Genomic DNA, 71,302 nt, shown 5'->3' on the forward strand with positions numbered 1-71,302 from the left:
AGCTTGATATGAAATAAATGGATCAATAATTTCTGCGTTCCCGTCGTACCACGGCTGATCTACACTGTCCAGCCACGCTTCCAAAATGAACCCTAAAGTACAACATTTGGAAATTAAATTAGCATACAATTCATTTTCTAGGGCATTAGGCTCTGTCATAAGGGAAAACATTGCGTCGTTTATGTGGGACAAGCAAGGTGGAGAGGAATCAATTTCGATATTTTTGCAAAGACACATTGACTGATAAAGACTGTTGCCTCTAGCCTCAATGTTTTTATAGGCTATGTGTCGTTCCACATTCAACTGAAAGTCCGGCACTTTACCTTGGAGAGCTTGGAAGTGCTGCCTCGTCAGTTCTAGTGCTTCCTTCATAAAAGTGGGAGTTTCTTCCTCTTCATCTTCATCTTCCTCTTCCTCCTCCTCCTCATCCTCATTATCCTCCTCATTCTCCTCCTCCTCCTCTTCCTCCTCTTCTTCTTCATCCTTCTCCTCTTCCTTCTCTTCCTCTTCCTTCTCTTCTTCTTCCTCCTCCTCCTCTTCCTCTTCATCCTCCTCTTCCTCCTCCTCTTCATCCTCCTCTTTCTCCTCTTCTTCTTCCTCCTCCTCCTCTTTCTCCTCCTCTTCCTCGTCCTCTTTGGAAGACCAAATGGAGGTCAGGTTAGAGTATTCGTCAATGTTGTCCAAACACTCGAACGGGCTGTTCGTCGTGTCTTCCGAACTGTCCTTGACTGGTTCAGTCATGGCAATTTTTTGGCAAAAAATAAAATTGCTATCTCAAACTTTTCAAACTGATTTTAAGTTGGAAAACTTGAAAACTAAATGTGAAATCCAGCAGGAAGCAGCAGCTGCGTATATAACGAACGGCCGATTGTCCGAATCAAAGGCACAGAACCCCCCTATTCGTCACGAAAGTGGGGGTTTCGTGACGTCACGGAGCCGCTTCAAAATGCGGAAACCACCCTTGCGTCTCCTAGCCAATCAGCGGCGTTCCTCCTCACTGCACGGGCGAATCAGCGGCGTTCCTCCTCACTGCACGGACCAATCAGCGGCGTTCCTCCTCACTGCACGGACCAATCAGCGCGCTGTTTTCCTTTAAACTGGGTTTAAAATGTTTTGTTGAAAACGGGTTTAATCGTAACAATTTATTCATGGGATTGTTATTTATTTTATTTAGTGACTACAGATACACACAGAGACGTTTAAAAGAACGAACCTTTTTGCTTGAAAATCTACCTTAAAATTAGTAATTGGTGATCAAATTAGATGCAGATGCCTTTTTTATGTTAATTCACTAATGAATTAATCACAACATGGTTTTCTCTTCATCAACCTCCTGGATTTCAGGTGTTTGGTGGGTTTAAGTTTGAATAAATAAACGATTCATTAGTATTCTGGTGATTGTTTGATAGTAAAGACTTGTTTTCTTTATTAAGCAGCAGATGTTGACACATGTTACAAACAATATTGTTTGTTTAAGACGTGTTTGGGCCGTCACTCATCAGTGAACAGAAAACAGCTGATGGGATGCTGTTATGAACCAACTCATGCCACCTGTGTGAACCCTGTTGGAGAACATCGCCGCCATGTGGACTGACGGCGCAACTGCAGCTTCAGTTACATTTAGAACCAAAAGGTTTTAAACAGAGTTGGATCCAGACCGGGTCTTGTGTGGTCTAGACTTCACGTATCTTTGGAGTTGTTTTACTTCTTGGTGTGTGTGTGTGTGTGTTTGTGAATCACGTTGTTTTTCTCTCCACGGTGAATCAAAAGACAGAAATGTGTTGATGGATTGAAGTGAAAGAACTAACAAAAGGTAACACTTGGTGAGTCACTGACACACAACTGGTCCTCAGTGGGTGAAGTCTTCCTTTAAACTCAAAACATAATCATTTGAATGAATAGTGGCTTTGTGGACACTAAATAATGAACCAACAACAACAACATTCAGTGCACGTCAATTCATCAGAATGAACAACGCCGTGTTTTGCTGCAGCGGATCACATCTTGGCTTTGGGATTCTGGGTGCAGTACAGATGCTTCTGCAGAAAGGCCAAGATGTTCCTCCCCAAAGCGAGATCACTGAAAACACACAAGGAGGCATTTGAGAGAAGATCACGAAAACTGGAGTACTTTTCTTAAAAATATCTCACATTTTATTAGCAATCAAGCTCTAGTTTACTTTCCCTCTGGAGCCAGTGGAGTAAAGCATCTGGTTCTGTGGCAGCGGGTGAAGGGAACACATCGACGAATGTCTTCCATAGACCCAGAAACCTCCCAAAATAAATACAACTTTAAATGAGCTCACCGGTCTCTTTCATGCCGTCCTTTATAAACTTCGTGGCTCTGGAGTGAGGCGAGTAGGGCGGCTCGATCAGATGTCCAGCATCCGGGTATTCGATTCTGGTCAGCAGGTGCTCCTTCCCTGCTGCACGCATCATGTGGGCCATCTGGGGGGTCAAAGGTCAAATCAAAAACATGTCTGTGGCACTGCAGCAGGTGAAAACCAGTTTATTCTTCAGTTTTCTGACGGACTCGTACTAAAACATTGATCACATGACCAAAGTACTTAAGGAAGTACTTAAGCAAGAGAAAACACATTAATATACACATTTAAATATTCAGCCAGGTACAGAACTACAGGTGGCACCAAAATATCCTTTTTCCATTTGCAATTGAGCCGTCATTTTTATTTTTCACTTTTAGCCTGTCGTTCCACTAAGGAATATTTATCATGTACCTTTTTATGAGTATAAACTGCTCAGGTGTGTGTGTGTGTGTGTGTGTGTGTGTGTGTACTCACATCCTCAGCACACTCCACTGTGGGCCAGTTCTGATCATCAATGCCGTTCACCAACAACATTGGACAGTTTATCTTCCCCACCTCCGAGAAAATAGGTGGGGTACCTGCTTATGGTCTTATGGCTTATAAAACCTGCTTTATGGTCTGTTTGACTCTAAATTACAAGAATTTACTAAATGAAAATCACGCTGTATTTAAGAAAACTTGAAACTAGAGATTGAGACCATAAACGCATGTTTACAATGTTTACTGAGGGGATAAATCAAGAGAAGTAGAGTCATTTATATAGACTTCTATACAACCAGAGGAGTCTCCCCCTGGTGGTCAGGAGAGAGAATGCAGCTTTAACACATGAAGCATAGACTTCTATACAACCAGAGGAGTCGCCCCCTGGTGGTCAGCAGAGAGAATGCAGCTTTAACACATGAAGCATAGACTTCTATACAACCATACATCGTCTCCTCCTTGTGAGCCAACAGTGCAACATGTACTTACGTCCAGTTTCTGCGAGAGATCCTCTGGAATCGGGAGGTTGATACTTCGCCATCTCACGGTTGTGCTCATCCACACGCAGCTTGTGAATGTTCCTGCCGTCACAAGTAATTCACCATGACACAAGTCCCACGGCGCTTACCGGCATCATGTTACCGACAGATATAACAGAATACCTACGAGGAGAACGCCCGATAGAGTCCTTGGAGGTTCGCCCCGCGTGGATAAAGATGGCCGCCACTGACACAAACACAACAACGAGGCTGGAAGCAAACATCGAGGCTGGAAGCAAACAACGATGCGCTCTTTAGACATCGGACCGCCACCCGGTTCTCCACCGCGGGGTCCAAAAAGGTTTTTTACGCTTTAGTTTTCGGTACTTTTCTCGATAACGCTGCTCTCGGCCGCCAGGTAACTGGCCATGAGCGAGCCGAGGGAGAGACCGAAGAGTCCAACTCTGTTGAACGCCGTCTGAGCAGAAGGAGACGACGGGAAGTTGAGAAACGGTTTGATGCAAATGTAAATGTAGGACGCTTGTGTGTCTTATATTAAGTCGTCACACACAGGAATAAAAAAAAGTATTGGTAAATATTAAGAATATTGGTTTCTGGGCCAAGAGGTTAACTGTTTGAATAAAAACGGCCCGTAGTTTTGCAACATCAACTTTATGTCTTATGAATCACTATCTATCTATCCATTAAAATAAATCTTTTTTGAGGTTTAGAGGAGCAACTGCTCAGAGAGGTTATGAGCCACGATGTGTTCTCTGTATCTCCCCTGTAGAGAGCCATACATTTGTCTGACAAAGGCCCCTGGGCTCAGTCTTCTCTGCTTTTTCAGAATTAAGTGTTTCACAATCCCAAACCATCTCTCCACGTGGAAGTTTGTGTCCCTGGTTTTACTGGGACCAAAGGTGTCTTCCTCTGTGTCAGAGGCATACCTTCTCAAGTTCCCCAACAGCAGACCACTCCAAAGGGGAACAATGCCTAAGTAGTTGTCCAAAAGGACATCAACAATGCCTGGGCAGAAGTATGGGTTTTCCCCATCATGTGGGGTCTTGGCATCTTCTTTTTCAAGCTCCCCCTTTACCTCCTCCAAGACGTTCTTGAATTCATAGGTAAAGGGAGATCTGCCAACAATTGTGTGGGCATTTCGTCCTTCCTCTTCATCTTCCTCTTGAGCCAGGGGGCTGTCCTGAAACGTTTCTGTCTCTTCCATGTCGGGAATCTTGGATTTCTTGATCCTGCATGGTCATCAAATTAATCGTGACAGCATTGTTGTTGTCTTTACCCATTAAGACAGCGCACAGTGAGCGGAAGATTTTGAGTGCCGTGGTCATTGATGTAGTGTTTTGCAACCTGGCAAATCCAAATGTCGCAAACTCCTTTAAACCTTTGTCTGCGGTTTTTCTCCCAATGGATTGAGTGACAGCTTTGAGCATGTGTGCAGAGCAGATGTGAAGCACTGAATACATTTGTATTTCCTTCCATGTCTTCTGTTTTAAACAAGTAGCAAAAGCCCTTTCCAAGTAGCTGACAATGTTCTCCTTGTTAAATGACATAAGAACACTTTGAAGTAATGCCCAGCTGTAGTCTGTTTCAATCTGCTGTGCTCTTAGTTTGGTGTACTGGGACAATTTTCGGATGAACTGCATTAGCCAGAATGTAATTGGTGGTACATAATGCTCATTTGTCAGCATTTGACAGACTGGGAGGGGAGGTGCTTTCCGACCACCTCCAGGAAGAGTGAGGGAGTAATAAAGCAGTCTTTTAGTCTGCCCGGGACCTCTGGATGCAACATTACCTGTGAGGTAATCGAGGTATAAAGTCAGTGGGGTCTTCTGCCTCAAGTGCTGCACAACTATGCCTATTCCTGTTTCCGTATACATATGTACACCGAAGGGGTCAACTTGAAAATGCTGTATGTAGCCAGGCATCTTGTGAAATTCGGCATCACATTCCTTCATGATGTTTTGAGTGAGGACATCTCCATAAAAACATCATTGTGTATTCTTTGACCCTTTCTGACCTCTGAACTGATCACTTTAAGAACATTTTTGTTCAGACTTCGGGTTATGTTTCCTGAAATCAACTCAGCAACGGGTGTTTTTTTTAGTCTACTATGGAACACTTGACTCACTCCTTTACGAAGAGCTCTTGCAATTCTCCTTATTCTCGTGTTTGCTGCTGGTCTGAATTTTTTTTCACTATCTATGAGCCATTTTTCATCTTTGTAAAACAGAGATCTTAACCAGGGACTCTCCCACTGGCTCCATTTCCCTTTTAAACAAGTATTTTGCACTACAAGTAGGAAAAGTACAAACTGCAGTGATGTTCAAATATGGACTATTTGTTTTACGACTGTGAGGAGGTTTTATATGATGGCTCTTAAAGGCAAGGGTACAACAGGGATTTTTCTTACGGAAACTGTTGGTCCATGGTTGCCTCAGTTTGGTTGAACTGTGCAGTGGAACAATCTTTTGCCACTTCTTTCTACTCAATGTAATTGTGAACTTTCTTAATATATTTTTTTTCCATTTCTTTCCATGTTCAGATTCTCTCTGCAGTGACACATTTTGGTCATCTTCTGTGTCTTTGTCGTCTGTGTTCTCATATTGTTCCTCTGCTTGAACTTCACTGTGCAGCGACACATTTTGGTCATCTTCTGCCTCTTTGTCTTTTCTGTTCTCAATTAAATCCATCACTCCATTTCGATTTTGTGAAGCTACTACTTCACTAACAGGTTAGCAGAGCCAGTTAAATAGGTACACAAAGGAACACAGAACGAATCAAAGGAAACTCTTTAGTCATTAAAATTGAAGCAATGAGCACATTATGGTGATTTATATGAAATAATGAACAAATAATAGTAATTTTCAGTCTTTTGCTATCCATTAGCTGGAAACATATTCTGATTTGCCTCCTGCAAGTATAGCGTTTAACAATATAGTACAGCACATCTGTGCAGGATAGTATAACAAAATCCCTTACTCAGTAAATGCTAATGGTTTGTGGGGCAATAACACGTGACATCCACTAGGCGTCAGTGTGGGACAGTAAAGAGCTCACACAGGTTTCTTTGAGCCTTGCTTGACTGCATTTTGGTAGAATACTGTGCTCGTTGTATTTAGTCTTCTGATGTTAAATTGTTTTAATAATTTACATTTTCTCAGCAGACTTGACATAATTGGAACAGTATGTGTGTAGCTAATAATATTAACAATGGCTCTGTTCCATTCAAATGTCTCATTAAGCCGTGACAGTGAGCCAACGTGCACAATATCAGGACCCTGCAACTGATGCAGCTCGATGGTATTCAGCCATCAGTAATGTCATCAGGCACAGTGCTCTTCCTGCAGTCACATGCAGTAATGTGCTCTCTGACTAATGCCTCTTTTATATTTGGAACAGAGCAATCAGGAACATTATTATCTCCAAGTTTACCCACCTGGGAAAAAGGTTGGATTATTGATGAGACATTCTTCTCTGCACCCCACGGCCACACAAGCTGTCTTTTATTATTTAGTGAACGGCCAACAAAAGTTTGATCTTGCATTTAAGTTGATTCTTTTGAGTTAGTCTGTGCTGAGACATCTGTTGTTACAGACTGGTCAACAAACTTCAAAACGCGGTTACAAAGTGCTTCACAGAATAAGAGAAAGTCGTATGGACGGTTGAAATAAAAATACACAAAAACATAAATAAAAAACGGTAAACTTGATAAGAACGAGTAAGAGAAACTGGTAAAGTAAAATGATAAGAGTGAGAGACAAAAGTCAACTTTGAGGAGTGATAGAGAGTAGATATGTAGTTTTAAGTTGACATCTATTTGATAAATCAAACTACTCACACTGGAGTACAGCTTGGTCTCTGAGTACAATGAAGCTGCCATGTATAGTCGTTGGTGTGCTTTGAGTAAGTGTCTTTGAGTATTATGAAAAGCCCTATATAAATTAAATGCATTATTATTATTATTATTATTATTATTATTATTATTATTATTATTATTGTGCCAAATGGGGAATGTGGATGTATGGGTAGGTGGCTGTGGATCAGCTGTACATTTTGGCCCCAGGGTTTTAGTAGCAGGCTGTCCTTTTACTTTTTACAGAGCTCTCACCACAGACTCAGAATACATTGTACGACTGATTTCACAGGCTGCGGAGTACTTTCTGTGACCAGTACACTGATTCCCATGAGTAAAATTTAGTTTTATTCAAATATCACTGCACAACTCTACTATACTTCTGCCTGCTCTACATCACCTGTGTTCTTTGCTATTGCTCATGTGACACTTGATTTAAAAAAAAAAAATGAAAATAACCCCATGAGCAATTACAGAAAAATCCAACTCGGGAATAAAAATCAATCCCAATTTCATTTTCACTTCAGATACACTTTGTATAGGAGTGCATTTTACCGATCTTTTAAAAGCATCACGTGATAGAGAAGGCGGCACATTTATTCCAAGTGAAATGAATTACAACTGTAGATTCAGATCATCTGATGCATCGTATCATCAGTGGCCATTTGCACTCAACGAGAAAAGGAGTACTCCCTTGTGCTGAACCGTATGACACTGATTTGGTCTCAGGCAGCCAATAAGTGTCCACACTGTGCACATGACATTCATTCTGATAATTGTAATCATATGAGGAGGGGCCGTGCACAACCCGAGGAGATGCACATGTGAAATTAAGAGTGTGCTCCCGTGCCCTTTGGTGCATGGGACACAAACCCTCTTAATGCCATTGGTCACATGATTTTAAGGTGCAACAATGGTCTACGCTCAGAGCAGGAAATCCCCTCTGGCCAGATCCTCCTCCAATTGAATCAACATCAATAACCCTTGCACCGCTTTCACTTTATATACACTGTATATACTTTGCATTTTTTAAATTATTTAACTTTCTTAAATTGAATATGTTCTGCTCTGCTATTTTATTTTATTATATATAGTGAGTATTTTTACTCTAACTTTGCTTGCTGCTACAAACACATGTATTATTTCTATCTATCTATCTATCTATCTATCTATCTATCTATCTAATTATTTATATATCTATCTACTCATTAATCTATCTATCTATCTATCTCGTCAAGATTACAAAAGGTACTACTCCTAATCTATCTTTGGTGGTGAAAGTCCTTCATGTGTTATGTTCACTGTGTGGGTGAGGGGTTTCCGTTACCATGTGTTAGCGACGAATGCGAGTTGTGAGTGGGGAACCTCTGAGGATGGGCTAAGAGGATTTTCCATCTTAACGTCTCACCAACTGTCACAAACAGTCGGTCACCTGGAGGTGATCCCCTTGAGAGGGGGGGGGGGGCACTTGTGTGTCTGTGTGTAAGTGCACAGGGGAATCCTCTCCACTGGGTAAAATATATACGCCAGTTCAGTTTCGCACAAAACCCAACACAACAACAGATAAGTCAACGCATATATTCTGTAAATTGTGCACTGTGTCATCCTCCCAGGAAAGGCCAGAGTTCTTTCCCTTTTGTGATGTCTAAAAGAAGCAGAGTGACTTGGGAAAAGGTGGCTCTGTAGTAATGAAGAGAACCACGTGGGTGCTTTTGAAACCGGCTAGAGTGTTTGTGTAACACTGACACTTATGCAGCAGCGTCAAGGTACAAGTACATGTCGTGCTAGCTTGTGGTGGAGTGTGTTACACCAGAACTTATTATTGTTCTCATTTTGCAACAGATTGGAAACCCAAAATGTTCCGTGAGGCCTGCGCAAAGCACCAGACGCAATACTAAACATCCCCGTGGGTCCTGGTGTGAGGAGCTAAATTTATCATATGAAGAAGAAAAAATAAACACTCCTCTGTGCCAATTATTTCCAGAAATGCTATGTTTGCTGAATGCATTTGGTTTCAGGGATCAGATCAAAACACAGTATAACGATCTTGCCAATTTGCTCGTCACTCGTCCCGCTCATTCTAATTCCTGCAATCCTCTTTGTGAAAAGGACGTGGTGCCAGCGATGGAAAGTGGGATTAGCCCATCCATAGAGAGGGAGCAAGACATGGAGAGCTTCATGGGGCACTCAGCAGGACAGTAGCACTCACTCCATGCATCTTGGAGAGGCACGCTCAGGGCAATGGCGGCTTTATCCTGCACACAAGTACAGTGTGTCTCTACTTTCCATTACCCTCGGCCCTCGTGGCAGAAAACTCTCATGTGAGATTTCGCTGAGAATATCAGCGCAACGGCCTCTCCACAACAACGTTCTGCTGCTGGCATCATTTCCACGGTGACACCCTCTCAGTGGGAGAATCTCCTAGGTGACGCCCTCTATTGACACGCCTCGAGGTGGCTGGTTGCCTTTCCGTAGGCAGGTGCATCCTGTGCAGGGGGCAGACGGAGGAGCCCGACACAGGTCTTCTTTTTCTTCTTCTTCGTGTCCTCTCTCTCTCTCTCTCTGTGGGAACACCTTCGCAGCTCCGTATCTAGTCTGGAAGGCAGTGTGAAAAAAAGAGCAGACACTGGAATCCACAGATAAGAATATTTAGAAACAAAGAGAGAACCTCCTTGGGTGATGAAGTTCATATGATTTGTAGGGTTTCAAGAGGTGTCCTGTTTTGACACAAATGTAACCTCCAGCTGTTGGATACTTTCACTGACTGATCTGTTTGAAAGCTGTTTGAGAGCTTGCACCGCAAGGCTAAAAGGCCACAGGATTCAGCGGCTGACCTTGGACGGACGATGGAGGGGTATGGTTATGAGCACTTTGGTGCGGATGGAGCGAGGGAGAGCCAGGAGGTGGATTATCGAAGAATTGTAGGAGACACTCAGCCCCAGCGTACCGACGTATCGCCCAGGGAAGGCGAACAGTATGTCCGACAAACCTCCCACGGCCATGGGCATGAAACGGCAGCCCAGCGATACAGCGCCACGCGCATCCAGGCCGGTCTAGGCCCAGAGAGGTGAGTTGCTGGGGGAAATAGAGCCATCTTTAGGTAGAATTCAAACAGTATAGGATAATAAAAAGAATAAAATCTTATTATTTTTGAATTATTTTCACAGAAAGGGTGTTTGTAGCAATTTTTTTTATTTTTTATTGTAAACTCTTCCTGCTGCTAAATGATATTCATACCAGGGAGAGTGAGAGTTCTGCCAAAGCATTTCTAAAAAGTTTTGTAAAAAAAAAAAAAGATGCAAGTGAGACTAAAAGACAAGACCAACAATGAAATAAGAGAATGCCACAACAATTTCCGCCAATATCCAATTTTTAAAATGAAATGGCAATGTGATGTCAGTCCTCGTGCCTTCATGAGAATGTAAATGAACTTCATGCTGCCGGGTCAGTTTACATGTCCACGCACACTCGCATTTAGATCAGTTTGCAAATGCCCTTGAGGTCAAACTCCCTTGCTTCGGATGACAATTCATTTCTGAGTAGTAGGATAAGGACAGATAATAGCAGATGCCATAACAAAGAAGAAAAAAAAAAGGCTTATCTTAAAATTGTTTCGGCGCTATTTTGAACTTGTGCCCTTTGTGTACACGGAGACAATGTTGTAATGCAACATCAAGGCAGGAGAGAGCAGCATGCCGCGGGGAGGATAAACAAGCCTGAATCAACTGCTCAGAATAGCTACGGCGCATAAAGGAACCACTGACCCATATCTGAAATGACCCACATTTAATTTGACACAAACAGTGTAGGAAACAGATCCCCTTGAGTCACCTTGGCAGACCGATCCAGCAGCCCTCACTTAAGATTAATATGTAACAAGAGAGCAATGTTTTCCTCAATGAAACATCTCTGTCAGAAATTATCAATATACCAGAAATGCCAGGCCCGAGAATAGTACTGATGTGACTTCATAGCCTGTAAGAGCAATGTTTCCCTCAATGAAACATCTCTGTCAGAAATTATCAATATACCAGAAATGCCAGGCCCGAGAATAGTACTGATGTGACTTCATAGCCTGTAACTTAAGTACATCATAGATGTGCTTTAAGTGTAACAAACTATGGGACTTCCTTTATGGCAGCAGAAATCACGAAACCGTTATCGGACGTGAACCCCTTCACTCTGATACTCTGATCCTCTGCTCCGTGAAGCTGCAGAAGAGGTGCTAAAAGATAACCGGCAGTCTTATTTTTAGTTGCGAGAAGGCAAAAGTGATTTTCTGTCAGCATTTCTGCAGCCGACAGCTCGATGACACGAGCAAGCGTGCCGACATTCTGTCAAGTGATGTGAACGTGTGCGCGTGACGGAGCAGTTTTTCTTAAAATGTTATTCTTAACAAACTACTGGTCAATGTATATACTTTTTACTCATTAGATTGCACAGTAAGTCACGAAAAGAGCTTTAAAAGATATGTTCTCCTACCCCTCAGTGACCCCATGTACTCATTAAATAGCCTGAAATAGAACTTTCTTTTGTTTCCTAAACAAACAGCAAACCGTTGAAAAGTGGCTTAAATACACCTACTATGAAGCAGTTCACTGTTGTATCCACTTTTGTACTGTATGTATATATATATGTATATATATATATATATATATATATATATATATATATATATATATATATATATACACACACACATTCTAAAAGGTTAGGGGGAAAAAAGAGAGTGAATTTGATCTACATCAATAATTTGTGTTCCTCTAAAAGCTGCTTCTCTGCAATTGTCATCATGTGGTCATTTCAGTGCACTTAATCCAGTTTAGATGGTTCACATGTGACCTGGATTCAGATAACGCTGCTTTCCTATTAGTGTTAAGTAAATCATGCTCAAACACAGTTGCCATTTACTCCCACTATATTTTGCTTTAATTTTCTTTTCTTTTTTTAAAGATTTTTTTTTATCAACAACACAACAAAATAAAACTGTTGACGAAGTAAAACTTAAACTGCAAAAAATAACAATGGTAAAAGATGTAAGCAATACAAAGTATTTAATAACAAGTCAAAGTTCTGCTCTGCAACAGAATGTACTGTGATATATTAAAAATAGTGGGTGCATGGTCTGGACCTTATTTCATACAAACGCCGTCGGAAAGTTGAATATATGACAACAATGCATTGTATTTTTTATATTTGTAGTGGAATAAAAAAAAAAATAATAATAACACCATATTTAAATATCTAAAGGATATGGAAGGATAAGTAATCACAAAATTAAATGTGCATCCTAAAATCTGCCATCTTTACCAAAACCATGAAAAATGAAATGGAAACAAATAATATTTTTTTTAGATCGGACCCTTTGAGATAAACCTGGAATGCACCCCAAGGCAGCTCTGATAAACCGGTCCGCCGGCATTTCAGGAGCGAAACGTCCACGTAAAAAAAAAATAAACCCACTCCGGTCGAGCTCCTAATTAACCCGGTTCCACAGCAGCGAGACACGCAGTGGGTTAAACACGCCTCTGCGAGGAGGAGAGGGGATGTGACGCTGCTGCCAGTACATAGCACCAAACACGCACTGTCTGCAGCGACAGGCGATCACTTCTGATTCACTTTACTGCGAGCCAGCACTTTCACATCTTGGAGCCCCGAGCGACTCCCTTTTTTTTTTCTTCTTCTTCTTCTTCTTCGTATCCTCTCCATTTTTTTTCCGGGGGTAGAAGGAAACGCACCGTGTTTGAAGCGTGCTTTTCTGTAGCTTCACAGCTGGAAAGTTGCTTCCCCCTTGGTCAACGTGGGCATCAGCTCCAAAAGGTTAGCTAGCGAACGTAACTCGGTGTAGGGATATGGGGGGATACTGTGCACGCTGGTTTCAGAAGCTACGTGCTCCCAAACTACTTCATTTCAGGCTCCACTAAAAGGTAGAACAAAAAGCTTGCTTTAAAGGCTTGGGAGCGTTTTTCTTCTTCTATATGTCACGCCAAAAATAACCAGACCGCTGACGTTAATGCTAAATGCTAACTGCTGCTCCCCACATGTCTGCATGTAAAAACCTGGTCTGGGTCTGCCACAAGTTGCGTTTGCGTGCACATACGTGGATTATTAGCACACCTGCACTGCAGTTGGGGTGTTGTTTGTCTTGTTGTAGCGCAAACGGGGGATAACGTGCACCTACTTCTATTTAAAAGAGTAACAATGTAGCCGCACGGTTATCTGACCCGTTACGAAGACACGGTGCGATGACTGTACACAGTTAACGTTATCGGTGTAGCTTATAGTGACATGAATGTTTATTTAGTTAAACTGTACTGCTTAATTTAGGTTCACGTTAAACTGTTGTTATGAAAACGCAATATTACTTGGATTAACCAGCACGCCCACACGTTCTGTCGGCATGGACTCGACCTGCACCTGAACGCAACACCAAACTCTCATCAAAACTCTGCCGAAATAGTTTTGCCTCTTAGTTTTAATTGGCGTTATATATAGGTATAAACACATATTGGATCATAAAGTAAACTAAAAGAGCATCTCTTCAATTCGGCATGCTTTGTGTCCTGTTTTTCAAAATACAATGATCTGTTGAACCGGATATTTGCCTTTCGAGGTGAGGGGATGTGGGGAGGCTAACATGGGGACGAGCATGGATCATAAATGTAACAGTAGATGCAAAGCAAGGATGTTGCGTATCCATTTTTTTTTTACTGTAAACGTATAATGCTGGTTTGTTAACTAAGGGTGTGCAATGCAAACACAGCGAATGGTTGCCAGCTAATGATAAAGCAATACAGGCCAGTAAGTAGACGTCACTGTTCCAGTCGAGACTACACATGTGGAAGATGTCGTGTGTTTTTGAAATTTTTTTGTATGTGTTTTTTTTTTTTTAACGATGTATATGCTTTTAACCATTTCCACTTTATTTTTATTTGTATGGTGTAGTCCGAGCTATCGGTTCAGTTAAATGTAAGTGGGTCACCCGGCCGGGTTTTGCTCCACAGGCGCTCACGTGGGGATTATTGCACTGATGTCATACGCCATATGCGCACGATTTATGTTTTGAAAAATAGTAATGGCTTTCATATTTTTTAATAGTAGAGGACACACATTCGCTCGGCACTAAATCCCAGTAGACATTTTTTTTTTTTTTTTTAACAGTGACGTATATGTTTGTTATACGTGGTGTGATGTAATGTTACATAACGTGCCGTGATGTATCCGCAGCAGTCATGCAAACAATAACTGAATTAAACGTTGTATAACATTTTGACGAGTTTATTACCGGATTGTTGTTATTATTGACCTGTTTTTTGCAAGCGGATGAAGTGGTCGCAGCTTGCGACCGCCGCGCAGGCGCACTGAGCTGCGGGATGTTGATGTTGCTATGGTTATGTCTTTCTGTGAGAAGGTCACTAAAGCTCAGCCTGGAGTGGATGAGTGTTCTTGCAGAGCATAATTTTTTCTGTCTTTTATTTTTTTTAGATGCACATCGATTGTCTGAGTGTCGGTCTGCACAGTTGATTTGATGTTGCTTGTCCTTGATTATTTGGCAGCATGGCGGATTACCTGATCAGCGGTGGCACGGGATACGTCCCTGAAGATGGACTCTCCGCTCAGCAGCTCTTCTCGGTTGGAGATGGCCTTACGTATAAGTAAGTTTCCCTGCGTCACAATCTTTGATTTTAGATTTTCCAAGAAATCTCAGTAAAAATTTAAACTCATTCAAAGTTGGGTCGCCTTATTTTAAAACCTCACCTGCGCGCAATGGTGGGTGACGTGTACGCAGCAGTGCTTTGTAATGGCCAACACATTTTGAACCAGCAGATCTGACCAACAGTGCGTTGTCTCCGATGGTCATACGGCTGAAGAGCTATGCTCTAAAGGAGATGGGTTGACTTACAAGTGAGTAGAACAGTCATCTTCAAACTGTTTTGAAACTGTGCTGTTAAAAAAATCCTTTTGTCTCTCCAAAGAGTGAATTCATAAAGGGGAAGCAAATGACAGTCCTTTTCCAAGGCAACTTTAATTTGCCTGAAACAAAACCAATGCCAAAAATCTCAATCTGGTGTCACGAATGAGGAAGATAAAAGGAGGGCTTTTTGTTGAAAATGCTCAATATAATCTTAGTCATGGGGATCAAATTTGCTTCCAGTGGACATAACTGCATGATTACCTTCAACTAACCATCAAAGAGCATGATCTGTCCTGTGAATGCACCATGCATGTCAGAGCAGCTCATGCCCTTTCTTTAAAAACACACACACTTTTTCTTTGATAAACCACCAATCAAGCACTACTTTCTCTCTCACCTTTTCTTAACCTCACTCGGCTCTGGTACACATTCTGGTGATAAACAAAACCATGCTTTGTATTTGAACTCATTGTGCATTTTGTCTAAATTCTTCTTTATTAATACTTGAACTTTACCCCTTTTCATTTCCGTAAACCTAAATGACAAGAAGTATCGCATTGTGTAACTCGGATATAGCGGCTTGAACCTTCTCCTGAATCCATCGCAGTGCTTCTTTACCTCCCTGAACAGCCACTAACAACCACTACAATCAATGCTTAAGATGCCCGCTCGGCGTTCCCTGAAAAGACCATTAGTCCATTTATAATTCTATATGGTAGATAATTCTCCATATGGTATAATCGTCTGCGCAAGGAACCGTAAAGTACGTACAACTACACCGATCACGCTGCTCCTGCTTTTACAGCCGCTAATTGAATAGAAGACGTCAAACGTGTTTGAGTGTGTCCGCGTGTGATTGCGCAACCTCTCCACACTAATGAAGTGCATCACGGCCAAAGGTTTGTGCACATGATGGCCTGAATTGACATCATGTGGACTGCAGGAGCGATCGGGTCCGTTCGACTTCTAACGCTCGATTTCTTAGAAGCACATTTCAAATTGCTGACCACTTTTTTTTTTTTCTTTTTTTTTTAATATACATGTTAAATTTCCCAAATTACTTGATCAGCTCTTAAGACTCTTATCTCAGGTACCGAATCAAATTCAACAGGATGTTGCTAATTTATCTTTTTTGTTATGTTCAAGTGAAAAGGAAGGAAGCCACCTAGAGAAAGTGAGACACAGAAGACAGAAATAGTATTTTGAGAGAAACGTGTTCTCAGCATTTTGACCTTTGTTTTAAACTCTGTGCATCTTCTTTTTGATCAAAGCTACTTCTGAACTCCACTTGTCCATTTGGAATTGCCTAGAAAGTGACAAAGATACTAGCTGTTTGCTTTCCTTTATGAGGCAAGACTATAAACTATTATATATATATACATACATACATACATACATACATACATACATACATACATACATACATACATGCATGCAGACAATGTAAAACACATTTCCAAAAGTTAAAGTACCTCCTATGCCTCGGGCTGCTGGTTAAATACTGAGTCACTGCCAGTGCCATTCACACAAGACTACTTCAAGTCAAACATATAATTTAAACTATGCACCATATAGTACTCGACTACATGCCGTGAGCCTTGTGGACTGAACAGGATGTTCACCGATCACGCACTGTATCTTTTTAATAAAGCATTAAATCGGTTTCATCTTTGTTGTCGAGTAACTTGTCAAACAAGTCTTCTCAAAACCATAATTTGATACCAACCACAGTTGATGACGTCAGGCTGTCATAAGAGCACATACTGTGTTTCTCATTGTTGTTCTTGCATAGCTGAAGTCTGCTGCTAACTAGTGTAAAAATATGAATAATAATATTTGTACTTTTGTCTCGCATACCAGTCTGTGTGAGTCAGACGTACAGATGTTACCCATTGAGATTCACCCTGTTACAATTAAAAAAATACTCGGGGATACTTTTTTTTGGGGGGGGGGGGGGGGGTTTAGGCAAGAAAGGGGCATCAGCACAAGCGGGGGCAGATCAGTTCAGGCCTCTGGTTGTAATTTGAAATGCTCCCGCTTAGCCTCATGCATTTGTCTAAATTTGACAGTCAAAAACGAGAACCATAATAAGGCATCACCAAGCCAGTGTTGGGCGTTTAGAATTCAAGTCCCGTGAGCCGCGAATATAGCAGCTGAGGTTTGTGGCTGCTGCTAAATGCGAGCAGATGTGTGCTGGACTTCCTGCGTGTCCCCACACTGATGTTTGTCATCTAAAGTAAGGAGGAAACAAGCAAATGCACAAACGGGACTCCGCCCTCCTTACGGACTATTTCAGACCTTCCGTTTCTTCCACCCACCCAGGCCTCCGTTACCCACTACTGTCACCGTCATCCATCATCCCCCATTCTCATTTAGACTCTGTTATGACCACCTGTACTGCTCACCTTCTACCTGTTTCACTTCCTCCTCCCACGCCAACACCCACCCCCTCCCCCCTTCAGGTTTCCTCCAACGTCCACGTGGCATACAAAGCCTTCCTTGTTCCTGCATCTTTCCGTCCCGTCTCGTGCCTGGTATTCACACCCACCTGTAAAAAAAACTCTCTCGATTCTGGTTGAAAAACAAACGCACCATTCCTGCGTGTCGCTCTTGCACTCCCACTCGCCTCATTCTACCTGCTCGGGGTGTTTATACAGTCCAAGAGCCGAGTGAGATCAACTGTAGCTTTTTTTTTTTTTTTTTTTTAATCAAGTCCAGGGTGCAGCGTGACCCAGCCACACTGCGTCTGTACCCGGCCACTACCCTACTTAGTAATGTTCTGGGAACTGTGAGGAGACATGAAAGAGTATCCAACAATAGGTTGCAACCTAGTATACTGAAGGAAACGAGTAGAAAGGGATCAGGCAATGACGAACCAATTAAATGTCTAAGAAATAGTGAATTAAAATGTTCTTTGAAAAAATCTAAATACTTTTTTTTACCACTCAGTTTTCTTTTTTTTTTTTAAACAGTCTTGTTCAACAGCACTCTCATTCAATTGCTTTACAATAAGAAGGAATAAGAAAACATGCTCAATTCTGTTTTTCTTGGGAGATATTTTGCAGAATATACCACAAATATTCACTGTTTTAAACACGAGGGACTCTTTTAGCTCTGGGTATTTTTAAAGGGTGCTTTCACACCAGCCATGCAAAGTCACACTGGGCCCTTACTTTACATCTTGTTTATGTCTTTCAGTGACTTCCTGATATTACCTGGCTTCATCGACTTCACCTCAGACGAAGTGGTGAGTACACCTACGTGCGAAGGACATATTTGAGAATACAAAAGGGCACGTAAGGTCAAGGGTTGTTTCGGAAGATTGGTCCAAGTATCCGTCGCCTCAGGCACTTTAAAAAGACGAGTCAATCTCTTCTTCTGTTTCATCCGCACCCCTCCATGATAACTAGTGTGTCGGCAGACGGACCGCTCTTGGCTGAGCCGCGTCCTAAACCATCAGCCGTATAGCAGTGGACTCTTTAGCATTTAATTTTAAACACACCTCTCTACCCCAGACCTCAGCCTCGTGTCATAATGGCAGCTCTTAAAAATACAAACAGTCTTGTTTTTGTCCATTTTAAAACCGTCTGCATCATTTCTTCTCTGCCGCCCTGCTATTTTTGCCCTATGTGGTCACCCGCTGGCTGCAGCCTCCCCCGTGTGTTTACACTTGTCTGGTCGCTCGCTCGTCTACATCTCTCGGCTGATGACGGGAGAGTTAATCTCCTGGGCTTCACATGAAATCCCTCTCTTCTGCTTTGTCCATCTCACCAAGTCCTTTTTAATTAATGTATTTCTAAGCTCCCTTCCTAAATCGGACAGAAATCCGCAATGTACTCGGTAGCTTTTATGTAAGGGGACATGAAGAGGGGACACGTGTGCATGGAGGTGTCCTGGGAAATTCTTCGTGCTTGCGGTGCTCTTGACCTGCCGCCCCGACTAACGATCGGTTGAATTTAGCAGGTTAGTGCAGCTGTGGAGACGTGGTGTTAGGACCCGACTTGGCCGTGAACCCCTTGAGATAAGCCGCCACAGTTTATGTCTGGCGCCGATAAGGAGGGAAAGCTTGGACACCACAGAGCCCATTCGCTGGTTTCCCATGTGCAAAGAATGTCATTGTTTTCACACACACATGGTTGAAGATAACAATAGCAGGCGGCGGCTGTTGTGGGAATCGCCGAGATGTTGACGTCGGAGATACAGTTGTGTGGAGAGATGGCCAATGCATCTTATTCACTTTGCAGACATCTTGTAAGATGAACACGTAATTACACACTAAAACTGAACTGATGTACATTTAATGTGAAAGGAGCTCTAACGTGCACCAATTGTTGACATTAATGTGACCTCGAGTAACTCCTTTTGGCGTCACTGAGTTGTATTATACTACAGCGTACTGAATCTGCCAAGTTTAGTCTGCCCCCTGGTGGTTCATGTGCAGACCTACAGAAACAAACCTCCTGTGAAGTAATAAAAAAGTGCATTCCCCTCCTTGTGTCTCTTAGGACCTGACGTCAGCGCTGACCAGGAAGATCACGTTGAAGACCCCGCTCATCTCCTCCCCCATGGACACGGTCACAGAGTCGGCTATGGCTATTGCGATGGCGGTATGACGCTGCTTTGCCCAAAACTGCTATTAAGGAAGCAATTTTTCATTTATTGTCTCCATTCAATTCTGAAATCTTTTTTTTTATTTTGTAGCTTATGGGAGGCATTGGCATCATTCACCACAACTGCACACCAGAATTCCAAGCCAATGAGGTCCGCAAGGTTAAGGTAAATAATGATGATGGATTATTATTCTTATGTACAAACCTTTCTTTACGTTCCATGTCACACTCTCAGCATTGTGTAGTTAAGTCCAATGTTTACTTAACACGTTGGATTTTTAGTAGAATAATGGTTGTTTTCGCCATGACACTCGCATACCTGTACACATTTGTATTCACACCAAGAAGACTAAAGTATAAACTTTCACCAACCTAACTTTGCTCTTGCATGACCCACATCTTTACCTCTAGTTTATGGTAATAATATTCCATCTGTCTGTGTGGGATTTGTATCTTAGTAGTTTTTTCTATTTGCTTATTAACTTGTACTTATTGTTCTCTGTGTGGTGGGATTTTTTTACGCTGCTTTGCACAAATAAAGAGGGGCGGGGGGGGGAATATAACACTATTAATAATTCTGTTTGGTTTCCCTTGGTCTCCAGAGGTTTGAGCAGGGTTTTATCACGGACCCCGTTGTGATGAGTCCGCGCCACACGGTCGGGGATGTGTTCGAGGCCAAAGTAAGACATGGCTTCTCTGGTATTCCCGTCACAGAGACGGGCAAGATGGGCAGCAAACTGGTGGGCATCGTCACCTCCCGAGACATCGACTTCCTCTCCGAGAAAGACCACAGCAAACCTCTGGAGGAGGTGTGTATTTTTATGTTCTCTTTTTTTAAGAAACTGATCATCCTAATTGGTTTACACATGTGTGTCCTCATCACGTCATTTGATTGCTTCCTGCTTGTCATCCCCAAGGCCATGACAAAGAGGGAGGAGTTGGTAGTGGCTCCGGCCGGTGTTACCCTAAAAGAAGCCAATGATATTCTGCAGCGCAGTAAAAAAGGTGAATAGAAGTTTGTGTGTGACAGCAGCTTTCTCTAGTGGGATTTTGGGTCACTCTCATGCCATTTTAATAACCCCAACTTCATCTTTTCACCACAACCAGGCAAGCTTCCCATTGTAAATAATAACGACGAGCTGGTGGCCATTATTGCCAGGACGGATCTGAAGAAGAACAGGGACTACCCGCTGGCCTCCAAAGACTCGCGCAAACAGCTGCTGTGCGGCGCCGCCATCGGCACCAGGGAGGACGACAAATACCGACTGGACCTGTTAGTGCAGGCTGGAGTGGATGTCGTTGTGCTGGTGGGTCGTTTGGTAGTGAAGGAGGCTTGGACCAAAGTTAGGTCATTGTTTTGACAACTAATACTTGGGGAGAGCGTACGTTCATACGGGGGAAATTCCATGACTCGGCATACGATAACTCACTGGGAACTTTAAGTAAATACGTACCAATATATTATTTACGATTGTGAAGAACAGAATTTTGTGAAATATGCCTGCATGATACGCACTCTGCATGTATTTCTTAGTTTTCCTCTGGTCCGTGTCAGTGCACTTAACTCGTGAATGTTTTTGCATCCCCAGGACTCTTCACAAGGCAACTCGGTGTATCAAATCAACATGATAAATTATATTAAACAGAAGTATCTAGAATTACAAGTGGTGGGAGGAAATGGTGAGTTTCGCTTGTTGCTGTTGCCTCATGACTTTGATTAGTTGTTATTTTTGCCAGCCTTCTTATAATGCCAACAAAATGTAATCGATTGTAAAAATACATCTTACCCTTTTTTTCTTTCTTTTTTTTCGCCGACAGTGGTCACAGCAGCTCAGGCCAAGAATCTGATCGACGCCGGTGTCGATGCTCTGCGAGTCGGCATGGGCTGCGGCTCCATCTGCATCACGCAGGAAGGTACTCAAACCTTCTTTGCTCAATGCCATCCCATAAACACAGTCGCAACATGTTTTCTCTTTTTACGCTACCAGAGACCTGGAAATTAAATTTATCTCAATTTAATTTGAGCTACAGTGAGGAGAAAAGAAAAGGCCATTCGTTGCTAATGCAAAAAAAAAGAAATACCATGAGACCCTCCTAGTTGTCATGGTGATCTGCCAAGGCCTCATTCTTGGTAACCATGGGGACCGGCCTCTCTTGCTCGGACTGGGTCACGTTCCCCATCAACAACAGAGGAGACGTGTTGCAGCAAAAGGACATGAACCTAAAATAACTCCCATTAGTCACCACTTAACCAGATGCTGCTTTTTATTGTACGAGTGGATTTCTGTTTGTCCCCAGGTCTGATCCGGCTTACCTGCGTGTTCTTTTTTTTTAGCTTGTCTGTTTCCATGGCAATCATGTCAGCAGATATGCTTTCTGTCTTCTAGTCATGGCATGTGGAAGGCCCCAGGGGACCTCGGTGTACAAGGTAGCCGAGTACGCCAGGCGCTTTGGAGTGCCCGTCATCGCTGACGGAGGCATTCAGACCGTGGGCCATGTGGTGAAGGCTCTGTCTCTCGGAGCGTCGACTGGTGAGATCTCAAAGATTATGACACAGAGACGGTTCTAACGTTGTGAAAAGAAGGCCTTATCTCAGTCATATTTCATACATTTTCTTAATCCTGGAGACATCCAGTCTTCACAGCAGCAATGCTTGTTAGATTGGGTAATAAAAGCCCGCAGATAATTCTCTCCTGTCTCCCACTCCAGTAATGATGGGCTCGTTGCTAGCGGCAACCACTGAGGCTCCAGGGGAGTACTTCTTCTCAGACGGTGTTCGGCTGAAAAAGTACCGCGGCATGGGCTCCCTGGACGCTATGGAGAAGAGCACCAGCAGCCAGAAACGCTATTTCAGGTATAAAGGCAGGGGAAAAGCCAAATTCCAAGAGCGGCTGTTAAATGCTTTGATTCCATAGGAGGAATATTGATGAATGTCTTCCCACAGTGAGGGCGACAACGTAAAGGTAGCCCAGGGTGTGTCGGGCTCCATCCAGGACAAGGGCTCCATCCACAAGTTTGTCCCTTACCTGATAGCTGGTATCCAGCACGGCTGCCAGGACATCGGGGCAAAGAGTCTCTCTGTCCTCCGGTGAGTAGTGTGTGTGTGAGCCACTGGTTATCATACGAATGGTGACTTTGATGTGCTTTATGTCGGACCATCTTTCTATCTTTTACAGTTCCATGATGTACTCTGGAGAGCTGAAGTTTGAAAAGAGGACCATGTCGGCACAGGTGGAGGGAGGTGTTCATGGACTCCACTCGTAAGTAAAACAACAAAAAGCTGTTTTTTTTAATAAAGTTTTTACTTTGTCCTCTGTAGGGATCATGCACAAAGAAACCACAACAAACACCCTTCTTTTTAAAAGGAAGTTGGACCGAGTTGTTGTGCTAGAAACAAAATATCTGTTTTTTTTGTTGTTTTTTTTACAGTGAGAGGAGGTTATTCCTTCTGTCATTCCCAGAGGCAGGATGGGGAAAACTGTGGTATCGTTGACAGCCATAGATGATTTCATCCTTATGTTGCTAAGAAACAGTCTTGCTCCAATATTACTGCTCTTCCTGTTCATCGATGGCATTGGCAAACACTTCAATGGAAAATAAACGGGATGACGCTATTAGTCCCCAGACTTTATGTCCGTGCGTTCCATAGAGACACTTTTTTGCAAATGCAATTAAGCTTATTTCTGCTAAATGCATTCAGAAAACATGTCCAGGTCACGCAAGTTACTGAATTTAAATTGAATCTCAGTTAACGTACTTGTTGCAGCAATACGTTGATTCACACTCGACTTACATGCGCCTTTTTCTCTGCCTCCACAGTTACGAGAAGCGGCTTTACTGAACAGGGTGCAGCATGTTCGAGCATGTCTCTCTCCAACGGCAGATGGAGTGCAGATCATCGGTGCACGTCTAACAGTTAGTTCTGCTAAAATACCCACTACACCCTCTCTGCCCTCTCGTTTCCACCGTTACTCTCCTCTCTGATCCCAGCCGGCGGCTCTTGGGAGGACGGAGGCACAGTATCAAAGTGAGAATCCTCAAACCGACACTCGACTCTCTCTCCCTCTCTCTCTTTCTCCCCCCCACCCCCCCCCCCCCCCCCCCCCCACCCCCACACCCCTCTCTGTGTACACCTGGGATTTTGCACCCATGAAGCGGCGCATCAGGGTTTTCGGAATGACACGCCTGTACCTCGAAGTATGCAGCCAATCCCAATTTAGCGTGCGTGTTGACGGTAGTGAGTGGATGAGCTGTGTGTGTGTGTGTGTGTGTGTGGGTGGTGAATCGAGGGTAGCTTGTGTCTGACTGAGTTAACAATGTGTCTAGGGACAACTGAAGTGAAGGTGCACTGTGTTTAGTTGTTATTAGAGAGTGTAAAACGGCCGTGGTGCAGATCACATCAGCATCCTATCTGGCTTTTTTTCTTCTTTTTTTGGGGGATCCACGTTTACAGCCCCCCACCTCCACCCCCCTCGTCTGAAGCCTCTCACATCCCAGCTCTTAAACACACCAGTACATGCAGAAAACAAGTATGTTGTACTTCTATGTGAAGTGTATTATTGGTGTTTCATGGCAATCTTACTTTTCTTTTCTTTTTTTTCTCAATTTTTAAGTCATTTAAGGTATAAGCTACTTTATGAACAGTAGCTGTTTATATGGCAGCGCATATTGTTTACTTCCCCGTATCGTGGATCCAGAGGTACGAGATATTGGCCGTGCCAATTTTCCTGTCGACTTTGTATCCGTCAGTGTCCCCTTCAATCAATAGACTGAACCCAGACCCCCAGTCTTAACCTTTTTTTTTTGTGGGCCTTCATTTTACCCTTCAACGACATCTTGGCATATAATCAGTGTCCCATTTCAGTGCATAGTGTTCATATGTTGAGCGTGGAAGGGACCAAAAGCTGAAGAATCGGGTATGTTGGACGAAGAAGAAAAATAACAACCTAAAATCTATTGCGTCAATCAAGAATAGTTCGAAAGGAGGACTATTTCTCTGCCCGTAATTTGAATACTTTTAGATAAAACAAACTTTATATTGAACCTGTATAGTCCTAAGGGGGGGCTTTGAATTGCGCATGATGTGTTTTGATATGCATGTTAGTTTTTTCACAAAGCCAAACATGGCTGTATTTATATCCCACGTAACTGTAATTGCATATATACTGCCAAGTGTCTTTACGCTTCCTTCTGACACTTTTTTTTCCTTTTGTAATTTCGAAACCAAAATTGGCGCAAGAAGTCGCTCGTTACCTAGTCACTTCATTCCTGCTTTCTCCACAGTGTGGCATAGGTTGTCTGTGATTGTTTCTGTTCGTTCTGATTTAATTAGTTTCTTTATGCCAGAGATATGCCTTGAAACGGGGATGGATAAAAAGGCTGCATGACAGCTCAGTGAAAAAGCAGAATGCCACACACCCTCTCGCCTCCTTTTTTTCTTTCTTTCTTTAAAACTGCATCGCTTGTGTTTATCATTGAGCTTATGTAGGAGTAGGCTTTTCTAACATTCATACTGGATGTCCTTCTGGCCAGATGTAATTGTTGTTTTTTTTATTTTAAATAAAATTTCCCAGATTGTAAGAGTTGAATTGATTCCTCTACCGTGATAATGTATTTTACCCTGAACAGGGTTTCACTTGACAAAAAAAAAAGCCTTGCAATTGGACAAAATTGCAAAATAGATGTACATGGAAAAAATATATGAAGAAATATATACCTATATCCGTTTGGAAATGACTGCTGCTTGTTTTCAGTTTCCCATCTAAAGAGATAATTCAGGTTTTTTGTTTTAAATGTCTTATTTGTAAAGTACTGGGTTCTGTTAGTCCATCTAAAAAGCACAGATATAGTGAGAAGTGGGATATTAGGTTTACATTTGTTTTTATTTTTTCTGCTGCACTTTTTGTATGATTTTTACCTCTAGGATATTGTGAAGCCCCTGCAGTTGCCTGAAGTAGCTTCTGCAACCAAAACAATAAGCGTTGGCTTTTTAGATGGACAGAAAAGACTCAGTATTCATTCAAATCGTTTGGGATTCTTTGAGAAATATCACTTAAGCACATGTTTACAGTAAAACACTCAATGTTTTTGTTTCTTTTGCTTTCAATATGGTCAAACAAGAATAAATAAATCCAACAAGTATTGACTTATGTCTTATTGAATATGAGCTGCTGCAAAGTCATATTGCTTGTCACTTCGAACTTTCAGTACAAGGAGCCACATTTTTTTTATTTTTTTTATAAAAGACACTTTATTAAACAATGTGTTTAGCAAAGTTATGTTTGAACATAAATAAATTAGTAAGTCATAGAAGATGCTGCCAGTGTATGTAGAAGCACAGTCCATTGGTGATAATTGTAGGATAAGGTAACATTGTTATTTTCCAGTAGAGGGCGCTGCTCCACCAGAACTGCAAGTAAGATGTGTGGCATAGAGTGGAGTTTATAGTTTGACAAACTTAAGAGCTATCTCATTTATTAAACGTGAGATTTAATGAAAATGTTACTTTGCTGAAATGGAAAACCTAAGACTTCAGTAGTATTTAATAAGTGCTTAATTTTAGTCACAGTACAGTACTATCATTTGGAATGTCGGAATGCAATAAAAACATTTGTACAAATAGATTTTACCCACTCAATAAAATTTCGCTATTCTTTTGACTGTATCAAACTTCACCAGCCTTAATCAAACATGTAAAAGTTACAAATGACCTTTTGGCTTTTTTACATTCTTGGCACTTAGACCCTCTTAGACATCCACTAATTACCACATAAGAAATCTCATCAAACCTCCAAAAGCTTTATTTTGGCAGCTATAGGTTTTATGGTGCAAGCAAAAGCTACCGTGCACTACCAAATAGGCTGTAAAAAAAAAAACCTTGACAGTCACCCTTCTGACATCCTTCTTAATAATTCCTCTATGTAACCCTTGTTTGACCACACTGTCCTTTTTTATAAATCAATAGTCTCGCTGCAGATGCTCAAAGCATCGATTTGTCTGCAAACGCCGATGAACTCCTCCTGCGCGGAGCGGTCTGCCTCAGACGACATGTCCAGGTCCAGGCTCTCTTGTGAGGCCGCACCAAGTGTATGATAGTGCCTCTGTGGGTCAGTGTGGCCCGAGGACGCCATATGGCTCACGCCCCCTTGCTGGAGATGCTGCTGACCATGTCTCTCTAGGCTTGGACAGAGGACCAGTGATGAGCCTCCGAAAGAATCTCTGAAGAGGGAACAGGAGGACGAGCTGCCCCTCCAACGTTCAGGAGATGAGCAGCTGGAGGATGAGGACAGGGAGGGAGATGTCGGAGCACCTTCAAAGGTGTCTCCGTGAGATTCGGCGCAAGAGGGCTGGGGTTGCGAGGTCATCTCCACGCAGGAAGAGGTTCGATAAAGGCCAGGGTCGGCCGAGAGGGGATCACAGAGGCCGTTGCATTGAAGTGCACAGTGGTTGTTTATTGATAGATCACTGCAGCGAAGAGGCCTGGCAGGGCTAAAGAGGCTCATGGGAAATAGGGCCTCACTGAAGAGTGCCTCGTCTATGCTGCGACGCAAGTTGATGGGCGAAGGTGGCCGCAGGTCTGTGGTGGAGTCACTGGTAAACGAGGATCCACCTGAGGGTTCTCCGCATCCCCCGTTCACGGGTTTTCCTGAACCCTGCAAGTCCAAATCCAAGTCCAGGTCTCGGTATGCCAAGGCCCGGTTGCTGTGGTAGAGGAGGTCCAGGCCGTTAAGACTGCTACCAAGCCTCTCATCCACCAGAGTGTAAAGCGGAAGGCTCTCTATCTCTCCAAGCCCAGCGGTATCAACGATTGCAAGCTTCTCTTGCTGGCTCAGGGTCCATTGGTAGCTCCCAGGCAGGATGGGCGACTTGGACGCCAACAGTTCTGTCCAGCAGCTTCCTGCAGATGGGAGGTGGTCAGAACAGTAGACCGGTTGTGCTACCACCAAGGCTAAGGTGAGACAAACCCCGAGCTCACATAGTCTGCAGCTAAACTGGAAAGCCCACCAGGGCCAAGGGTGAAAGACCTCCTCTCCCCCCGTGACACCCATAGCATTGAGCATTGCATACAACTGCAATCCCGCACACGCTAAACAAAACAATGCTGAAATACAAACGGTTCCAGCCGCCCGGTTCCAGTCGCGGCTCTCGGCGAAGGGGCAGCGGTTGTATCGTTCAGCAGGTGTCGGAGACGTGTTATTCAGGTGGTAGATGTGCTTCGAATCTGCCCGCACGTAGATGTAGAACACGAAATAGGCTGCGGACAGAAATGTGGCCAGTGCAACAAAGGTCCCACGGGAGATGAGTGAGAGAAAGAGGCAGTGGGGAGGCTTTTGCTGGTAGAACTTCAGTAATGTCACCGGTCCGAATGCAGCACCAAAGTGCACGGCAACTAGGCAGGCCAGGAAACAGGGTCTCTGGAAAGCTGAGTAGGAGAGCTGCATCCTTGACCTCATGGAGAGGAGAAGGAAAACCAGACCGAATGCTGCAGTCAAGCAGGGAAACGGTGCCTCGTAGAGGATCAGTGAGGCTTCCGGAGAGGCTAAGCGGTCCTGGTGGCCATAGGCGTCGTACAGGAGGGAGAAAGATCTGGTGCAACCAGCGGCTAGTAGAAACAGACTGACCAGGGCAAAGTAGCCACAGCCGGATGGGCACCGCAGAGGCAAGCAGAGCAGATTAAGAGCCGAGGCCAGCGTTAGCATCGCAAAGACGCAACCGGCGCCGTAGACGTGCGCCTCCCAGGCCAGGCCCCAATCTGCCATGGCACTGTTCCAGTCGGTGTACAGCGGCACCAACATGGGTGGGGCCGGGATCAGGAAGGGGCTGGCCGATTGGTTCGTGGCAGTGGTGTTTTGTGTGGTGGGCTTGACGTCCGTGGAGGTGGTTGAGTCCCAGGTGTCGGAGACGTTGCAGATCCCGGAGCGCTCTTGATTGCAGTCTGGAAGCAAGGTGGCTTCACTGTCCACCTGGTTGTACATCCAGTCTTCAGTGGGCACAGGGATATCGGTGGTTTCTGGGGAGGGAAATAAAAGATCAAATTTGCATTAAATACAAGGTAATAATATTTGAGTGAGTAATTGAAATGAGACAATAAAATAAAAAAAACGTGGAAATTGCAAAAAACTGTAATCATCTACTTTTCATTCTCTTAAAAGCATACTAATCGTCCACTAATGAGAATACACCGAAGCATTTAATCAAGGTTCAAACTCTCTGAGCCATAGAAGACATTGGCTCAGTTCCAGGAGAGTGAAAGCGTGCTTTCTGCCTAATGTGCTAATCCTGTTTAGAAGCTTGTAGGAAGGCAACTTCCTACTGAGCGGGACCCAAATCAAAGGGTGTGTGAGTGTGTGTGTGTGTGTGTGTGTGTGTGTGTGTGTGTGTTAGAGAACAGCCACCCTCAGAACCACAGAGCTGGTTTTGTCTTGCATTACGACGTAAGCCATCTGGAGTTTCCATGCAAGTAAAGTTAATTATGATTGTCTTCGACATGTTTTAGCACCGCAAAGGAAATGGTTTAGCTTTTAAAAACTAAAGGGTAACCATGTGTGTGTTTGCGTGATCAACAGAGACGCCTGCAAAGCTCATCTGGGCCGTACATGTTTATGTAGTTCAATTACTGGAGGATGACTTGAACGGGACGTTGCACAAGTGGCGTCACACAGCCTAATGCCTCACAGATGGGCTAAAAGACTTGTCAGCCCCCTTGTCTCCACATCAACGAGCTTCGCATCAGTGACCTTGATCTTTTTCACAAAACATCACCACGCACACGCTATCTTTCCACCGCAGAAAAAACAACAACCTATTTAGACCTTCTGTCTAATGATGGCAGCAAAATACCATCACCATTTTAAAAGCATTTGCACATACACAATCACTCCTAAGAGCCAGGTGTCAAATGCACCTCAATAAACTGACAGCACAGTAATTCACACACCATGCAGGTGTGCGTTCATAAATATATTTATGTGTAATATGTTGTCTGTGTGAGATTAGAGACTTATTTGTTGTGTAGAAATGTTGGTGTTCACAGCCCAAAAGCAATGTCGTAATGAAAAAAATAAGGGGGGGGAGAGTCTGGAGAATACATTATATCTGGTGGTGATTCTTTGAGCCAGTATAGGAACTTAAATGTGCAGACGGCAGCACCGCAAAACTTTCTTTGCGTATTGAAGATGTCTAATTTGTGTCCTGCATAAAACTAAAAGCAGGATCTATGTGGTTGTGTGCATTTTTGTTTTAAGCCTTTATCATCTGGTTTTTTTTAATGTTTTTTTTTTTTTTTTTATGTGTCGTATTCTTGTCTTTCCCATCCCACCCTGGGCTGGTCCCCCAATTCGCTCCTTTGTTTATGATTTCCCTTCAACACCAGCTTTCAAAAAAGGGGAAACTCCCATAGGTGGGTTTGTTATTTTTAAACCGGGACAGATTTCTGACTGCCCTGATTATTACAAGTCTCTTCCTATGCTTTATGTTTTATGCTTAGACCCAATGCATGGCATCTGCGGTTTCCTTTATGCTTAACATGTGTCTGTAGCTCTATGGTGGAGAACGAAATGGCACTTTGTGTCTATGTGTGCTCCTACTGGAGCTGAACAAAGCCTTGCTCTCTTCCTGCCTCCGATCCCGAAGAGGATTTTGTTGTGCGTTCGCGCTGCCCCTGCTGTCTGCCTGTTCTTGACCAAGTCTTTATCATTTTTCTCCTGACCCCAGAGCTGAATCACTGTCCCAGGTTGTGATGAAAACGTCAAGCCTCGAGCAAATAATATGACCGCACTGTCAGAGGCTGGTGCTTCTTTTACGCACGACACAGCAGATTTATTTCAAACATCCTGAGCTGTCTTTTGAAGCTTCATCACATCCTCAACAGGAGGAATCACGTGGATGGAAAAAAAAAAAAAAGTAAAATTAAACCCTTAAAACGCAAAAGCTGAAATGCTGTTGAGATGGCTCCCTTGTGCATCGTTCTCACAATGATCCTTCAGTGCCCCACTAGGCTATATTGTTATGATCCAATATGGCAGGGAAGAGAATAAGACACCATATATGTGTGAACGTCGGTCAGTACATTCAGATGTGCATTCACACATTCACACGCTGCTGCTCTGCCGGGAACTTGCAAGCAGTGCCGTCATTAAGTCTGTTTAGCAGCTGGACTAAACATACTGTTCCATATTGACATTTAATATGCCAGGAAGGAAGGACTGAATTATAAACGCAGTGACTGGTTTAAAAATCACAAGTGCCCGGAGGTGGTTTGTTGAAAGTTATAACATTAGCAGCTTGAAATGAGGTCATTAACTATGTCAGCGCTCCAATAAACCTGCACTGTTTCACTGTTCGTGCCGACAATGTCGTCCTATCAAAACAGACAGTAAGTAGCGGTGTGGGAAATGTGGCCGGAGTGTAAAATAAACACACAGCTGCAGGCGTTCTGAATGTGAGGGGCCGCTGATAAAGTAGGTGGGGTTCACAAGCACAGTGTCGTGCCAATGACTCGTCTGTCTGTTTGTTTTCTTTTCCAGGGCCGTGGCGTTGATTTTGGGATGCCCGTCAGGCCGTGTGGAAAGCGTGACGGGTATTGAATTAGTGCCATGTTTAAGTCGATACATATTGTGTCACATCTGAGCGGCCTGCACGGGGTTTCTGTATGTGTAGCATACGTTGCGTTGCAATGCATGTTCCCCGGTCATCTGACACATTCCTGTGGGACCGAGTCTGTCCACGCTTGGGGACAGTACACGCATCAACAGTAGACAGACACAGACGTGAAAGCAAAGTGCCGGCGGACACAGACTCAGAGGTCATTTTAACTAATAAAAAAGGCTAAAATATCATCTTTAGAGACTGGAATATGAGTTCCACTGACTGTAGTCTAACTACTCAACGACAGACAGACACAGTTAGGGACCAGCTGGGGGACATAGTGGAGCATTGAGATGTTTCTCTCTGGAGTTGAATAAAAGCTGAGATAAAATAAGAGTGAATATTGGACAGAGGCAGTAGTGGGCTACTTAGGCACAGCAACATGCTAACCCTAGCATGGCAACACACTCACAGTGCTAACAGGCCGCTGTTTACCATGCTCACCATCTATAGGTTTCATTTAAACCACATGGCAATCTTCTTCTTCTGACCTTTCTTTGCAAATAAGTGATGATTACTGTGAATATTTGATCTAAGATTCAGTTTAAATCAAAAGAAGTTAAGATCCTAGAGTTCTCTTAAGATGATTCTCTTAATAATTAATACAGACCGATAAATTAACAAAAACTGTCTGAAAATCATTAAACCCACATGAGACGACTTGCTTCAGAAATCGTTAATTTTGAGGATCGGTTTCAGTTCGGTCTCAGTGGAAACACTATTAGTGCACTGTGTCTTCATTTCTTTAGGTTTTGTTAGTAAATCGTAGAAGGTCTCACCGAAAGCATCTTAATCCGCAGACCATCCAATGTAATAAAGGTGAAGGATTCCTCTGGTTTGAATTGAGCGACAACCCCCACGCACTCATCTTCTAATTGGATGCGTGTTGCGTCTGCATCGTGAAACCGAGTGCTCCATGTAGTTTTTCATCTGATTGCCGTCATTTTCAATTTGGCTCACCTCAGAAAAAGCAATTTATGGGGAGCTCACGGAGAAGTTATATATCGTGCATACTGAGGAGAAGCCAGTTGTGTGCAGGGTTCATCTGCATCCAAAACACCTGCTGTGGGTCCATTAAAGCAAATTGGAGAGTTTGTATGCTAGCAGTACGTCTGTTTATGTGCTGTCAATGTTACCAACATTAGAGCTTTGCTTTAGGCAGCAAAAGGCAAGCAGACAGACTACTAACGTTATCGTTTCACTCACTCACTTGTGACACACCAAGATAGAAAGAGACCCGTAGCTCCCCATCGTCAGCCAGTGGCACATTTGACATATCTATTTTTGAACATCACTTGACGACATCTGCTATTCTGGGCAAGGTAATGTGGGTTACATCTGCTCCTGAGAACTGGGCTGAAAGTGGATCTTTTAATTAACGCGTTCTACCAGAAGTTTAGGATGATAGCCTAATACATAATAGAATATAATGATATATCATGTTTTCATAAACGGGCTCAGTACAAAATTCTGGGCATTTCTATGGCCTCCACACTGAGCTAGCGTCTAGCAGCTAACAGCGCTAACAACAGCAACTGTGCTGAGAGCTAACCGGCTTGGGAGAGGGGGGGGGGGGGGGTCTAAGAAGCAGTTTAGCCTATTACTGATTAAAGATATGAGTCATATACAATTTAGCTAATCCGTGTCCTAAGATAGGTTCAGCTTTGGGCCAAAGTCATCTGGCCCAAAGCTGCGCGTGCTCTCGTCTCGCCTTTTTTTTTTTTGACGACCAGCGCGAGCACGTGCACTTCCAAGAAAATCAACGGGGTCAGATCCAGCATGCACAGTTACCGGAGTAAGGGACATGAAGCACTTGTTGGAAGAATCAAGAAAACATTACTGGTCAGCAGTAAAACGCCTTATTGAGGGCAGTGCAGACTGGCGGCCATGAGCTAGTCAGCGGGCCGCGCTCACATGCACGAACAATGCACTAAAAGGCACAAGGTCCCGGTCACAAAAACATGGCAGCACCTCGGATTACAACACACACGGAGGGGGAGTGACTTAATTTCTGCTCCGCTAGATATTACTCCACTATATCTTCACTTAGAAAAGTGTTGTTTGATGCTATTAATGCTTTAATTATCACATAGAGAACCTTTAAAAGGTTAATTCTGGTGATATTCTTAATTTATCGTCAATAATTCCCAAACCAAAAAATTCACAATACCTTGAGCAATACACCTCCAGTGTTACCCCTGAAAACTATTGAAAAATGGATTAATGTTTGTTAAATACATTTGTGATAATAACAATTTGACACATTGCCTTCATGAATAGATTCCAAAACAGAATTAAGACTATAAAACTCACTGAAACAGATGTGTGTAGCAACTTTTCATTTAAATGTACCGGATCAATGACTATGTTGCTGAGAGACACATTTGTCTATCGGGTGGCATTGTTCCCTGTCTCTTCTGTTCTCGGGAGTTCTCCAAAATAACAGCTTGAATGAGCTGTTCTTCGCCTCCCGTTGGAAGCAATTAGTGGCTTCAGGCAAAGGATGCAGGGTAATTGCTTCTCCCATCCTTCTGACAGATTGACCGGTACTGAAAAAAGCTACACGACGGCGGTGCATTCGGCGGCGCCTCCTAACAAACACAAGCTGAACACGGATGCAATTCTGCAATAAGTGTTTGTTTATATCTCCAGGGATTTGCTTGCTCACCTGCGCTCTGTGGCGTGGACGTGGTCAGCAGCTTGGTGGACGGCGTGGAAATGTCTGCCAACTCGGTGTCACTATCCCCGTCGGCTGAAGGGACCACACCTTCCTCATCCTCCTTATCCTCTCTGCTGCCTGGCGGCTCTGGGAAGACACGTGCAGTTTAACCTCCGAAGCGATCTCAAATTGATCACGACCGCAATTTAAAGAACAACAGTCACACGGTCGCTTCAAATAATCGGGGGACAGATTAGCAAGTTTGGAGCCTGCCAAGAGAAAGTTTAACCCTCTGCGCTCTCTGCTCAAAGCGTGTCTGAGGCTTCACACTGAAAAACATGGAAGGACTATATTTCTTAACCCAGTTATGTCAAATAGATTGACCATCGTCCACTTAGTTGTAGCCAGTCATCCATAGCTCAGTAGTCTGGCTCTCTGTAGTCTAATTACATTGACATCCTGGTGTGTGTGTGCGTGTGCATGTTTGTGAGTGTGTGTACGTTGCAGTCCATCACAAATCCAGACCCGTTTCATGACAAGCTCAGAGGGAGAAAGAAAGAAAGAAAGCGAGAGACATAAATCACTGGCTCTGAGACAGAGCCACATCACCCTCTTTACCCTTTGGTTCACTCACACACTACAGTGTCCACAGTCGGCCCTCTGCACAGCATTTGTGTGCTTCACACTTATAAATGAATGATGACACCAGATGAGACAATATTCAGGGAGTGAATCTGTTGAGGGGGGGGGGGGGACTGATGAGCTGACTGCGTGACGAAGCCAGGGATAGCAGGTGCAGTGCTAGTTTATAACTTCAGAATTATTATTAATAAAAGACGCGGAGGCACCAGGCTAGTGGGGGGAATAATGAGTGCGGGGGGAGAAAAAAGAACCAGCAAGGAGGCCACGCAAGCTACTATCACACGGTATAATCTAGGTCATGCTCACAGCACCCGAGTTAATCGTAAGTTTTTCAAGGTCTCCGAAGCAAAAATCTGAGTTATTGCGCTGTTGACCCCAACACATCACAGATATTTATTCTACTACAAATCAGTGTTGTTATATAGTTTAAGCTACACATGGTCACACATTGTCACAACCTTTTTAGTTTGTACCGTTGAGCCGTTGTTGGTTGATCAAATGAATCGAGACGCTGTACACCAGATTTTCAGAGACTCTGCTGACACAGCAAAATAAAAGCAAAAAGGGGATAAAAGCGATTTTTTACTTATTGAATAGCTCAACACTTACACCTATACGCTGAATTGCCATTTCACTGTTTACGTTATTAGGAGACACATCATTTATTTTAGCCTCCATGACCTTAAAGTAAGACGTTCTCTGCATTGATTCTTAGTTGAAGAAGAATCTTTCCTTCTTCACCTCAGGCTATGAATGGATATTTCTTTATTGAAGTTTCATCCAGAGATACAGCCTGAATTGAATTTAAAGTAGAATCCACAATGGGCAACACTTTTGAGGCATTGATGGGCATTTTGGCCGGGTAGTAATTCACAGTGTATCGTTTTTCAGAGGCTCCTCATTATCTTCAGCTTCCAGAAATATATATATAAATAAAAAGATGATGTTGCACTCCGTTACACCCTGTATAATCTATGCAGGCCCCGAGTGAGTTTGGGAAAGAACATGTGGGTTTGGAAACAAACACAATGAGCCAAGAGTGATAAGACAGAAAAGGAGTGGGTTGGATAGCATCTCAAATGTACTTGCAGAAAATTGCATCACGTTGCTGCTAATTTGGCTCAGTTTCAAGATAGTTACGAAGGGATCATTCTCAAACCTCCATTACACTTAAAAAATCAGTCTGACTAAAGGTGAGAAATAATCCAGATTGTTTTATATTTGCAAATTTGCGTTAGCCAGGTTTACTCAGCTGGAGAGCTGTGGGTGAAAATCCTAAAAACAAACAGCCTTCATCCATCTTGTTTTTTTATTTTAACTCGCAGACTCTCTGTCTGACCAAATGAGTCAGAAGATTAACATAATATTAACCGTTTTTTGATTTGCATGTAAGCCCCTTTTCCATGTCCATTCTACACAGGGGCATTAGATATTCATGGCACATGCTGTGCGCGTTAAATCCATTTCCTTAATCAATTAATCTGTGGACGCTCGTGCTTTAGCTGTTCGGTATAGTGCTTGGACCAGAGGGACAATATATCCTTGCAGGTAATGGAGTGCGTTCAGGGTCCAGTCTAGCCGCCGCCTATTAGTACAACATGCAGTAATGCAAAAAGGTGGGAGGAGGGGAAAGAAGGAGCTTTTTGGAAGTAAATTTACAGCTGTGGCTATCTGGGAGGTTTTTGGAAAACCTCCATTTTCAACGCCCACGACTCTTCCTGCTTTCTCTTTTCATCATCGCCCTTGCTATCAGACGTTGGAGTGTCCCTCAGTAGAGGATTTGACACGGATGGAGAGCGTTGCTGTTTTCAAATATATATATATTTTTTTTACACCTCACAGCCTCCTCAAGGGCAACGCCACATATAGCAAACGCCGTCTCGATCAATGAAAACCCACTCGCTTGTGAAGATGTTACATTACAGCACACACGGAGCGAATGTTCACGTTTGGGATAATGTATGGTAATGCGTGGAGTGCCGTGCTTCCATTTGTCATATTAGTCTCCGGTGGGATTATCTAAACACCGCAAGACTCCAGCGCAATGCCACACCGAGCAGACCACAAGGGTGCATAAAAAAAAAAAAAAAAAGCCGCCACATTTATGTATTCGTTTTTTAATTTTGCAGCTGGATGACTAGAAGCTTCTCTGATCCCTGTCAGGACATGTTCACCCTTCGAAGCAGCCGTAGCTGACATGTCCGTCCATGGAAAAGAAAGTGACAGGGATTTGTTTGTGTTTTGTACAGGCACACATATTGCAAAGTGAGGGAGGAGACTAAATGGCAAGAAGCATGTTCAGCCTCTACGAACAGCGACTGGCGAGCGAATGGTCCCAGTGGAGTGGAGGTGGTTTTGCTGAGTGTGCGTTTGGAATACTGATACATGGTCACACACACTCAGGACAAACCCCTATCTTTTCTGTATGCCGCCACACGATGCACAACCGAAAACAAGTGCAGACACAACACCATGCGCTGTAGACATAACATCGCCAGTTTCAATTCAAGCAGCATGTGGGAATAGCTGCAATTGCTTTGTTTGTTTTTTTACTAAGGACCTCTTTTTGGATATAGTGCAGAATACATTGCTGTTTGTAAATATCCAAGAGCGTATAGTCTCAAAGCCCATCTTTGTCCTTGAAGACAGCAGTCGTCTAAACAATCTAATTTCAAGGTCCATTTAGTAGCTGATCTCAGGCTTTTCACAGGAAAAAGAAGTCCTTGAAACACTCAAAAACACTCAAAAGGTAGTGTCTTATGAAATCTTTACTGGCATTAAAAAAGAAAAGAAGTATTTTAAGAGGTACATTTATGGAACAGGTGTTGTATTTTTCTTTAATTTTACTACGATCGCTTTATTATTATTTTTATCATTATGCTTTGTGTGAGTATCTATGAACTTATTTGAATTTCAAAGATTGTATTTTTACTCTTATTAATGGAACATTTGGTGGGATGGCAGTATTTTGTCACATACGCTAATCAATAGAATATTAATGTCCTAAATATTGCAGACTGTGTGTATACACCCACCAAACAATTATGGTTTTACCAGGACACCGAACCTCCCCGGCAGAGGATAATCGACTCATCATTTTCTGGCCCGACCTGTTGACCCTACATGATGGATGCGTCTGAACCTGCAGGAGGACCTTCCTCTGAAGATTCATTAGGCATACAGAAACCAGACTGCCACCAGTGGGGGATGGGCTTTGAAGAAGGAGGCGTTGCCTCAATGTCGTGTTAGTCTTCTGAAACCTCCTGGCTACCAGTAGCTGTTTTAGCTCATCATCTTTCCCTTTTTCATAGAGAACAAAACCCCCATTGAGCAGGTAATGGCTTATGAAATGTTGGGAGTGGAACTGCGGCTTTTAAACTCATTAAAGATTGTTAAATATAGTTTTTTGGGGGGGGTGGATTGGTAGAGATTACTCACTGGTGGCGATTGTGAAATGCAAAACTCACTTAGTTAACGACTACAACAACAACAACAACAACAATCAATCAAATAAAGATTTTTTTTTAACAATCCATCGATTGCACAAAAGATTTTGATGCTTTAAATTAAGCTTCATTCCATCTTCTGTGTGTGATGGGACCGTTTTATTGAATCGTTCAAAGTCTGCGGGAAGCCAGCGTTGGAAATCTAATAAAGATGCTGTATTGTGCAACAACTCAGACAGGATTAGTACACAGTGTAATAGACTACCTCATTATATCAAACAATCCTAACTATACCTTTATGATGATCTCTCTGAGCAAGGTGCACAGCATTTCCAATACACAATCACGTGTCACTGTTGATTCCAGAATTGTGCCCAATGAGTGTTGACAGGTTTTCAACAAGATCTGGACTTTCTGCTAATATCGGACATTTGACTACTCACCATCTCAGAAATGTCTTCCATCGAGCCAAACGGTCTGCAGCCTTTTGACAGCCGGCTATTGAACACTTAAGACCTGCCTGCCCATGATGGATCACATCTACAGAGTCAATCCAGCCACTATTGATTGGTTTAACTTTGCTTACCTCCTGCTATTGGAAAGTTAACCCTTTGGCTCTGAGTTGTGCTTGTTATGGATTCCGGCACTAGTTTGTGATCGATCCCCATGGCAGTGGTGATTGCCCCCGGCTGTTCCTCCATGGGCCCTGACCTGGCCTCAGAGGAGCCCAGATCAGCCTCGCTCTGAGTGGGGTGACGTTCTGTCATTGTGGCTCCTCCAGCATGGAGCGTAATGCCAAAAGTCGAGTCTTGTGGTTTTCTGACAAACGTGGTTTCTGCGGACGTAGAGGGGGTAACAGGAACCAGAGGGTGTCCGCTGGTTGGAGTGATCTCCACCAGTCCTGGGGCAGTCGTTGTGGTTTGGGCTGGTGCCCATGTCAAGGCAGCGGGAACTGTGGTTTCTGCCTCTGCTGTCAAAAAGATTGTTTCTGTAAAATCTTCAGCCTCCTTATCGGTGCGTTGCTCTGGGAGCGGTTGCGTTGTGGCTGCTGCGGGGCCCCCCGGTGGGTGGGTATGTGTTGCATTTTGTTCTGAAGTGCTTGTGCCGGTGGGACTGTTGGTGACCAGAGTATTTCTGATAGAACTGCTTGTGGGAGAGTAGGAGTCGGAAACAAGAGCTTCGTTGTCGCTCTGCGCTATGCTGCTGTGTGGAGAATCCGATGTCCCCGTGGGAAGTGATTCTGTTCCTGTCTTTGTCACGCTGGTTAGGAGCCCCTGACTCAAGGTCGTGGGTGGTTCAGAGGCCTCAGAAATAATTTCGTCCCCTGAACCAAAGTGGTCTTGCAAGCGATTGATTGGTTCCGTCAGCCCTTTGGTGGTTGTGGTCAACTCGGCAGACTCATCGTTCACGTCCGAACGTAAAAAGGGTATACGGAAGGGAGGGAACGGAATGGAAGGGAACTTTGGCAGAGACGGGGTCCACCAGTAAGAGCTTTCAGGTGGGTTATCTTTTGATGGCGTCGGTCCCCAGAGGGCCTCTTCGTCAGCCACAGCCTGCCTTTGAAGTAGCAAGAAGCACCAGAAGCAGAAAGCCAAGGTCTGGAGGAGGCGAAGCATGCTGTCGACAGTGGCGCATTGGGTCGCTCACATGTTGTTCTCCATTCTCCTGCTCCCTGAGGCGGGGTTTGGCTCGCTCTCCGGCAAAATGGCCTAAAAGACAAGAACACACAGGACACAGTGTGACACACTTTCCATCCACTCTCCACCAGCTAAATTTGAAGTTGCGAAAACTTGATAGAATTAGCATCTGTTCGTATGACATTCTTGAGTGTGACCTGCTTTTCAGATCGCGAAGTACAGTATAGAAACGATGCCACCGCTGAAGTTAGCATGCTAAAAAGAATATGTCACCCACCACAAATCACAACGAGAGCTTAAGTATTATGGAGCACCCCGCAATTAGTGGTGTCCTGTGAGATGTGGTGGTCAATATTTATGTCATGCTGTGTCGCAGTGATCGGGCGGCTACACAGACTGACCATTTAAAGAACTTAAAACTTAAAGAACTTCCATCCATATGTATTCTTTTCAGAGAATAGTGAAGAAATAATGTGTGTGCGTGTGTGCTTGGGGAGGGGGGGGGGGGGGGGGTAGTGAATTAGTGTCCGGGTTGCCAACATAAGAATAGAGGGGGACCTCTTTTTCTTTTGTGGAGCACCGAGTGGTTCAAAGTCACTTGCCTGTTGCCTCAGTGAAAAGACTGGAGCGCCAAAGGAATTTACCCCGTGAGAACAACAACCTGTATGCTCCAGCCGTACTTAACCCCCCTCGCTTCGGCCTCGCCTTCTTTCAATCTCAGATTTATTTGTTCTTTAAAAGCAGAGGGAGAAAGATCTGTTTGTGTGGGAGAGAGAGAACAAAAAAGATAAATATTCACACAAATCCGCTATCAGAGTGAAGATCTCTCCTGCTCTCGTTCTCCTCATGAATGTTATTTCACACTTTTCCTGCATTGTCAGCCTCTCTGACAAGTTTATTACCAGCTCACTATCCCCCTCTAATCCACGGCAGTTTTCTCTCTCTCTCTCTCTCTCGTTCTTGCTATTTTCTTTCAAGATCCATCAGCCACTGCCATGAGAGTCTCAGGCAGGGACTTTGCCTTCCGTCTCCTCCTCCGTTCCCACCTGGAGGGGTGAAACGAGCCTATATACACAGTCAGATGCCTGGATATGAAGACTGACTACCAGTGGGGGGTCAAGCATAAAACTTCCCACACACTCCCTAGTTTTGGCATTTTGACTGAGCAGCATGAAAAATCCGTTTTTCCAATGAGGTGGGGTTGTTTTTAGACGCCTGAGAGCTCCCACTCGCGCCAACCAACCCACACACAGTCACGTTTCATACGTGCAGAGATATTATTGTCGATGAATTTCGGATCTGACTCTGTATCGTAGTGCAATCGTGTGCTCGCTCGCCCACGTGTACTCTTCTGTGCGAGGCACACACACCCACAAAAGCACACTTTCTAGGCTTCTTCAAGATATTCTGACAGCTCTTTCTAAAACGATTACACAAAAGGCTAAGAAACGATTAAATGCTGTTTTGTTGAGTTTCCAAGTTTATCGTATTATGTATAGAAACATGTTCATCTATTTGGAAGCTTATTGGGCAAATGATCTTCTATCCTTAATTGCCTTTTTGTTGATTTGATGCGTAACCGATAAATTATGTAAGAAAAGGGAATACAGTTCACTTCTGTATCCCTTCAGCTCAGTAACAGCGCGGTAAAAGGGAACTCGTGTAGAGCGCACAAAACGCTTCACTTCACAGTATGACTTCCAGTCTATTTTGATTGCAGAATCACTCAATCAGAATCAGAATGATGATATATCTTCATATTTTTCAATACAACATCACACGTGCAGTTCTGGGCCAAATTTATTTAGTTGATCAATCGCGGGAATATACACATTCATAGTTTTCAAGGTCCGGATTTTCCGAACACAAAACAACACAACCGGATAATCCCCCTTCAAGTTGATGTGGTGAACTTGTCATTAAACAGTGGAATGCTGACATATCCGGCAGATACTTTATTATTATAAAGCATTATTAGCATTTTGGAATCTGGTTACCCCTCTTCTTTGAACTTGAAAAAGACACTAAAATGCTCCTTAGAAGGGAAACTGCAGAGAGTGACATAATTATCTGCGGGTTTGTCACTTCAAACTTCCACTTTCATGTTCACCTAGTCATGTAAGCCATTAATAAATAAAGCGTAATAGCAGCTTTATCATGTAAATAAATGTTCAGAAGTATTGTAGAGCTAATGTTAATTATTCAATTACGTCATACATTTATTTGTAAACAAACAAGCAATCAAACTCACACACCATCTACAGTGCTAGCCATGAATCAAAAACCACAACACATCTTATTGCTTTACTCTATTCCAGAATGGGCCTTTAACTTTCTTGTCATCACACTCAAATGCGTGTCCGTTAGAGAAGGCATTGTCTGGTTTGACAGGCGACGGAGCAAGTGGAAGGGGAACCATAAAAAGTGTCTGGGGGGAATTTACAAGCTATACCCTCCATTATTTCGTTGCCGTTTTGTCTCGCTGCTCCTGACAAAGACGGTGGCCTGCTGCTGTAGTGTGCTCAGCGGAGCAGGGAAAGAGAAGGAGAGACAGAAGATAAGAGCAGAGAGCAAAATACAAGGGCAATATAGGACAGAGAGAGAGAGAGAGAGAGATACAAAGCCACCATATTGACATTCAGTCGTGGCCTTCGTAGTCCAGGAGGGTAAACTCTGCTCCTGTCTCCCTGATGCTCATTTCAGTTTGTTGCCAGAACCTCTTTCATTAACTCTGTAAACAGACTCCTGTCTTTCAATTTCGTCTGTGTGTGTGTGTGTGTGTGTGTGTGTGTGTGTGTGTGTGTGTGTGTGTTGACGAGAAGCCCCCCCACTCTCTCACTTCTCCCAGGGCCACCAGCCATCTTGTTCTCAATCAGCTGTAACATATTCCTCTATGGAAAATGCTCCGTTCTAAATTAATCCGCCGACGATATTACAAGCCTCGTATTGAGGCCACTGGAGCTAACGGGAGAGGGAAAGATGAAGAGGAGAGGGAAAGATGAAGAGGAGAGGGAAAGATGAAGAGGAGAGGGAAGGAAGGACAGTTGAAAGAGACAGGCAGGGACTGAATTAGAGGTGTGCTTCGCTCCTGATTGATTGAAATGGAAAGGCTCTACACTGAGAGGAGGGGGGGGTTCCCAAATGGAGACGAATTGACTGTGGCCCATGTCATTACTATTTAACAAACCTGCTATAAGCATGGTGCTTGTGGATCAATGACAGAGTCATTTACCTCCTTGCAAATGGCTACCGTCGTGGGTGAATCTGCAGTGTGGGCGTGCATATTTACAAGCACTAGTTCTCACTCTGGTATTATTTCCGTGGCCGTATGGAGGTGCATACTTGTATTTATACGCGCGTCCTCCCACGTGCTTGTTGGGTTCCGATCGCAGCTCTCTGATATCACAGATCTCTGGCTCCCCGTCTGAGGAGATAAACATGTGGCTTTTTCCTGTTGTCCTCTTCTGACTTTGACGCTACGCTGGGATGTCAATACTGCACAGATTCAATCTGACTGGCCGCTTCAAGCCAGGATTTATTTTGCTTTATACATTATACTTCATAATGGCTTCATAAGGCGTATAGCGACCAAGCGTTTGACTATCCACCTTTCAATCTATGGAGTCAACATTATGTTCCTGGCTAATTCTTGTGACAGTTTAGGAGAGAGGGGGGTGCACAGAACCACCGAGATTAAAACAAAAATATATATTTTAGATGGTTAATGTCCTTGTTTCAGACAGAAAAATACCTTTTTATTGTTTAAGACCTTATTTATCGACTTCCAAGTTCCCGGATTAATTTTACCGTTGGCTCATTTTATCATTACACACAACAGTACAATGTTTATATCAATAAATATTGATTGGATAGTACACGCCATATGTTGTAATTTAATAGGAATCACTTAGGTTATTGGTATTGCCATGTTTTCATGGTATGCCAGCCTATTGTGTGCAGTTACCTTTTGTTTTGTTATTTTAAAAACACAACGACTTATTGCTGTTGCCCATTGTTGGACACACTCATTTTACAGGAATAGTTCCAACGTTTTAGGAAATACACTTATGAATTCATCTCTTGCTGAGAGACATTCATATCACTCTCGTATCTGTTTGGTAAATATGCGGCTACAACAAACAGCCGGTTAGCATAGCATAATGACAGGAAACAGGTGGTAACAGCTAGCTTTGTGCATTTGCTGCTCTATGTGTTTCAGCGGCCGCTGTCGAGGTTAACTGTATAATTCCTCCATTTTCAAGTTGATTTTCTGAACTCCCATCTCTGACTACGGTGATAGAAACGGTGCAACCAGCTACAGTCAATAGTTCCTGGACATTATTGACCATAATGAGAGCTGCTCTCATGTCCGAGAATAGACAAACCTCTGGTCAAATGAGCAGCATCACAGGCAGGACCTCAACAGGTCATGTGTCCAGCAGGCTTTACAACTGAGTCATTTAACACTCAGATCTTTGACATGCGATCTTACGACTCCAGTGTCCACATGCAGAAGTCCTCTCAGAACATTAGCAGTAGCATTAATAACATAATTTCTCTGTGAAAACTAAATGTTACCCTTTCCATTGCTTAGTTTGGCTCTGGCCTCTTCTCCTCCACCTCTTTAAACCCCCCACTTTGACTTCTCACAAAAATATAATCCTGGTGCTTGAGACTGACATTAATTGTCCTTGGGCTAATGCCTGTGTTAGCCCTAGAGCCGCTGAATGCCGGAGAACCTGCCTGCCTACAAAGGATGCTCTCAAACACACGCGTTCCACCGGCTGCCTTTGCCATGGTGACAGCTGAAGCCAAAGACGTCTCGCTAATCCCTGGGATTTGAGCACCTTTAGGTGCTGTTTTGCTGGTAGGAGTGTGCCGCACACACCAGTCACACACACACACACACACACACACAAACAATCAAAGCTTGCAAAGGCATGTATATCTATATATATATATATATATATATATATATATATATATATATATATATATATATATATATATATATATATATATTATCTGTACTAAACATGGATATCATTTCGGAATCCCAATTTAGATATTGATGGCAATTAAAGATCTGGTTTATCCAGATGACACGCTCCTAAAATAAATGCACCTATCAACACACACATTTCCTGTTTGATTTACCACCGGATGACTCCCCCTGGTCTCCTTCATCATCTAACATCAATGCAACCCGGATCGTCTACACGCCCTTCTTACATGTGTGCGAGGACATATTAAATGGGTGTGCGTGTCAGTGTGTTTACCTACAGCTGCACTAGAGTGTGTTTCTCAGCGTGTAACAGCATGCATATTGGAGTCACATACTCACGTCCCCTGTTCCCAGATGCAGATCGGCTGGTTGGCAGACACATGCAGAGAGAGAGGGAGAGAGAGAGAGAGAGATGAAAACATGACTTACCCACAGACGTATGGAATAAGATGGAGAATCCACAGCTCGCAATGTGTGTGTTCGTGTTGCAGGAGAGAGTGTCTTTTTGAGCCAGTGTATGCTCGTCTGTGTGGAATTGAGTTCCAGTGTCCCTCCCTCTCCCTCTCCCTCTCCCTCTCCCTCTCCCTCTCTCTCCCTCTCTCTCTCTCTCTCTCTCTCTCTTTCTCTCTTTACCTCTATCTCTCTCGCTCACTGCATCAACAGTCCACTGTGTTGCTCCCATTACAATGCCTGTGGTCACACCTCAGCGAGCAAATTGTTCATTAGCGGAGATCGTCCAGTGCCGCGGACACTGGGAAGCAGAGTTGTGCAAACACACATGCTGAATATTACATGCGCAGGCTTTACACACGTGCATGTGCACACACACACACACACACACACACACTGTAAGGTGGGAAAATCTGAATGCAGCTGTTTTCAAGTACTATATTCACACCTAATATAACTGGAATGCTGATGTTGACTTTTTGGCTCTGCAAGCAAATCACCCAACAACGCTCCATAGAAGCGTATCTTCATATCAAGTCAAACTTCAAAGGTTAATTGCAATTTATTACAACGCAGACCTCGTTTTGGAGGTTTTGGCCGTTTGCTTATGATAACATTCAACCCCATCAGCGGACGAGAACAGTAATATTCTGTGATTGGAAAATGAGATAATGCAAAAAAGAAAAATCATGGTTGCAGTGCTGGGAGCTGAACTCTAGTCTACTGCACCCATCGACCACCCAGTCTCCAGACCCTTTGCCCCATCGTGTATATCCGGCACATTGACTTCCTGTGTTGGCACCGAATGGCATTGGATATTATTGTGAGGTACAGAATCGTCCAGTATGAGCGTAATTCCTCGGGATACCAGGCTGCCAAAACTCCAAAATAAGACCCGAGCTGTATTTCAAAGCATCTGTTTTATTACTTTCCATCCCTCCCGAAGCACAGAACAACCCACGTCATTTCCAAACCCCCGAGTTTACACGAGGTTGAAGAGACCCACCTTTGATGCAGAGAGGGCGTCGCTGACTTATCTCCGTTGACATCAACGGTGTCTTATCGATTGGGGGGGGTTATTGTTGTGCAACAAACTTTAGCACAACATTTCCCAGATCTTCGCCTCTTATGATTCCCCGGAAATTCCCCTAAATATAGAAACAATCAGCGAACTCTCAGTCCAAGGAAACATAATTTCCTGAGTGGGGTCCTGCCTGTGACGCAGCCCCCCTCCCCAGCTCGGCTCGGTCCCGCCGGCAAAGGCAACATCGCCTGAATAACATATTTGACCTTGACTCTCCTTGCTATTCGTACCACCTTTATTTTTTTTACCCCAGTGAGATAAAAGAGTAGTTTTCTTGCTACACTGCTGCTTCTTCTAATTTGTAGTCAATGTATCGTCGTGTTTTTATACAGAAGGATTGAAGTTAGATTGGTCGTATAGTCTGAAGATGTACACCTAATATACAGACTGTATTATTCTGACCTTCAAAAATAGTCAAGGTATATGCTAATACTGTAAGGTCTTAGGGTTTTACACAGCATGTATGTATCCTGTACCAAACTGAGCGGGTAAAGGAACAAACATATAAAGAATTTACAATGTTGTGCTAGAAGCAGCATATTTTTTTTGAAGACACTAGAAAATTGTGCAAGCTTCGTCTGAAGTCTGGTTTCGTGCCATGAAGAAAACTCATTTATGTAATAACTGTAGACGCGTTCACTTGTTTCCAGCCTGCAGGCTTCTCTTAACTCCCGTTCTAATCTCAGGAGAGATTGTAAAAAAATGTCCGTCTTCCAAAGTGATGAATTTGGGGACAGGGCCAGCTGATCTTTAAACTGAGCCCGAGGACAGCTCTAACAACAGACTGAGAGCTTATGTGTTGTAATTAACGATCTTAAGTGTAGCCCCGGCTCAGTTTTTTAAATAATTACCCTTAATTTTTCATTTGCTCTTTGCAGTAATATAAATATAAGACATAACTGAGGGAAGACAACTTAACAACGTTTTATATTAGACCAAAAAAAACTTAGTAGATTCGAAGATAATTAATATCTTAAGTAAACGGAAATCATCACAATCTATATATATGCAATATTACACAGGTGGGTATCATGTAATAGTTTTGGGTCTCGGGCTGAAGACAAAACTGTGGCCTCTAGGGATTAGTGATGAATATCTTCCACCTCACTGACATTTTATTCATTAGTAGAGAAAATAGTCAAGAAAATAGTCGTTTAGTTGCTGCTGTGAGGTTATCTTCGAGCTCATCAAAGCGACCCCTTTATCCCACTGTGATACTGAGAACACTTCCTCTTCTAATTTAAGATAGCCTCATGTGGACCGTATCATGCACTTTAACACATATTCCTGTGCTATCAGTGTGCCTAATGGCCGTGGACTTCAGTGTGTTAAAGGAGCTTTTCCTTCTTTCTCAAGTCTGGCTGGCGTCTTCAGGACACTGTGAAGCAGATCTCCGTCCCCCAGAGAATACTAAGAATTCAGTGTGTGTGTGTGTGTGTGTGTGTGTGTGTGTGTGTGTGTGTGTGTGTGTGTGTGTGTGAGGCTTCACACTGATGTCCTTTCCCTGTACAGTCCGCCGGCTCCAGCACGTCGGAAAGTGCCAGACAATGGCAGATTGTGGAGGTCAAAGAAAGTTTCTTTGTATTGAAAAAAACAACAATGGACTCTATCAATAGTTTATTGGCTCTGCCATCTATATGGACCGTGCCCAGGGCCCTTTTCGCTGTCTTTTAATAGTGACGGCATGGTCACGACCTGAAGTCTCCCAAAAACATTCGCTAAAAAAAGTTTGCTTTCATGATGTAAAACATGTCTTTGTGTGTGTGTGTGTGGGGGTGTGTGTGGGGGTGTGTGTGTGAGAGAGAGAGTGTAGCCACAGGCGTTTCTGCCACCAGATGTTAACATGTCTGAAGTAAAAACAGACTGAGGCGTGTTATTAATTGAGATCTTTATATGGAGCGGCAGCAGTCACAGTGTAAATGCAATCTTTAAAAAAAAAAAAAAATCTACGAACACAATCTGACTAGGGGAGAAATCCAATACACACCTCTTTTAACAAGCGGCACAAGGTGACTGATTGTGTTTCAAGCTGGCATGTGTACTTTAAAACTTGACAAAGGGTGTCTGTCTGTGTGTGTGTGTGTGTGTGTGTGTGTGTGTGTGTGTGTGTGTGTGTGTGTTCTTAGACAGCTTTGCCTGCAGATTTGATCCGGCCGATTAGGGCCGTTAGATGAGGATCGGAGATGACCTTGATGGACAAATCATCTGCGTTTCCTTGAGATTTACAGGAAATGGCCCCTGGGATAAATAATGTGACATCTTCATCTTTGCTATCCCTTCTCACGACCAACCAATCAGAAACTAGTATTTTCTGTGGCCACGGTGCAACACCTAAATTAACAATATAGCAGATTGTTCAAAACAAGGACAGCGAATTAATTTCAAATGGGACTTTTGTGCATGTGGGTCCAGTATAGATGTGGGCCTGCCATCAGTAATCATTGACCGTATGTTTAATACATCAGCTACATGCACCTGCTGGGGATTTAACGTGGTTTCCATACCAATGAGGACGATTGATGGGATAAGAAAAAAAAAAAGAAAAAAGCGCCTCCCTCAGACGACAGGTGTCAACATCCTCTGAGCATGTTACGAATGCAAATGGAAGCCCTCACATGGAGGAGGGAGAAAGGTGGAAGGGGGAGATAAAGAGTTGCGTCCTTGTTTTACTTTTATATCAACAATGGATTAAGTAACCATGGATCAAGCAATCAAAAAGCTCTATCCCCGCTGTGCATTAGCTGCTCAGCATCAAACGGTGGGAACAATTAGCAATTGGAGAGCTTAAAGAGATGGTGGAGACCAATCTAGAGCTAAAAAAGTCAGTGAATGTTGGGCTTAAATCCACCGATTAGCCAGACGCACGGCTCTAAATTAATGCATCATCCACTCATGATTAGTTTAACTTTAGAGTTCTCATTTACAGGATTTAGCTTATTTTTTCAACACCGGTTTTGCTGTGTGTGTGTGTGTGTGTGTGTGTTTAACACAGACATGCTTGGTGTAATTTCCTCCTATGCATGGAGAGTGAGGAAGGCACATGATGCCAGGAGGAAATCTGACAGATGATGATGAGCGAGTGGAGTGAAAAAGGAAAGACATGGGAGAAAAAAGCAGGAAGCTGCAACGTATTTTCCACACCCTGATGTGGGTGGAGCCCCTCCTGCCCGGAGAGCAGAGAGGGCACATTCTCCCCTCCCTCCCTCACAACTTTCTGTCTTTGCTTGGACAATAGGGGCCACAGTGAAACAATGCAAAAAGGAAAGGCTGGGGATCTGTGCGGCAGCAATACGGGGGGTGGGGGGGGGGGGGGGGGGGGGGTGGTCTGAGGTGCAGAAAGGGGAAGACGGGTGAAAGGGCCTTGGAGCTTTACAGAAGAGTGATGGAGGCTTTCTTCTCCTAGCAGAGAGAGTTGTGATGAGGGGAATATTTAGAGAATTAGCAGGAATAAGAGATATGATGTGGATGTAGAATAGAGAGGGCTAGGAGGGTTATGTTTTTGTGGGACTTAAAAACATTTTTACTGCCTGACTGAGCCTGAAAGTGATCATGCTGAGCAAGGCAAAGAAGATCTCAGACTTTATCTGTTTCGCACACACGCACAAGTTTGCAGACCAAATCCAACTGTTAGCCAAACGTTTACAATTAAAACTATATTTATATATGAACACTTGATCACATGGGTGATGTAAAGGGGGCTCACCGGACTTCCCCCTCAGCTCGTTGGAGCGTTTTAGCATCTTTTAGCTCATTGTTTTGACAGAGTTAGTGACTGGCTGGTGAGTGGAGCAGTTAGCAAGAGATCGTCACTGTTTATTTTTGACATTATTTAGGGTCGGGGAGGCTCTAGCAGACCAGATCTGAAACCTGGATTAGGTGTTTCTTTTTAATCGGAGAAAATCCAGCAAGTTTCTCAAAACCTATAAGGCTAATACAGGAAACAAGGATATTATATTTACATGTAAAACAAATGACAGGATATCAAAAATCCTGCCCAAAACTGTGCATATTAACGTTGATGTAAATATGAATAAACCCCAAATTGAAATTCAATACTAACTGCAATCAAAGGTAAGTAAGGTCAAAACACAAGAAGCCTACTGGAAAATATTAGGTAATCGGTGGGGGGAGGTGCAAATGACTGTGGAGAGTAGATCCAGGGGAAAGAGAGAGAGAGAGAAAAGTGAGTGAATGGATGACCTAAAACTGCCTCCGCTGCCTAGATGTGAAAGAATGGAAAGACCCGATCACAACCGCCACAGCCATTTTACAGTCACCTACACATGACGCTGTCATGACAACCGCGGCTCACATCCGCAGCAATCATTTTGAGGGGGAAGCTTGAAGTTAGAGGGGATGTAAGAAACATCAGGGAGAACGTAGAGAAACACTCTTGATGATTTGCCCTGTGTTTTCCGGGCCTTGTTGCCGGTTGGGTGGAAGATGTTTCATGTTCCCACTGAGCCGTCTAAATGTAGACAGAAAGCTTCCAGCAGCTAAATTTCCTGGTTGAAAAGATCTAAAACAATTGTAAACATCAGATTTTATGCGGGTCAGCATCTCCAGATCAAATTATATATATGCTATATGTAATTCACTTCATTTTTATATCTTTCAAAAATGCAGTTATGTGATTTACAATAAGACAAATGAAAAAAAAAGACATCAGTTAGACAAATAAATAATTTTCTTAATTAAAAGAAAGTTATTTGGATGACGTCTGACTGAATACATTTACTCAAGCACTGTATTTAAGTACAGGTTTGAGGTATTTGAGTATTTAAATTCATACTTCACTACATTTCAGAGTAAAATACGGTACTTTTTACTCCACTGCATTTACTTAGGTAAAGTTTTTAATTGTTGTTTTTTAATTGTTGTATATACACTTTTACTTGCGTATTCTGAATATTTCTTCCACCGGTGGATGAAGGCGTGAATATCAGTTTCCAGGATGGAAATAAATTGAAGAATTATATTTGATGTATTTGTGTAAACTGAGGTTGTCGTGGGGGCTGCACGGTGGTGTAGTGGCTAGCACTGTCGCCTCACAGCAAGAGGGCCGCGGGTTCAATTCCCGGTCGGAGCGGTCCTTCTGTGTGGAGTTTGCATGTTCTCCCCGTGGCAGCGTGGGTTCTCTCCGGGCTCTCCGGCTTCCTCCCACAGTCCAAAGACATGCTGCAGGTTAATTGATCTCTAAATTGCCCATAGGTGTGAATGTGAGAGTGAATGGTTGTATGTCCCTACATGTGCCCTCGATGGACTGGCGGCCTGTTGAGGGTGTCCCCTGCCTTCGCCCTATGTCAGCTGGGATAGGCTCCAGCGCCCCCGCGACCCTAATGAGGATAAGCGGTATTGAAAATGGATGGATGGATGAGGTTGTCGTCGCATGACACTGGGTTCACAATGGGGGGTTATGCAAGGAGACAGAGTACCTAAACAAATTGAAAAGTAGGTATTTCTTATAACTATTAATTTGAAGGACATTCTGAGACATCCCTGAATGTCATAAAGGCCGTTTTGAAGGGATTCCGTTTTCTGTAAATGTTTTGCAGAGTCACAGCTTATACACATCTGAGTAGTTTGATGAGAGCGGGCATCTGAAAAAGTCAATATAAAATATATTATAATGAATTGCTGGAATGTATTACATATTTGCAAAATGAAAATCTAATTATAAACATCTGTCGAGGGAGGGGGGGGGGGGGGTTCAAACTCTGAATCATGAACACCATGAGGCCCAATTCCCTTTAAAAGACATTGAATTCTCAGAAATTACATGTCTGCCACTTTTACAAAATAATACGTTTTATTATACACACTCATGCACATCCTGAAGTAGTGAAGGTCTCTTCTTTCTGTGTAAGTCTGGCTCCATCTTGTGACACTGAAGTGTCTTGCAGTTATTTGATCAGCTGGTCATAACAAATATAGGCCTACGTCATTACCTTTTTCTTCTTCTAATGTGACATTATTGTTTATCGTCACGGGAATATCCTTTGAACTATAAATAGCCGAACAGATCCAGATACAAGCTCAGTTCAAGTGGCTATAGGATGTAATAAATACAGCACTATATTATTTAACTAGTTTCGGGGAAAGAGACAGATGTGGAATTTAAAGGAATTGATGGACAAAAGACACAAAATAGTTCACTTTTATTATCCTTGTATAGGCTTTCATTAATGGACGAACCTGCAGTTTGGTACAGCAGATATGATACAGAATTCAAATAAGTGTGTTGCTTATATGGAAAAAAAAAATGTAAACAACGTTAATTAATAGATATGCTTGCAAAAAAAGCACCAAAAAAACACAACATTGATTTACTTAAAATGAGGAGTGTAATTGAACTCAGATGGAATGAAAAGTGAAAAGAAAAATGTTTTATTAATAAAACATACTTTTCATAATATCAATAATAATGTATTATGATTCATTATCATTAATAGTGAGCGGCTTAAATGAGCTGTCCTGATCCACAATGTACCAGATGGCGGCGGTAATGCGCCATGTCGTTGTTTGCCAAACGCAAATAGAAGAAGAAGAACACGCCGTAGAAGTGGCTCAATGGACGGTGTTGTGCCGCATAATGTTTCCCTGTCGATGTGTGCTTGTTGGATACACTTCCGGAATACCTTTGCCCCCTGACGCTGACTTCAAACCCGCTATCGGACCTTGCGTCGAGTTGACATCGATCCACAGGAGTCTGTGTCCCTAACCTTTTCTACATCCTTGCTCTTTCTTAAAAAAAAAAAAAAAGAAAAGAAAAAATGATATAAGAAATAGTATTTCTCCAATATTTCTTTCTAATACATGTTATCATATTCTTAATTTGTGTATTTTAAAGGTCTCAGTAATTGGTCTCCTTTCTAGGAACCTAATTGGAACCTGAGAACACCTTCATTTTTTTTTTCTCCTAAAATATTAAATTCGTGACGTTTCTCTCAATGTGTCGCATCATAAGCTCGTGTCACTCGTCTGTTTTTGATACGTAGATTTCCAACCATATATTTTTATATTCTGAACAACCAAACCATTTCATTTCCTTGTGTTTTTTTTTTTTAAACACTTGAAGAGTGAGTTAATTATATTACGCCGACTCTGCCCCTTTAAGTGGAGGGAAACACACGAGTCGACTGGGGAGCAGGCGTCGCCGCAACACTCAGGCAACCACCGCGCCGGATGATTTGACTCGACCTTCCGAAGTCTTTATTTTCATTTTTAATTTATAATTTTGTCAGGCAACCAGGAGGACCAGCACACTGCCCAGAATGGGAAATATTTCGCTCTTCACCGGGTAAACAGAGTGACACGTTGCTGCGTTATGTTGTGCGTGCAGAACTTGCAAGAGGAAATAAAAAAAAATATTTAAAAATGTTTTTAAAAAAAAAGGGAGGCTGATACTGTGCTACATCCTCCTGATGTAGCACAGTATCCCGGTATAGTTATTGTTTTAATGCCCGGTTTTCAATAAGCCGGACGGTCATTGTGCACAGTTGCGTTGGGTGAAAGGGAAGAGCAACGATATCGCTTAATGCCCCCCCCCCCCCCCCCCCCCCCCACAAGATGGAAACCCTTGATGCAGGCAGGGCCTCTCTATCACACAGGTCGAAATGGCAATCAAAATCCATTTAATTGTTGGTATGGAAAGGAGAGAAAATGTTAATTGGTCAAGTGAAAAATAAATGTAAAGCAGGCCTAATAGTCTATGAAATGATAATGATGACTAATAGCTTGAAAAGACAATAATCAAACTCGATTAACTCCGAAATAAGTTCTTGTGCCAGAGATTGATCAAAGATCAGAAGAACAAGAAGGATAGAGTAAACATATGTATTCAGTATATAATAAGTAATACTGACACCAGTGCGAAATAGAATGACCATAATATAATATGATATATAAATATAGTAACAAAGTTAATGACAACAACATAACATTCAAAAGTGTAGACATTTAAATGGAAGAGTAATATTGAGCATGATATTGAGAGAAATATTGGCAATGTTTTAAAGAGAAATTTTTAATTTTGTTTCTATATCTCAGTAGGAACCTATTTTTTCTCTGTCAGACTGTCGGAATGACTAAATCTGACGGAGGTGTGTTTGTATTTTGTTTTCAGTCTCTTCCGGAGTGACGTAACCTCGTCTGAACAGGTGGACGCAGCGAGCTTCACAACCAGGAGGATCAGCGATGGCATCACTTATTACTGCGCTCCCTTCTCGGGGACAGGGGAACGAGACTCTCACACCTCCACTGCACTTTGCCCCCCCTCCGCAGAGACTTCCTCCTCTCCTCTGCTCTCGGATTCACCTTCACCCACACCCGCCTCCTCCCCAAACCAATCAGACTCTTCATCCCCTTCGCGTCCTCTTCTTCTTTTCTTCTCGTGGCTCGGTGCCCGGCCGGCGGGGGTGGGCAAGTACAGGGACCTCTACCTGGACCGCGGCATGGACGTCCTCCTGGTTCAGAGCAACGTGACGCACTTCCTGTGGCCCCGATGGGGGTTTGACTACGGGCTGGAGGTGTTGAAGGCCCTGGAGCAGCCTCCGTTCTCAGGGAGGCCGTTGCTGGTCCACGCCTCCTCCATCGGGGGCTTCACTTTCACCCAGATGCTCGCCCACATTGCTCAAGGAGGGAAGCGACATGCAGGCGTGGCCCAGAGGGTGACGGGGCACATTTACGATAGCTTGGTGGTCGGCACTCTGGAGCACATGGCGATCGGTGAGCGAGCGTGATTCTCCTCATGGTTACTTTGGAGTTGGATATGTGGGTCACATCCTTAAATAGTAAATGAGCCAGCTGACCCGCTGCTGCAGTCAGGAGTCCAGGAACTATTTGTGGCGGCTTGTTCCTAACTTACCTATACTGTCTGCAAACGGTTTGTACATTTCTTAAGAATAATTGTATATAAGGCTGTAGATGACTATTTTAATTGTAAAATAGCGAAACATTCCTATCACAGTTTCCCATATGCAGAGGCAATGTTTAAAGAAAACAAAAAAAGCAGTAAAACCCAAAGATATTTAGTTTATTATAATGTAAAGACACGACATGTAGCAAAAGCTAACGCTTGAGAAGCTGGAACTGCCACATTTGAGCATTTTTTGCTCAATTAATGATCATAATTATTATTCAATAAGCAACATTGCTGTTAGTAATTGACTAACACTGCAACCAACAATGTTCAGTATTAAATATTCTGCTGATTTATTTACTCTGTTTCATATTTTTGTCTACAAAACAGTGAAAAGTACCCATTGCAGTTTCACAGGTGATGTCCTCAAATATCTTATTTTCTCCTTCATAGAGTCCAAAACCCATTTAAGATTTACTATTGTAAGATACGGGAAAAACAGCCAATTCGCTCATTTAAACTAGGTAATGTTTGACTTCTTCTTTCATAAAAAAAAGTCTTGAAGGTTTCTTTAAAACATTTGGATACAGGATATCATCATCTCTGATGTCCAGAAATCTGATCAGAAATTGAAGGAGAATCATCAGGTTTTAAAGTTTTCTTCCGTATCAAAGTTATCCAGTGGTAGTTGTCTGTTTAATTGGTATATGGCAAACAGGAATAGATACTACTTACTTTTAATTTAAACAATTTGAGCATAAATATCCCCCAAATAGAAATAAAACAAACGAATAGTAACATAGGAGTGGCAACATCGAGATTTCACGACTTCAGTTGAAGTTTGACACATACTGTATGTAATTGTACCCTTGTTATGAAATATTAACCCTCCTGATTATTATTCTGTCTCCCTTTTTGTTATTCAGGCCTCGGCAAGACTCTGTTTCCCCGGTTGGAAAGCTTGGTCAAAAACGCCGCGATGCTTTACTTCTGGTTCTTCAAGACACACACGGCCGACCTCTACCACGACAGCATCCAGGTTTTCCACAACAGCCCCATCACGACACCGGCCCTCTTCTTCTTCTGCGAGAACGACGCCCTGTGCAACCCCGCCGACTTGGAGACCTTGATCGACCACTGGAGGAAGAGGGGCTTGGCTGTGGAGAGCAGGAAGTGGAAGGAGTCGAAACACGCCGCCCACATGCGATGCCACCCGGAGGACTACGTCTCCACGCTGGAGAAATTCTTGAACTCCCTCGCCATTCCCTCCCTTAAATGTAAATGTTTAGTTTGACAGATTTTAAACACTGTAAGACGCTTTATGATTTCACTGGAATCTTTTTTTTTTATCTTCCAGTTGTAGAGCATGATCAGTGGTGTAGTTTAAAGAAGATATTTTCTCTCTCCATTTAAGCATCCTCAATTGTTTGAATAATATGCACTATTTAATTGATTACTGTAGAGTCTTGTTATGCTTGCATGCACAGGAAGTGTTCTTTGGTGATGGTGTTGCACCTTAATATCAGATCTGGTTGTTGCACTTGGATACCAGATCAGTTTTTTTGCACAATTTATGGAATAAAACTGTTAGAGCATCTAATGTGAATTGCATTATTTCTGTTTGTTTTGGTTTGCTCTATTTATTTCAGCAGAAAAGCAACGATATGTTTGTGTATAATCCGTTAACACAGTGCATGATGGGACATGTTTGTGTATAATCCGTTAACACAGTGCATGATGGGACATGTTTGTGTATAATCCGTTAACACAGTGCATGATGGGACATGTTTGTGTATAATCCGTTAACACAGTGCATGATGGGACATGTTTGTGTATAATCCGTTAACACAGTGCATGATGGGACATGTTTGTTTATAATCCGTTTACACAGTGCATGATGGGACATGTTTGTTTGCGAGGGCTGAACTGCGGATGTATTAAGAGGACAGGTCCCACCCACTTTTGACCGCTTCCTGACGCACTATGACGCAGTTATGTTGAGGACGAAACTAGAGAATGGCGACATCTGCTGGCCAGATCCCGGTATTGCGCTCGAATGTACGGATTCCATCCTGAGGCCACACGAAACAAGTCCGTGTCTGTTGACATACAGTATATATATATATATCCATCCATCCATCCATTTTCAATACCGCTTATCCTCATTAGGGTCGCGGGGGCGCTGGAGCCTATCCCAGCTGACATAGGGCGAAGGCAGGGGACACCCTGGACAGGCCGCCAGTCCATCAAGGGCACATATATATATATATATATATATATATATATATATATATATATATATATATATGTATTGTATATACTGTATATATATTATATAATTATATATTATATTTATATATTTATTTATTTATTTACCTTTGCTCTCAATGGTAAATGTAATGGTAAATGTAAACCCTCTTTTCCACAGATACATCTTTCTAAATTCATCCCTTAATTAATTCTTCCTCCTTCCTAACGTGGATCAATGTTTGATTTAATTTGAGCACTGAACACGTGAGCATGAATATAAAATCCATCCTCATGTCTTATGTATGTATAAAAGCATAAAATGCAACTTTGAGCTCTCCCTGCTCTGGAATGAGGTGTTCAGTGTACTGTAATACTTTACAGCTGTGTGTGTGTGTGTGTGTGTGTGTGTGTGTGTGTGTGTGTGTGTGTGTGTGTCACAAAGGCTCTTTGCATGATGATGATGGTATTAGTGAGATTTGATGTGGGTCAGAGTTCAATGGTTACTGGCACATTGTTGTGCTTTCACAAAATGACCTCTGGGGTAACCTACAGAGAATTATCTCGCCGCGGTGTTTTTCCATCATTTGTGTTGTATTTTATTCATTATTCATTGCTTATGTAAACTCAGAGTTAAAAAAGACAACATATTCAAGCATTTTGAAAATAAATAAATAAATAATAATAAAAAAGGTGTAAACTTAATCAAAAGTTCACTATAAGTAATAATAATAATAATATTATGATTCATTTTCAGTGGAAACACAACGACATCAATATTATTATTATTATTATTATTATTGTTAAAGACAGTTATTGTGTTATGCTGCCTGCATAGTTGCAAAAACCTTATTTTACATACATTAGAATCTGACTATTTCAATTTGATGTTGGGCATGAGGCAGATTATACAAACATATTTCTATATTCTTTATTTAATTTACAGTATTTTGAATCTCATAATTACTATTATCTCTTTTAACTTTAAGTTTAAACATATGTAAATAATAACAAATGGCTAAAGAGTGAAATTAAGTTAAATCAATTTATGTTAATAATTTTTAAGCATTTGAATATTAACATTTCAAAGAAATTAATTTAAATTGGTTCTTTTTATTTCCTCCGGGGGGAGGAAGTGTTACTTTATGTGTCAGGACATTGACCCGAAAAATAACTCACAAGTTATGAGATGATTTTCAAAATATGCACTGACTGGTTTTAAATGTTCTCATAAAAAAAAAAAAGTGAACAAATTTCACAAGCAACATATATTGTCTTAAGTCTTTATAGCTAAATGTAATACAACAAATTACATTTCAGCTCAAAGATAGTCACATCCTTCTGCTCCTAATAACATAACCAGTGCATCAAAGACCATTAATACTTCTATCAAATAGTCTCCCATACCTTTCAAACTATCATAGTAGAACCATAACAACACGCATATAAAAAAAAAGAAGAAACATAACAATTTGAAAACAAAATAAAGCTACAATTCCTATAAGATCTTTGTTGTCCATAAATACGCACCTCAAAAGATAATAGCATTACATGCAACATATTTAGTAAACCAAAGGAATAGCATTATTGCAGACTTATATATAAAATAAAAATAGTATGTGCAAAGACAAATGACACTACACTGATCCATTAAGGGCGGATTTCTCAGCAGACCTTGAGTTTGTCCTTGTGCAAGAGAACCGTCTCCAGGTAGTGCTGCACCGTGGTCAGAGTCAGGTGATGTTGGCTGTCGGGGAACAGACTGTCAACGGGCCGTCCCGTGGGTCTGGCCGAGATGGGACAGTCCATCGTCAGGGCGACGGTGCGCACCAGTCCCTTCAAGCTGGAGACATCAGCCTGGATCTGTTTGAAGAGAGGGCTCTGCAGTTCATTATCCAACAGTCCAAGATCACGGCTGATGTTGGTTAGTCCCTCAATGGAAGGAGGGCTGGTTGCTATCGTTGGAACCACCGGCCACTAAGCGAAAGAAGAACACGTGAGCTTCATGTTGACTAGTTTGACCTTAAACTTGTTGTTGGCAGACCACAGATTGATGAAGCAGGATAGATGTCCTCCACTTCTCTTAATTAAACACACACCGATTAGATTCCCACTGTGAACAAACTGGTAACTTGTGCTCATGTCATTATGAGTATACCTCCGTCCGTAGTTTGTTGATGTGCACCAGAGTTATCCGAGCAATCCTTATCATGCTGTTTATATTTCTGACGACTTCTCTATTTGTTGGAAGACTTGAGCTCCGTGGAACCACCACAAGAGAGACAAAGAGAAGAGCCGGAAAGATATGCATCCTGAAAAAACAGAAAATATATACGATAAAAGTACGATTCAAGTATATAAATGACATAACACAAGTCAAATAAATGTGTTTTGGCATTTTAAATTCGATATTCAAAAATATTAAACTTCAAAGAAATATAATATTACTTTTACCTCCTGCAAAATGGTCTCATATGCCGTAACATATCATATGCTATAGTCTTACTTGTGTTTTTCCACTTGTGGCCGTGCTTCCGTAGCGCAGAATGACATACAGATGACACATCCCTCTTTGCAGGTTTCCCCCCATTTAAATAATCTCGGCTCTGGACTGAGTCCGGCCTTACGCAAGAATTTCACAATAAATGCCAGCTGAAGAAAAAGTTAATCACTTCCTTCTGAATCAGACACGTCCCGTGTTCTTCGTTTTGTTTTGTTTTTGTTTTGATCTTATCTTTGATTCACATCAAAAAAAGAAGTGGGACAATAATTGGTGACGTGGTTCCTGTGACGTTTCCTACTAGACGCAAAAAAGCAGCAACAAGAAGTCAAAAATAAAAACAGAATTACGGCACACGGGTTTGTAAACTGTGTGCTCTGGCTATTTACTGGGCCTGACTCATTCAGTTGAGAGACTCCTGCAGCGGTTGAGAGATACCCACGGGGCTTTTTTTTTTTAGGAAGCGCAATGCATTCACTCGAGAAGCAATATTTGCCCTCTTTTTCTGAATTATTCATTATTATCTCAGAATTATGAGAGATGTTTTCATTGGACGAAATCTGTTTTTTTTTCTTCTGAATTAACATGATTATTATCTCACAATTATGAAGAGTTTTCATGGGGAAGAATTGTGTTATTAATTCAGTTCAACGGTGCATATTTTCTTACCTTCATATCGTAGTTCTTCATATTGAGGCGATACTCATTTGCAGGTCGGTTGTTTATAATTGCGCTTCATTTCTTAGATTGATACATGTATTGCCATGAGCCATGAACTGATTCCAGTAAACTGATTAATCTGTGTTGTCTTTTGTTGTTAAATAAACTCATCACTCTCTTCCCTTCCTGTTGTGAACACCGACTCTAATTGAGACCAAATTAAATAGTTGGTGACCTAATGGCGGCACAAGCTTCCCAGAACTTGAAAGAGCGAGAATTATAAAATGTAGTTTTGCCTAAACATTCGGTTGGACCCATCCTGTCGGGCCCACCGCGCACGAAGACATCCCTCCTTTTATGACGCAGATGGAAAATACTTTAATTCTGAAGTAGATGATACACAATTCATTGGAATGCCGGCTTTGGTCATTTCCAGTAAGCTGACGTTGCACAGGGCCGACTCATTTCGACACCCCTCCCCTTGTTTCACACTTAATTACCCCCACCCTCCTTTTGGTGAAACCAATGGCATAGGGAAGAGTGATGCCTTATCTGCACAGGAAATAGCTGTGGTTGGGTTCACATGACTAATGAACCAGTATGATTGTAGAGTAAACATAAAACTCCCTAAAGGATCAGACATCACAGACAGATTCGTCCGAGGTTCGGTCAGTCTTTCACAATAAAAAAATGAATGAATAATCTGTCATTAAAATGAGGTATTTTGCAGTTCGTGGTATCTGCTGTGGACTCTTAGTCGTGATAAGATGGCTTTTGCTTTCAAGGTAGTGTTAGCTCGCCCCATAATAAGTGTTTCTCCCTTAACCCGCGGTTCTTAAAAGTGAAGCCAGTGCAGAAGTGCCTTAAACTTGCATTCTTTCTAATAGCGGGTGCGACTCCTGTGGAAGTCCGATTGTATAGAAGTCTATGAGAAAAGGATCCCACTCCTTACTTCAAAGTCAAAGGTCAATTTATTACCTTAGAAAACATTGTGTACATGATTTTTTGTGGCCTTAATCGCTAAGAGTGTTCATATAGTCAATTATAGTTTTATCTGAAAAGCAGGTTTTTCACTGTTAACCATGTGGTCCATAATTTGGATAAAAACAAGTGGTTTCTGCGTCATTTCCAGTGGCCTAAGTGGAAACACAGTATTGTTGCCAGATGCACGAGTGACTGGAATAATATTTATCTCCCGTTGAATCCACTCAAATAACTTCAGATCTATTTCATGAGCAGGCCTTCGGCAATTACATTTAATCACATCGCTGAGTTACTTGGCAAAAAAAACACCAAGACACAGAGAGAAGCCGAAAGCCAACATCAGCATATTTTGTTACATCAAGTGAAACATTGACGTTTAACACTTTTTACCGTGACTTTGTTGAGACTACCAATACGAACATCATAATCGAACTGAATAAAGCTGCTGTACCCATTGTGAAAACTTTACTTTTGAATTGGATTCTGCACTTTGTGTTGTACTCGGTGATGGAGCTGCGCACGCCGTGTGCTCTTGATTGCAGTTCCCAAAACATCCTCTGGAGAGCAAAACTCACCAAGAGATTCAACTGAGGAGCAGTTTGTGTTGCGGGTGTGTCTCAACACTGCATGACATTCTCCCTTTTCTTATTAATTTCCTTGAGTCACAACGGAACATCAGCACGTGGTTTGCTAGAATTTATTCTCCTTCACTCTCCTCTTGACTCTTTTTTTAGAAATCAGTGTTTATCTTATTGCAAACTGGCATGACAGTTTGATTTAAATGTTATCCTCTTCATTAGAAATATTCTCAAACTCATCTGGCCTGTTTAATATAATTATTAATGATAAAGGCACATTTAAATCCATCCCCCAAATTCACTTCCTCTACTCCAAATGTTACTTTGGCTTAAATGACATGCTATCAAAGTACATATTGAACAGTAACATGAGACCCCAAACACATCCCTTTCGCCCGTGGTCACCGATTTGATTGACTCAATTACAAGTGGGAGAGGAGCAAAGGCCCACGTCCCTATCTGATGACATGGATGAGGCACTGTCCTATTTCCCAGGGCGATGTGTGACACACAAATTGTGGGCCACGGCTGAGCTTTAACTGTGAATCTCTGGCTCCCATCTGAAGGTCAGGAAGAGATTTGTTCGGTCAATTAATGGGTGCAGAGGCGCGGCCTACCGGAAAACATGCCACTCTGTGTGATACCAACACCCACAAGGCAGGAAGAGTTAGTATGTCGCAACATTAAGTATGTTTTAAAAAAAAAATACACACTTACTGTAGCACTGTAGACAAATAAAACAAATAAGAATTGCATCAATCAGGTTAATGTTACTCATAATATATTGGACAGACCACCAGACTTTATTCAAATCTTTATTCAACAAGTCATTATGCAACACTTAAGAGGTAATGTCCTGCTCACAATGATGACCACGCAATAAGAGGTATTGAGCGATGGTGCATGATCTCACTTAACACATGCTCCTAATTGCCCACTGAACGTCACACATGTGTCAATGTACACGTGTGTCAATGTACAGCACATACTGGCGTAGTGAGGTATCCTCGTCAGCGCACAAGCTCTGCCTTGGGTTTTAATGTGCAAACGCCACATCGCGAAGGCTCATGGGGGGGTTGGATAAATAATCACGTTTACGTAACACGCACTGCGTCAGAGGCTCCGAGCTACATGTTCATTTCCCCTCAGCTCGTTTGTTTCTCCTTTACGATGTTGCTTTCTCGAGGTCATTCTATAAATGTCTGTATACCTTTTAATTAATTGATAGTTATGTGTGTGTTTTTTTTTTAATGAAACAAATAGTCCTCAAACAAATGTGGCATCATGTATAATCATCTGCAAATGTAATACTTTATGATACAAATATTTTTTTGAGTGCGTGGATTGATGATCTCCTTTGTTATATTCGAGGTGTGAAAACCATCAGAGAAATTCTTTACATCGAGTTAATTTGACAATTCACAAAATGTACAACACAGATGCCCGAGGAGAGACGACAAGTGTGTTTATACTTATGAGCATGGACTAATATGGGAAATGGGAAATGAATAATGTCCCTTACCTGGATTTCTCTGTGATAAAGAGTATGTTTTGTATATTTAAGTATGTCTTTTTCTGCAGCCTTATGATGGGTGGAGAATGTATACTGTCCCGCATGTTCAAATTATATAGAAGTATATTTTACAGGGTCGGGTTAACTTCAGGAAGTAAAGCTTTACGCTCTTTGCCCTGAGGTCAGGGTGATTAAAGCTGCTATCCTGGTCTTGCTGTAATAAGACCTTTTGCAATGCAGGATTTTCTCAGGTTGGGTAAGACATTAAGACGTCTGCTGTATCTCGAATGCTTCCTATTTAAAAACGTTTGTATTTCACGACTGATCAAAAGCCACTTTGGCCGATCCTCGACAGTCTCAGATTGTGAATAATCTTTAAAGCACATCTGAGTGCCATGCGTACTCCACAAATGAGTAGTGACCTCCCTCTGAAATACCCACAGAGATGAGAGATACTCACTGCTCCATCGAGAAGAAAGAAAGGGCGACGCCTGGTTCAGATGCCAGAGTCCAGTGCAGATACTTTTTGGGGTAAGGGCTTCCTGGCTACTGCCTTAGGAACAGCAAGCCCAGACCGCAAAAAGAGCCACAAAGGACAACAAAAGGGACTTCTTCATGTCGTGGCGATCTCCTCAGCATCTATAGAAAGAAATAGAGCCATTATATCACATCTGACGCATGCAAGAAATGCATAAAGCAGGCAGTGTTTACCTTGGGTGGAAACTCAATATATAGTGTACGTTTTTTTATTTTGTTTTGGACTCTTCTGTCCAGAAAGCTTGAACTATGTCTCCTGTTGAACGTAATTCCTCCATCATCCACATAGAGTCCACCAAGCCTCACCCTCAACCCCTCCCCCTCCAAAAAAACACTAAAGTGTACCCAAGATTTTTGACATTTTATTTCACAGCTCTAATTGATTGAGATAAATTTGTAAATACTGCTACGTAAGGGAAAAAACACACTCTGTGAAATTTAAATGAAAGACACGCTAGATACAAAAACAATAATATTAATAGAGACTCATTTTCTTTGTTAATTAACCACCAGCAGAGTTGGACACCGATTGAATTCACATATATCGTCTTCATCAGATGTTAAACTGGATTATATGATCCTCTTCATTTTGACAGTCGGTTTTGACGGGAGCTTCCTGCGTGTCGAAAAACGATTTCCAGCACACGTATGGTGTGATTGTATGATACGGAAAATGAAATGGAAAAGGGTTCTGAAGGGTCTCGCAGTCGATCGGGTGTTTGATTAGCGAGATATTTTGTTCATAACGTTCCCCGTAAAACAATTTGGATCTCACGAGACCCTCGTCAACCCAATGTCCATTCACTACCTCAGCAGCGACATGGTGGACAACACAACCGCTGTTATTAAGCGGTGATGCTTTGCTCTATTGCAGAAATTGTTAAATTGTTAGACAAGAAGAAAAATGTTTCCAACTGCACGGGAAATTCCGTTTCGTAAATTTGATAGTGTAGAAATGAGTTATTGTTGGTGGTGTGACTTTCTATGTTGAGTTTGCCGAAGAGATTCAATGGTGGAAAAAGATTTAACAGGACTTGAGTCAAATTGCAAATATATGAAATTTTTTTCAAATCATTTTTGCCACCCCGGTATGGAAGTATCCAGATCCTCGATAAATACAATCTTTATTATGAATGCATTCAATTTTTCTCCCCATCTGCAACCAGTAAACAGAGAGAGGACGGACAAGGCCTTAGGAATCACCTCTAATGAAGGAAGCACGCACACTCTTCCCTTTGTTTGATCACCAAAGGAGCTAAAAGAAGCCGCCATTCCCTTCTCGACGTAATGACGAATGCATCAGGCTCAATGTCTCAAAAGCTCATTCGTTCAAGATTTGGGACTAGAATTCCTGAAGTTGCATCTTACAGTCTCTCCTCCGCAACTTGAAGATGCAACCATTTTTTTTAAAAAAGTGTTAAAGGCTCAAATCAGAAGGACAAAGGGGAAATTAGTCCCTTTTGTATTTTGAGAGAGGAGCTGGCCAGAAGGATGCACCTGACAGGTTGGCATCTTCACCTCGTCCTTTCACCATGATGTCCGTGTTGGCCAGAAGTTAACCTTCTTGACCTTGGACTTCTCTAAACATCAGCGAGCTGGTACAACCCAGTCCTTTAAAGAAGTAAAGCGTTCTCTTATCCACGGGTGGTAAACCCCACATTGTCATATGTCCCGCCCCCCTCCTTACATCCTCACTTTCAAGCTCCTCAGCTTTTAATGGCCGTGGCAGGAAATGACCTCCAAAAACATCGACATCCTTTTGAATTAGTTTTTTTTTCTCAGAAGCATTAAATATAGTCTTTTCCTGATATTGAAAAACCACATTACAGTTACGGTACACATTTTAATCTAATGATCCGACTGTTGTGGTGGATTGCAAATGAAGGCCACTCCCCTTTTTTGACCACCTGAAACACGCTACTTAAAATATGATTTCATCCACTTCTACTTATGATGAAATACTGCATTTAAGCAAATAACTTGAAGGTTGCTTAAGGCAAATAAATCACAAATATTTGTATATTTGTGATTTATTTGCCTTAAGCAAACTTCAAGTTATCCACAAATAGCTGCAACAATTGGAATGAAATCGTAATGAGCTAATTTCTCATATGAATAAGTAAATAAAAAAATAAGCCTTCTGATTACTGATTACTTTTTTTCTTTCATTCAAATTTCCATATACCAGGAAGTATAAAACGACACCCCTGCCCACCACCACAAGCCAGCCACCATGTAGTGCACCACACTATGCCGAGTACATTGACACAAGTCGTCTCTCTCCCCAAACACCATCCCAATGCCACACCCTTATCATAAAAACCTGTAAATTATGTCTCATTTTTTTTTAAAAGTCAGGCACGGTGCAATAAATTTGCTCTTTTACTACGTTTTCGGACCGTACCGAGTCGTTATCACAATTTGTACGTTCATGTTTAATATTTAGACAGTTGCAGATTTATCGAGGGTCTGTTTAGTCTCTTTGGTGTCCATAAGGTTTACATTGTCATCATAACGTTTTTACAGCTGATCACAAATGCCTCTATAGGGAGATTTACTGTTCAGGAATCCTATTTGATGCAATGTGTTGTTTTGGAAATTCTTTGAGTGTGAGTAATTGATTTAAAAAAAAAAAAAAATTGTGTGAATTTGGGGGTTATGTTCTAGAGAATATCAATACACATGCAACATTTTTGTCATAACCAGCCCGCAATCATTGTTTCAAAAATATATCTTCAGATTTGTGTTTGCAGCTGATTGTTTGATCTTTTTAATAAATATCCCAAAGTATGAATCTAGAAATCAGCATTTTAATTTAATTATTTATTCAAATCTAGAAAAAGGGGTGGTGGTGGGGGGGGGGGTGATCCTGCATCAAACACTAAACAGTGAGTGTAAATCCCTTCAACGTGCAGGCCTCCATCATAAAATGTCGTAAATAACAAGTTCATTAAAAAAGGGGTCTATGGTGTGTATTGAGGAGGCGTGGCCAGTGCATGACCACATGTGGATGATGGTGCTTATGCGTGTATATGGGCGTTACGTTAAGGCAGATATGGACCAGTGGACCATCTGCACACGTAGGCATCTTCCACACTAACTTCACCGCATGCGTCATATGTGTGTGTGTATGTGTGTGCGTGCGTGTGTGTGTGTGTGTATCCCACATTGTCACATACCCAGCTTGCTTTGGCATAGAGGACCGTCTATCTTGATTATTTATTTACTTATAACGCGCATCTGTGAGGGTTTGTTATAACGCGCTCCAATTATCTCATTTTCGCCGTGTCACTTCCACGGGTCCTTAAACCCGGGTGAGCTCCCCGTCTGTTCAGCTGCTGCTGAGGTGAATCCACCTTTGCTGCAACGGACGATCAGTCCAGTGTTCAAAGACGATTGCGTGGCGATGCTCGTCGGCCGTACAAACCGAGGGAGAGCGCTCTCCGTGGTGCTGAAACACACGGGGAGCTGTCCGCGGTGCTGAAACCAGCTCTCGTTGTGTGTGGTAAACGCCCTGCACTGGAGCTCCATTTAGAGGAGAGGGGAAAAGTGGAGTTGGTTAAAACAAATTAAAAAAAATTATAGAAACACCACATAATATATATATACAATAAAAGCAGCTCACACAACATCCAATCTCTCTTCTTGGGCGTACCCTACGGGGTGTGCAGCAGTCATGAATTGATCATGCATGAATTGGCACTTGTTGCCATAACACATTGAAAGGCCTGCCGACTGGGGCAATATTGTTTGTGCGCGCGTGTGCCGCGTGCGCGTGCACCCAGAGAACGGTCTAATCTTCGCTCTACCACGCTAATAGAAGTAACGTTACTTCTTCAAGGTTCCACGCGCACGACTTTACATTTTACGGTCCACATTGACGTGACACGTCGGGTGATTGGCAGGCAATTAGACGACATATCGCCTTGATGATTTGATGGCGTTTCTAACATTTCGGACGTTACGGATAGTCTTAAAAATTGCAATAATCGCACTAAAATGTATTTCCCCTCAGCGCACATTCTCTCTCTCTTTCTCTCTCTCTCGCTCTCCTTCTCTCTTGCCCTCTCTCTCTCTCAGCGGTGAATCTGTATCGATGGATGCAGAATTTGTATTGCATCGGGAGCCTATTACAGGGCTGTAGACGGAGCACGTCCGCGCCGCTGCGGTTGATGATAAATAATTGCAATCAACTCAGGGGAAGTCAACACGAAGGCACTTTAAGTTGAATATGTTTGTCCCCCCCCCCCCCACACACACACACACACCTATCGCCGCACATCAACACGTCTCTCCGGAGAAAACACTGACCACTCACGCGTCACAGTCAAAACTCGGGGATGAATTTCTCAATGGCAACACAGTCTATAAGCACGAAAACAGAACGGCAGGTTGTTGTTTCACTCACTTCAACACTAAGCAAAGAGACAATAATAAGAATAGAAAGGGCTCACCCAGTCGTCACCGATCCGAGGAAGCGTGCATCATTTTTCTCTTCCCCCCCCTATTTTCCCTCCAATAATCCCTGGGAATTTGAACGGCACCCATTGATATGCAGCAGTAGAGCAACCCCCCCCCCCCACACCGCCCCCCCCACACACACACACACCAACACCACCACCCCTCCACCTCCACCCTTTCACCCTCCCTCCATCCTCTCTCTTCTCAGACGTCAGTCGCATTTCCTCCCATTCATTTCGGTCTATATTTATTTTAGTTCTGTGCATTTCTTAATCTTAATCCATTTCGTCCTCCTCCCTCCTCTGTGGAAAATGCTGCAAAAGCTCTAATGGAAGCCACTCAATTCCTCCAGCCTGCTTCTTGCTGGTGACCTGCATTGACGTCATTGCGTCATTAGGTTTCCCCTGGAAACACGGGAGAGCCAAAAATAGAAACACATTAATTCAAACCCCAGGCTTGGGGGAGGGGTTTGGGGTAAAGGGTAGTTGGGGGCTGTTTTTGACAACTATTTCTTTCTATCAATCTATAATCTTCTGACCCCCCCCCCCTTTTGTTTCATTTAATGCTCAGTGAGCTCCTTCGCAACATACTTACATATTTATTCCAACCATAAGGAAAATATCCCTTTGTCACATGTTCATAGGGTATTTAAAATATACCTGATAATACATGTTAAGCTATCTTTAACATCCTTTAGCATCAGTATACTGTTTATATTATACATTTATTATGTGATTGTCAGATGTATGTTATCCTTTATATAATTATCCTCATGAGTTATTATGGGTGTGGGAGCCCAAAGAACAAAAGGGGCATATATATATTATATAAATATAAATATAATAATTAAGAGGTAAAGCAGGACCTATACCTCAAGTCATTGGTCCGAGAGCCTTGGGAGAATTATTCTGTTGTTAGCTGTCAATACAGGAAACCTGGGACACTGGACCTAGAGTATTGCTGCTTATCATCTAATAACATCTAATCAGAAATAGTGTCATGCCTGTGACATTGGGTGCAGGTTAAATCAAAAACAAATGTGCAGTGGTATCTATAAGCATCACAATTTAAGAATAATGATCAACGACACCAAGCTCAAATTCACTTTTTAAATGTTTGTGTCGCTTTTTTTGTTTTGGACATCGACTCGGAAAACCAAATGTGGGTGAATTATAAACAGTGTTATTAAGAGATGGTAAGTCACCAAGTTAATGTGTCACATTGTTAGTACTCACCCCCTTGGCCACCCCCTACGCATGCTCTCAATAAGAGCCAAACAAAACACTGATTGTATTTTTAGCTCGTTTCATTTATCAGTCAATTCCAAAAATACGTCATATTCTCAGTTAAAATAGGCGTAAAAGCCCATAAACATAATTAGTAACAAGTACATTCTTTATACAGAGAGATACATTTTGTTGCACGTGCCCGTCACTGAGGATGGTTACCTGAGGACACCAGATTAGCTTCCTAAACACTTGATGGCCAGCTCTGTAGTATATCTTTGCCCTCATAGAATCTTAAATGCAACATATAACAAATAATGCATGAGTAAAAACTACGGTCTAAAACTAGTGATCCCCAGGCCGACATTATGCACACCACTCTGTGTAAACGTGCATTAAATAGATAAGGTCAGTTTGTGAAAATATATGCAACAATGAGATTATGATAAAGCAAACACATTAATGTATAGAAAATAGTTATATAGCACTCATTCATTGTGTTTCCATCCATGCAGTCATTCATGTAGTTCTCTACTTAATCCATTCACATATCTGGGGCAGCCACCTTTCCAGTTCCCTCCTCCCTTTTTAAGCGCTTTAGCTTCATCTATCTGATGTTCGAGATCAAGTGACATACGGCGTCCTCGTGCACCCTCCCCCATCTTTCCGAAGCCCCCCACACACACACACACACACACCGTGCACCACCACTCACACACGGGCAGTGTTCACGCCAGCCTCGTGACACCCGACAGGAGGCACATGAGTGTTGATGCTGCATTCACGCGGTGGCCTTAAAGGAAGAAAGTATACAGAAAACTCTGGCAGCATCGCGAGATGATATTGGACCGCGATGGCAAACTGCCAATCGTTGCCAAGGTGATTTCCTTCAACAAGTAATTCTGCCACCTACAAACAAAAGTGTCTGTGCAATATGTTTGATTATTATTTGCTCTGTAAGGCTTTTACAGGTAAACTAAGTAGTAACTGTAGTCCATCTCTGTTACACATTTCACCTACTCAGTTTCTTTAAAAAAAACAAATTAAATTAAATGATAACCAAACAAAAATAATAATAATACTTCCCAAACAATTTGTGTGTTTTTAGTTTTGACCATATCATGTGTTCCATAGCACTTTTTTTCTCTCAGAAATTAGGTGCAATTCCTTTGTGGTCTGTTTGGCCACCAACAAGGGATTTATACACCTTCTTTCACCACTTCCTGATTACACACCTGTTGCTTTGAACAAGACACTATCTAATCCCAAAGTTGTCATTATTTTCTCTTGGATTATTCTACCGAAACAAAACAGGACTCCAAGATTGCTTTCTGGCTTCAGCGTCATACCTTGTTGCTTGCCACTTGACACGTTATTAGAAGTAGCAACAACATATATATACAGTATATATATATATATATATATATATATATATATATATATATATATATATATATATTGTAAAAGTTCAGAGAATCTCGAGCTA

At 42.4% G+C, this 71,302-nt stretch overlaps 4 protein-coding genes across 10 annotated transcripts; 2 read left to right on the top strand and 2 right to left on the bottom strand.

Moving 5' to 3' along the window:
* The first annotated feature begins 9,618 nt into the window (after positions 1-9,618).
* impdh1b (IMP (inosine 5'-monophosphate) dehydrogenase 1b) lies at positions 9,619-25,822 on the top strand. Of its 6 annotated transcripts, none has more exons than XM_034526067.1 (16): positions 9,619-10,223; positions 14,713-14,811; positions 14,981-15,061; positions 18,270-18,318; positions 19,577-19,678; positions 19,773-19,847; positions 20,284-20,490; positions 20,599-20,686; positions 20,789-20,988; positions 21,271-21,361; positions 21,500-21,595; positions 22,069-22,212; positions 22,391-22,535; positions 22,626-22,769; positions 22,858-22,941; positions 23,501-23,776. In XM_034526067.1, the coding sequence occupies exons 1-16, from the start codon at positions 10,003-10,005 to the stop codon at positions 23,520-23,522; spliced, it is 1,848 nt and encodes a 615-aa protein (XP_034381958.1). In that variant the 5' UTR covers positions 9,619-10,002; the 3' UTR covers positions 23,523-23,776. The 6 variants fall into 6 exon arrangements, with proteins under 6 accessions (XP_034381958.1, XP_034381959.1, XP_034381960.1 ...); XM_034526068.1 differs by having other exon boundaries at positions 9,620-10,223; positions 14,984-15,061; XM_034526071.1 differs by lacking the exon at positions 9,619-10,223 and adding an exon at positions 12,698-12,976 and having other exon boundaries at positions 14,984-15,061.
* Positions 25,823-26,631: 809 nt separating this feature from the next.
* LOC117726422 (proline rich transmembrane protein 4) lies at positions 26,632-39,690 on the bottom strand. The gene is made up of 3 exons (XM_034526705.1): positions 38,661-39,690; positions 33,996-34,133; positions 26,632-28,691 (listed from the first exon to the last, which is right to left on the bottom strand). The coding sequence occupies exons 1-3, from the start codon at positions 39,688-39,690 to the stop codon at positions 26,632-26,634; spliced, it is 3,228 nt and encodes a 1,075-aa protein (XP_034382596.1).
* A 13,678-nt stretch (positions 39,691-53,368) lies between these two features.
* LOC117726270 (transmembrane protein 53-like) lies at positions 53,369-56,708 on the top strand. Its single transcript, XM_034526449.1, has 3 exons — positions 53,369-53,550; positions 54,376-54,977; positions 56,037-56,708. The coding sequence occupies exons 1-3, from the start codon at positions 53,525-53,527 to the stop codon at positions 56,402-56,404; spliced, it is 996 nt and encodes a 331-aa protein (XP_034382340.1). The 5' UTR covers positions 53,369-53,524; the 3' UTR covers positions 56,405-56,708.
* A 1,918-nt stretch (positions 56,709-58,626) lies between these two features.
* On the bottom strand, positions 58,627-59,940 carry LOC117726157 (leptin-B-like). Of its 2 annotated transcripts, none has more exons than XM_034526258.1 (3): positions 59,864-59,940; positions 59,516-59,669; positions 58,627-59,334 (listed from the first exon to the last, which is right to left on the bottom strand). In XM_034526258.1, exons 1-3 carry the CDS (start codon positions 59,908-59,910, stop codon positions 59,023-59,025), a joined length of 513 nt encoding a protein of 170 aa, XP_034382149.1. In that variant the 5' UTR covers positions 59,911-59,940; the 3' UTR covers positions 58,627-59,022. The 2 variants fall into 2 exon arrangements, with proteins under 2 accessions (XP_034382149.1, XP_034382150.1); XM_034526259.1 differs by having other exon boundaries at positions 59,812-59,933.
* Between the last annotated feature and the right edge of the window lie 11,362 nt (positions 59,941-71,302).

Source organism: Cyclopterus lumpus, chromosome 23 (genome assembly GCF_009769545.1).
Source record: "Cyclopterus lumpus isolate fCycLum1 chromosome 23, fCycLum1.pri, whole genome shotgun sequence".
Lineage (NCBI taxonomy): Eukaryota > Metazoa > Chordata > Actinopteri > Perciformes > Cyclopteridae > Cyclopterus > Cyclopterus lumpus.

Bases quoted from the DNA above. Each gene is read 5' to 3' on its own strand.
- impdh1b (XM_034526067.1), top strand. From the start codon at position 10,003: ATGGAGGGGTATGGTTATGAGCACTTTGGTGCGGATGGAGCGAGGGAG. The intron at 22,213-22,390 runs GTGAGATCTCAA...CTCCCACTCCAG, and splicing joins GTCTCTCGGAGCGTCGACTG to TAATGATGGGCTCGTTGCTA. The intron at 22,770-22,857 runs GTGAGTAGTGTG...TATCTTTTACAG, and splicing joins AAGAGTCTCTCTGTCCTCCG to TTCCATGATGTACTCTGGAG.
- LOC117726422 (XM_034526705.1), bottom strand. From the start codon at position 39,690: ATGCTTCGCCTCCTCCAGACCTTGGCTTTCTGCTTCTGGTGCTTCTTG. The intron at 34,134-38,660 runs GTAAGCAAAGTT...GTGTCTTCCCAG, and splicing joins TAACTTTCCAATAGCAGGAG to AGCCGCCAGGCAGCAGAGAG. The intron at 28,692-33,995 runs GTGAGCAAGCAA...TTCCCTCCCCAG, and splicing joins GTCCACGCCACAGAGCGCAG to AAACCACCGATATCCCTGTG.
- LOC117726270 (XM_034526449.1), top strand. From the start codon at position 53,525: ATGGGAAATATTTCGCTCTTCACCGG. The intron at 53,551-54,375 runs GTAAACAGAGTG...TTTTGTTTTCAG, and splicing joins AATATTTCGCTCTTCACCGG to TCTCTTCCGGAGTGACGTAA. The intron at 54,978-56,036 runs GTGAGCGAGCGT...TTTGTTATTCAG, and splicing joins TCTGGAGCACATGGCGATCG to GCCTCGGCAAGACTCTGTTT.
- LOC117726157 (XM_034526258.1), bottom strand. From the start codon at position 59,910: ATGTCATTCTGCGCTACGGAAGCACGGCCACAAGTGGAAAAACACAA. The intron at 59,670-59,863 runs GTAAGACTATAG...CTGTTTTTTCAG, and splicing joins CCACAAGTGGAAAAACACAA to GATGCATATCTTTCCGGCTC. The intron at 59,335-59,515 runs GTATACTCATAA...TCTTTCGCTTAG, and splicing joins TCAACAAACTACGGACGGAG to TGGCCGGTGGTTCCAACGAT.